The sequence below is a fragment of the Anastrepha ludens genome, chromosome 5 (genome assembly GCF_028408465.1).
Source record: "Anastrepha ludens isolate Willacy chromosome 5, idAnaLude1.1, whole genome shotgun sequence".
Classification (NCBI taxonomy): domain Eukaryota; kingdom Metazoa; phylum Arthropoda; class Insecta; order Diptera; family Tephritidae; genus Anastrepha; species Anastrepha ludens.
The window spans coordinates 13,998,967-14,061,074 of NC_071501.1; the positions used below are offsets into that span (position 1 = coordinate 13,998,967).

At 36.0% G+C, this 62,108-nt stretch overlaps 3 protein-coding genes and 1 long non-coding RNA gene across 7 annotated transcripts; 2 read left to right on the plus strand and 2 right to left on the minus strand.

The window, feature by feature from the left end:
- Positions 1-14,205: 14,205 nt before the first annotated feature.
- Positions 14,206-21,695, minus strand: LOC128863775 (uncharacterized). The gene is made up of 2 exons (XR_008454626.1): positions 20,410-21,695; positions 14,206-14,413 (listed from the first exon to the last, which is right to left on the minus strand). It is a non-coding gene; the product is annotated as an uncharacterized LOC128863775 (long non-coding RNA).
- Positions 21,696-47,714: 26,019 nt separating this feature from the next.
- Positions 47,715-50,611, plus strand: LOC128863388 (prolactin regulatory element-binding protein). Of its 2 annotated transcripts, XM_054102521.1 has the most exons (6): positions 47,715-48,277; positions 48,346-48,577; positions 48,638-48,902; positions 48,968-49,382; positions 49,460-49,622; positions 49,690-50,611. In XM_054102521.1, the coding sequence occupies exons 1-6, from the start codon at positions 48,137-48,139 to the stop codon at positions 49,773-49,775; spliced, it is 1,302 nt and encodes a 433-aa protein (XP_053958496.1). In that variant the 5' UTR covers positions 47,715-48,136; the 3' UTR covers positions 49,776-50,611. The 2 variants fall into 2 exon arrangements, with proteins under 2 accessions (XP_053958496.1, XP_053958495.1); XM_054102520.1 differs by having other exon boundaries at positions 48,346-48,902.
- LOC128863389 (uncharacterized) lies at positions 49,949-51,772 on the minus strand. Of its 2 annotated transcripts, XM_054102523.1 has the most exons (4): positions 51,353-51,772; positions 51,167-51,290; positions 50,709-51,112; positions 49,949-50,177 (listed from the first exon to the last, which is right to left on the minus strand). In XM_054102523.1, exons 1-3 carry the CDS (start codon positions 51,622-51,624, stop codon positions 50,729-50,731), a joined length of 780 nt encoding a protein of 259 aa, XP_053958498.1. In that variant the 5' UTR covers positions 51,625-51,772; the 3' UTR covers positions 49,949-50,177; positions 50,709-50,728. The 2 variants fall into 2 exon arrangements, with proteins under 2 accessions (XP_053958498.1, XP_053958497.1); XM_054102522.1 differs by having other exon boundaries at positions 49,949-51,112.
- A 2,552-nt stretch (positions 51,773-54,324) lies between these two features.
- On the plus strand, positions 54,325-57,399 carry LOC128863809 (cAMP-dependent protein kinase catalytic subunit). Of its 2 annotated transcripts, XM_054103168.1 has the most exons (4): positions 54,325-54,779; positions 54,890-55,220; positions 55,297-55,377; positions 55,462-57,399. In XM_054103168.1, the coding sequence occupies exons 1-4, from the start codon at positions 54,475-54,477 to the stop codon at positions 56,164-56,166; spliced, it is 1,422 nt and encodes a 473-aa protein (XP_053959143.1). In that variant the 5' UTR covers positions 54,325-54,474; the 3' UTR covers positions 56,167-57,399. The 2 variants fall into 2 exon arrangements, with proteins under 2 accessions (XP_053959143.1, XP_053959142.1); XM_054103167.1 differs by having other exon boundaries at positions 54,327-54,779; positions 55,297-57,399.
- The last annotated feature ends 4,709 nt before the right edge of the window (positions 57,400-62,108 follow it).

A 62,108-nucleotide genomic window follows, 5' to 3' on the forward strand; every position in this document is an offset into this window, starting at 1 on the left:
CGATTTGGACGTGAATTTTACATATTTCTATTACAGCTAACGACTTGAACTTCCAGGTAGCTTGCTAAAATTAAATGTTCTGTCGATTTATTATCAATTTATAGATATAACCTTTTAAAAACGGATCCTCGAACAGGACGAAAAAAGGCCAGACCTGGGTACAAAACCAAAGATTTTATAAAAAGTGTTCAACGAAGTGTTAACTTCGGTGGAAAAACAGCATTTTGTTTTTGTTTTTTGGTGAGGCACCCTAGTATATATAAGTAGATACTTTCTTGATCTTTTCGAGAATTGTTCAGTCACAGGAACCTATTAACCTAATTTTTTCATTTTTTGCACAGAAAGCTAACCTAATTTTTTCCTGTGGAACCCAATTTTTCCACAAAAACTATTTTATTTTTAGATGATTCCCATACTTCGCACAACCGCCTCGATAGATATCGAATAAATTAATATTTTCTAGGCCAACAATTATTTCGGCCGGATGCAGCAGCTGGGAGAGAGACACACGCGCTCAACCCAACCCAGCCCAGCTCAGCAGCAATTCATTGGTATTTCACACTACAAACTTCAAAAGTTCAAACTACTATCCCCAGTTCCATATTCCACTTCCCATGAATTTAAATTTTAAGTAGTTTGCAGTAAATGCCTTCATTGTTCCCGCATTGCAGCACGCCAAACACATTAAAGACGAAATCGATTTATTTGCGAAAAGAAATAATGACCGGAAAATTGCAAAAATATCCGCTCAAGCCTGCAGGTAAATTAAAAGGAAATCAAAGCAATGAATGGCAAAGTTAGATAGAAAAGAGAGCCACAAAAAAATTACAAAAAAAAAAATGACGAATCAATAGTTTTTCCCTGCATTTACGCCAAATAATAAAAAGCGCACACAATTCAATGCAAATGGAAAACGGATTAGAAAAGAAAAGAAAGAAGTGAGTGAATGTCAAAAAACAAAAAAAAAAAAAACAAAAAAAAAAAAAACAAACTAAGGAGCTAGTATAAAAACTAGTTTTAAACTCTCCACTGAGTTGAATGCCATTGAATACCTTCAAACATAAAATCCCCGCGTCGCAATTCAAAATCAAATCAGTGCATCCACCAGCTAACGTGCCACCAAATGAGAGACAGATGCAGGCGCTGCAGTGTTAGTTGATGGAGTTGGTGGTTGGCTGGCTACTATGGCACGGATTGTTGCTTGTCGGCTGTTAGCTCGCTTTTGGTGTCGACAACAAACAAACAAACGGCACACACGCACACACACACAAGTATACTGCTATCAACTATATGCAGTAGTAACTGAACAACTCTAGGAACTGCAAAAAAAACGATCAATACCAACAAAACAACGCAAACTGGTATCCGTATTTACAACAAAAAAACTTCAGCAACAGCAAACGACAGTAACAGGAGCGATAAAATCAAATCACTCTGGGCCACACATTGGCTATGCCAATGTGCAGTGGAATAACAGCAACAGCAGTAGCAATGTAGCAGCAAACATTTCCATTTCAGAAAAAAAAGACTGATCCATCGATTGCAACAGCAGCAAAACCAAACCATAATCACAATGGAGGTCTAATACCCCACGAGCAAAAAAGTTGAAAACGATGTTGAATGGAAAATCAATGTGAACGGTTAGGAATACAGCGGCATGCATGGAAGTCTGGACAAAAAATTATTTGCTACCAGCACCCTACTCTATAGTCGTAAGCAAATTTTGAAAAACCACCTAGCGATGTGAAATGTCACTAACGCTGATTTCAGACAAAGTTTCATCGCAGGGCTTAACATCACCAGGTAAGTGTCGATGAGTGGCATAAATTCTGAATGTGAACTAAAAAAAATAAAAATAAAATTTATATTTTTCCATGTCCGTAATATATCTACAAATTAGGGATGCCACTCCCGGAATGATTTTTTTCCCAACGATCCCGGGATTTTCGAGATTTTTAATTTTGTGACGAGAATACACTAGGGGGTCTGCCAATGCCTGCCGAGGGCCGACCGCTATTAGAAAAAACTATTATTATCATTTGGTGTTTCATGTCCATAGTATTAGTCACACAGAAACTACGTCGGCCGAGTTAGTTGGTTGAAGTGGCGATTCCACTAGAATCCAACAAGCGCATCCGCACCTTTTTGTTGCCTCGTCCTCGCTACCAACTTGTTTATGGGTTATTTTTTAGAGCATGACTATATCCAGTTTGCGCGGTGTAAGAACGTTATTAGGTTGTTGAAGTCTAAGCCTGACAGTTGTTCGAGACTCTCGAACAGTGGTTTGCCAAGGGTTGACATTCTCTCCTTTCATAAGGCAGGGCATTCACAGAGGAAATGTGGAAGGTCGTTTCCCTTCTCTCCGGTTGTTTGCAAATGTGGCATTGTGTGTTGTAAGGGATGCCCTTTTTGACTGCTTGTTCCCACCAATATATCAAAAGCCAGTTATGAGTGCCGTGAGTCTCCAGGCGTCCCGTCGTTATTCATGCCAGATCCCCCCTCTTGCCAGTTCGTCCGCTTTTCCGAGTGAAGTTGTTGCCAAATAATTAATATTCCGGTGTCCCAGTAATGCAGTAAAGACATCCCGAAAATCACAGCATAGTAAAAATCAAAAATGTACTTCCCTAAACCCACATATTCTGAATTTGAACTAAAATGGACCAGAAATACGATTTTTCAAAACATCTCGTTCAAGGCGCCACATAGCGAGTCGATTATTTCTAAAACGCTTTATTTAGCCTACCCAATATAAGCAAATGTGATTTTTAAAAATATTTCGACACCAGCGCCACCTGGAGAATACTGAAGAAAACACCATTTTTTGTTTTGAAAATATTTTCAATGCACCGATACGAATGTCCTACGGATTAAATAGAGTATACGAGGGTCGTTTGAAATGTTACTGGCGCGTATCGAGGATATATTTTGTTAGTAGCATCTCTTGGAAGAATGGAAGAATACACACCAAGTTTCAGCCAGATTGATCCACTTATTTGTGTTTACCATTCGTTTGAATCGAGGTTTTCCGATTCGAATGATTTTCCTTTTCCATCGCGACAACGCTCCAGCTCCCGCATTAGCAGTTGGGGTCGCAAAATTAATGGAAATAGGATTCCTTTTCATTTCGCATCCCTCTATTATTCCGACTTGACTCCCTCGGATCCCTCGGACTACTATTTTTTCCGCAATTTCTGGAAATTGCTGGCGGGAAAAAGATTTTATTCACACGAAGAAGTATTTGCAGAAACAAATGGCTGACAAATCCAATTAATCCTTAGCCTAGAAGAAGACTAAGTTGAAAAATAACTAAAGTTTCACCCAAACAATTAGCAGTTTTTATTTTTGCACGGCCTTTTGAAATGACCCTCGCCCATAAAATTTACTTATTTTATGACATACATATGAATATACGAGTATATCGAGTATGTGAATTCATAAATTAGGTGAACTTTTGCTTGTATTTTGAGGCACGACGTTTTAAATTGCATTTTAAGATAAAATCAAGTGAGATGGATTGTCTTAAAGGGATCCCTTAGAGCCAACAATGGGCCTGTATGACACGCAATAAACCACCCATTCTTTCTAAATTGCCTAGATTGCGCTGAATGTTGTAAAAATTTCACTTAGAAGTCAAACCCAACTGCGTTTATTTCGAGAATCAAAAGCCGTTTTATCCATCTAAGCCAACGATCCTCGAAGAAACGCTTCCTCAAAAATCTTAGGAATATCATTCAATTTACCTCTCACTCGTTGTTGTTGTAGCAGTTTACTACCTCTTACTCGCCTCTGCAGCTCATTTAAATCCTTTGAATCTGATAGTCAAGCGTAATAGCTACACTTCGTATAAAATGAAAGCGATAATCTGTAGAGATCCAGCTTAGTTCACAGCAGTTAAAGTTAATTTTTTTTTTTTTTTGCATATTTTATTAATTTTGAAAAAAGCTTCGATCAGGCACAAGATTACCTATTAATAAAACTAATTTCTCTTGTCCGATTGATTTTAGATGAATCTGCAAGGGCTTGTGATGATCACCGCAAGGGGCTTCTGAAGAAACGGGCTTCACACAAACAGCGATAACTTTTACAATTATACATTTTTTTTTTTGCTTTTTTTTTGAAATTTCGCTAAAGTCAAGTCGAAACATGATGTATTAATGTAATGTTTTTATTCTTGTAAAATAAATCAATTGACTAGCCAAAAAAATTATTGAAAATCATCATTTTCATTATCGCAACATATTCGATTCACAAATGCAAGAAACCAAAAGGCATCCTCAAGGAGCGAACGCCTTATTTAAGCCAAGAATAATTAGTATTTGGATCACAAGTGCATAATTCGATTACCAATCCTCCATATGAAATTTTATAAAAACACATAAGATAATGGACCGAAGCGAGGTAAGTTGGCCCACGGCTTATGAGAAAAGCAAATTTCAACGATCATCAGGAACTCGCGCTTGAAACAGCTGAAGACATTAGAAGCGATTTTATGAAAGGCGGTGACAGAAAGAACACTCCGAGAAAGGCTTTTGGATGCTACATTTTGCTGAGCGCTGAATCAAGATGATGGCTAATTTAATTCCTTAGTGCCAACGAGTTGTCGTGAGCGAAACCACCGAGTACTTTGCTAGAAGTGTATTCGATTGACCGTTAAGCAATGAAGAAGCCAGATGGATATCACTTTTCTCCAGCACCACAGTGCTAGCTCAGCTGACAGCTTTATGTTATAAAGCTGAAATGTTATAAAGCCAAGAAAAGCCTTAGATGAAGAAAATTTAATGCCACCAGTTGATGACCTCTTCTCAGTTCAATTTAGATGAATTTATTTGGATAAAAAAGCCAGTACGATTTAGCGCATATTTCTTTCTACTACTCGCTGGACATCTGACGCCCAGTTAATATGCACTTTTCTTGCCACAGTTGGGCAGCAACAATGTCGTATATGTACGAGTACATCAATCTGCATAGGCAAAAAAGTAGTTGCCGACAGGAAATCATTTCATCGGTGGCACAAAACCCCAACACGAAGGTAGTAACAATGTCAATCCCTCTTTGGCCACCTGAAAAGCAATCGATGTTATTTGATTGTTTACCAACTTGCACACAAGCAGAGCTTGCTGCTATGCATAGGTGCTTTACTTCCGACTGCCACTATTTGATGGACAAAGTTTCAAATGTAATTGTGAGTGAACAAATGCTGTTATGCAGGTATGTAGTAGGTGTATGGCGTTTCTCTGCACCCAGCTGGAAATTATTCCTACATGCGTATATCTGTGTACTTTTGATAACACAACTTAAATCGACTTTGTCGAAATATTTAATCAATTAATTATGGATAGTACCATGGGTGGTAAACTAAACAGCGGATAGCAGATTTGAACATTAAATGCGCAAAAGAATTTTAATATTTTGGGGGTGCAACTTAAAAAGTTAAATTTTTCTTCAAAATGTTTACTTATTAAAGAAAACTTGTCGCTCAAGCCTTAGTATTCGCCCTTCTATTGGACAATTTTCGGATTCTTCTTAAAAAAGAAAATGGCATAGTTTCAGAGTTAATACTAGAATTGGGCTATTGTTCAATCCCTTCAAACAAAATGAAAGCGTAGAAGAGTTAAATTCTTCTGCGTGTGCCAGAGCCATCAGTGATAGGAAGATACAAAGTTTGGTAAGTAGGCAGCTGGAGTAGGACGTCTCCGACGTTTGAGGTTTTGATCAAGTTTGTTGCGCTGTTGTTTGTTTGTTGTGATGCCGGTAAATCCAGCCATCGTGCGTTTCTTAGTTTCTTTGCATTTTTTATATTGTATTATTATGCCACTAAAACGTATCAGTCACAGTCGTTAACGATCTCCGATGATCGCTTCATCGATTAATGCCTTTAGTTCTGCAGCTTATCAAATTGGCCATATTTTATTTACCATAAGCCTTCACAAGCATTCGATGAATGTAAGCGGCATTTTTGAGTAACAGTCATTTCCATGACCGTCGGCACTAGGTTACCGGAAAGTCCAGGATTCTTAATAGGCATTCTCCAACCACAACAATAAAATACGAGTGTGGCATGGAGTAAAATTTCCCGCAACTGCTGATTCGTTGCAAGGTAATACGATATTTTCAAGAGGCGTAAAAATATTTAATTGCATTTTAGCTAAAAAAACTCAAAGTGATTCGTAACAACTGTACATTGAGGAAATGGTATGATATTGATGGTATAGAGGAAAGAAATTTACAAACTATGTAAAAAATGTATATGAATATAAAATAAAATATATAAAATAAATAAATAAAATAATATATGAAAAACTATGTGAAAAAATAAAATAAAAAAAAAAATATGAAAAAAGTAAAAAAAAAATTAAATAAAAAAATTAAAAATAAAAAATAAATAAAAACCCATAAAAAGAATATAAAAAAATAAAAAAAATATAAAAAGAATAAAAAAAATAAAAAATAAAAAAAAATTAAAAAACGAATAAGTAAAAATTAAAAAAACAAAAATTAAAAACAAAGAAATTAAAAACAAAAAGTAATAAAATTAAAAAAAAACTTAAATATATTGAAAACAATATTAAGATTACATAAAAACGTAAAAAAATACTGTGTAAGAAATATAGAATAATAATTGAAAAAAGTAAAAAAAAAAAAACTAAATAAAAAAAATAAGTAAAACAAAATAACAAATAAAGTAAATAAGTGAAAGAACAAAATAATAAAAAAAATAAATAAATAAAAACTAATAAAAAAAATAAATAAAAAGAAAAAGTAAAACTTAAAAAACAAAAATTAAAAACCAAAAAATTTAAAAAACTTAAATATATTGAAAAAAAATATTAATATTATATATAAAAAAGTACAAAATACTATATTATGTAAAAAACGTAGAATTGAAAACAGTAAAAAACAAAAAAAAAATATATAAATAAAAAAGAATGAAAAAAAATGTATAAAAAATAATAAAAAAATAAATAAAAAGAAAAAGTAAATATTAAAAAACAAAAGGGAAAACAAAAAAGCAAAAAAAATTAAAAAAAAAACTTCAATATATTGAAAAAAATATAAAGATTGCATAAACACGTAAAAAAATACTGTGTAAAAAATTTAAAATAATAATTGAAAAAAGAAAAAAAAAATAATAAAAAAGAAAAAGTAAAAATTAAAAAACAAAAATTAAAAACCTAAAAATTTAAAAAACCTAAATATATTGAAAAAAATATTAAGATTATATATAAAAAAGTAAAAAATACTATGTAAAAAATGTAGAATAATAATTGAACAAAGTTAAAAAAAAAATAATAAACAAATAATAAAAAAAAATAAAAAAAGAATATATAAAAAATAATAAAAAATAAATAAAAAGTAAAAATTAAAAAACAAAAATTAAAAACAAAAAAATAAATAAATTTTTTGAAAAAAATATTAAAATTATATACAATATAATATATAAAAAAGTAAAATATGTAGAATAAATGAAAAAAGTAAATTAAAAAAATATATATGAATCAGTAAAAGAATAAATAAAAGTAAAAAAAACGAAATAAGTAAAAATTAAAAATTAAAAAACAAAAATTAAAAACAAAAAAAGTTAAATATATTAAAAAGAATATTACAAATATATATAAAAAAGTAAAAAAATACTATGTAATAAATGTAGCTTAATCAATAAACAATATATAAAAAATAAATAAAAACATATACAATACAAAATTTAAAAAAATATTAATAACTTCTCTCTTTATTCTACATCCATCTCACGTTCTGCCGAAAAACTGAAAGTGATGCGTAACAACTGTACTTTGAGGAAAATTTATCATACATAAAAATGTAGCAAAATAATATGTACAATATAAAACAATTAAACAAATTGAAAAAACAAAAACAAAATTTTAAATGTATAAAAAAGTAAAAAAATACTATGTAAAAAACAAAAACAATTAAAAAATTTAATTTATGTTATGTTAAAAAAATTTTTTTTTTATTTATTTAATTTAAAAAATTTCAAATCAAAATAATTTTAATTTAAAATCAAATACACTCCAATGAAGTAAATTATACAGAGTCATATACCATTTGATAACTAGAAATTATTCACCAAGTCTTATAAGAGTTGTTTTATCGACACTTTCCAATAAACAAGTCAGCTTAGACAAAAAAGAATTACAAAATTTTAAATTAAACTTTCCCGATTTACAGAAAATTTCTGCAGATTGTTAAAAGCACAATAACTTACAAAAACTAACCGGTGTTGACCAACCCATCCAATTTCCAGCTGGGAAGGTAGTTGTTTACATGCTATGGAAAAAAGAAAAACGAAATGTTGCCATGGAAAATTAAAAGCAACTTTGCGCAACTTAAACGAATGATAAATTGCTGATATTTGTATGTTGGATTATTTTGTCTAGTTTCATCAGTTTTGAAATATTTGCGGGCACATGCAATCTGTGTGCAGTGTATTGAGATTTATTTGAAGTATATTCAACCGGGTTGAAGAAGGTAGGCTCAATTCTTGATTAAGAATGATTTTCCTGACTCTTGGTTAAAGATGTATCTCTTTATTTTTCCTCTGCATGCCTGCATCTAGAAGTCCAAGAAGCACAGGTTCGGTCGTATCAAACGTTCCTCCTTTGTCCACAACGAAGAGTAGGGGGTGAGATATCATCACAGATACCACCTATGAAATTTGGCAGGTCGTTGCAAAAGAGGCTGTAAGTCGTATTGATTAAAAAATGCAAGGCATGTTAATCCTCTGCCAATTTTTCAAAATCAATAACATATGGAGAACTGGTTTTTTAACTACAAAAGGCAGCATGGCAACAATCTCAGCGATTTGAAACAGGAAATCCATGCCGGAAGGCATGTAAAGCATCATAAAGCGCCACAATGCAAGATTTTTTTTTTCAAATTTTTGATTTTCTTAAAACAATTAATTGTCGGTTTTTTTCTCGAAAATCTGAAAAATATTTCTTGAGACCGCCATATTGTTAATTAAAAAACAGGTTCGATCAGGCTCAAGATTATCTATTAATAAAACTTATTTCTCTTGTCCGATTCATTTTAGATGAATCTCTAAGTACTTGTGATGATGACCGCAAGGGACTTCTGGAGAAACGGGCTCCACACAAACAGCGATAAATTTTATTATATTATTAATGTTTTTTTTTTCTGAAATTTTGCTAAAGTCAAGTCGAAACATGACGTATTAATGCTATGTTTTTATTTTTGTAAAATAAATAATTGACTAACAAACAAAAAATTATTGAAAATCATCATTTTTACGGGCCTTTGACAACCCCTTACCCCTAAAGCAGACATCGTGGTCGAACCCAAGATGATCCGCCCTAAAGGCATTAAATATAAAAAGTCTTATCTCCTTCTAGACGAGCAAAGTTCTGTCATAAAAAAATTGCTACTCTAAATCATCTGCCATTCGGAGGCACCAAAAAACAGCAAGCGCATCCATTTTTGGCGCAAATTTAGCACGCACAATATAAGTTGAAGGAAAAGCTTGGCCTAAGCACTTTTCAAAGGCATATGCGCTAGTCTATAGACGACATATAGGCACGAGCCATTGTATGTAGGAATGCACTTTTCATGAATACGAAGTAGAAAGCTGCAACAAACAAACTTGATCTTGATTTGCTAAGTTTCCAAAGAAACCAACTCCAGAGCAACTTTTTGCAACTTGGTTTTGGTTTGTTAAATCATTTTTAACTGCAAAGTCTAGTTATCTGGTAAAATAAATAATAGTAAGCAATCAATCTTTTCGGGAAATTATATAAAATAAATATAATAAAGTGCATGATATGGCATGGATATGTCAATGTATGCATAGAAATGCGAGGCATATGCTGATATATTATATACATACATACATACATATATACGTACATATGTCTATTGAAGTTGCATTTAGTTCAGTTGAATTCTTTCAGATGGATATGCAAAGTGCAAACACACAAATTTATGCATATGACAAATCCTGCCTATTGAGCTTTGTAAGCTGAGAACAAACACAGATTTCGGGTGCAATAGACTTGATGAAAAACAACTAAAGCAAATTTATAGCGTCATGAAATAGAATTTATGACAAAAGATATACGGATTATTCGATGCACTTATTTGCATGCAGATGTACGTGCGTGTGTTGCGGTGTCATAGGGGTAAATGAAAAATCATAGAATGATTTGAAATGGTAAAAGTACGAAAGGTTAAATTATTTCGATTTTTTAGATGGAAGGCAATTCTAATTGGGTAAAAGCATTTTCAATTGAGTTTTGTCTGAAAAAAGGTGATCAGATTAGAGGTAATTTTTCCAATACGGGTTTTTGACAGATCACGCGTGATTACGGTCGAACTAAATAAAGGGTTTTCCAATAACAGGTGTTATTTTGAATAGCCCGCTATTTCGGTAGATGTCACTTTTGAAACTGGCATTTTTTGATATTTGACAAGTAGAAACTACGCCATTAAAAAAAAAATGGAAAGAGACACGCTTAAACAATGCATTGGAATTATTAAAACATTTTTGGGTCATCGTGAAGCACCTTGTCGGACCGCAATACAGCAGTTGGTGAAAAAATTCGAGCTTTTGGGACAAGTTAGTGATGTGAAGAATGAAACCCGTGCACGTCGCTCAAAAACAGCCGAAAATATTGCTGTTGTAGCCGAAAGTGTTGAAGAAATCCCAGGTTTGTCCATTCCTCATCGTTCTTTGGAATTAGGCATTCCACAAACGTCATTACACCGTATTTTGCATAAAGAGTTGGGTGTTAAGGCTTATAAGGCAAGAACTCAAGCCGACCGATCAACAACAACGTCATGTCTTTGCTGATTGGGTCGTTGAAATGCATGAAAATGATCCGGAATCCCATCGAAAAACCATCTTGAGTGATGAGGCCCATTTCCACATCGGTGGCTTCGAAAATCCAAGAGTTATTGTTGAAAAGCCTCTCTATCCTCAACGTGTGACTGTTTGGTGCGGCTTATGGTCCGGCGGAGTCATTGGACCATACATTTTCGAAAATGTAGCAGGAGCAACAGTTACGGGGAATGGATTGCGCTATCGAGAGATGATTAACGAGTTTTTATGGCCGGAATTGGATGGTATTGATCTGGACAACGTTTATTTTCAACAAGACGGCGCTACGTGCCACACAAGCATCAAAACCATTGATATTTTATCAAAATAACACCTCTTATTGGAAAACCCTTTACATAATTGTCACTTTCATCAATGTTCATTGATATTTCATCATGGAAAGACTCACGTCTCATCGGCTAATATTTCTTCAAAAACGAGGCTGGCGCCAAAGAAACAGTGAATGGTGAACGCTATCGCACCATGATAAATGACTTTTTGATGCCGTTAAAATGAAGTCCGTGATCGAAACAATATTTGGTTTCAACAAGACGTCGGACGGCGCTACTTGCCATACAGCTCGTGAAACAATGGATTTACTTCGACGTCCTTTCGTTGAGCAATTTATCTCTCGTCGCGGACCAGTGGATTGGCCACCAAAATCGTGTGATAGCATACCTTTGCACTTTTATTTATGGGGTCTAAAGTTTAAATGCTTTGTGGAGAAACCAGCTTCGTTATAGGCATTGGAAGCCAACATCACTAAAGTTATTCACCGACCGAAGTCCTCCAGCGAGTCATGCAAAATTGGTGTTTACAGATGGCCGAATTACGGCGCAGTTCCGCCGCCATTTGAAAGGGATCAATAACAATGACTGGCCCACACACTTCTGTTATGTATGTATTTGGCCGGGAAAAAAAGATATAATTTTTACAAAATAAATGTCATGAATGGTTCTACACAAAAAATAATCAAGATTGCACAATCAATTTGAATTTTTGTTGGTTTATTTCAATTTAAAATTCGATACCTCTAAAGTTATCACCCTTTACTAAAACTGTAATACTCATTTAATTAATTTTCAAAATTTTTAACGGCGACAATTTTTTCAAAAATGCAACTGGATTGAAACTTTTTTGTATACCTTTCTTCTGATACCAATATTTTAATATGTATTTGTTTCTAATGTCTTTTCGCCGAAAAAATTGTCCGAGGGCACCTAATAACTTTGGTTCATATCTGCAAGATCGGTTGAAATGTTATAAGGGGTTAGGGGTAGTCAGAGGTCCGAAAAAATTATGATTTTCAATAATTTTTTTTTGCTACTCGATTGATTTATTTTACAAAAATAAAAACATAGCATTAATACATCATGCTTCGACTTGACTTTAGCAAATTTCCAAAAAAGAAAAATTATAATTGTAAAAGTTATCGCTGTTTGTCTGAAGCCCGTTTCTCCAGAAGTCCCTTGCGGTGATCATCACAAGTCCTTGGAGATTCATCTAAAATCAATCGGACAAGAGAAATTAGTTTTGTAAATAGATAATCTTGTGCCTGATCAAAGCTAATTAACAATATGGTGGCCTCAGGAAATATTTTTCAGATTTTCGAAAAAAAAACCGGCAATTAAATGTTAAAAAAAATCGATATTTTTGAAAAAAAAAATCCTTCGATCAGGCACGAGTTTTTATGTTTTTCAAAAGCAGTATATTTTATTGAAATCTACCAAACGGTTTTTAAGTTACAGTGATCACCAGTTCCAAAAACATATGTAGTTTGCTATCGAGCTCCGGAGCGCCCGAGCGCCCTTTGTTAATTGTTGAATAACCCGAAAACTATTTGCCGGATTCACTCTAAATTTTCACACAATATTTTTAAGATATTATACTTTAAGAAAATGCAAAATCCAATTTTTTGAAAATTCTGACTACCCCTAACCCCATAAAGACTTATGGCTTTAAACAGGCTCCTCCTAAAAACAGATTGTCCAAATTTAAAAACAATCAACGAAGCAGCGTGGGTAGTTATAGGTGACATATAAACTCTCTCCTGATCCTCTTTTCACTTTCACTTATTCGAAATATTTCAGCTCTACGGACGCATGTGTACCAAGAACAATGGCGTTACCCTGAGCCATAGAAATCAGTGTAATCACATGAAATCTGATGATGAAAGTTATTTAGGGAACGAAAACAAATTACTTAAGGAAACATCACAAATTGTTGAAGAGCCTTATTTGGAATCCAATCAAATGTAATTTTTCTCAAATTCCAGCCAAGTTTGGTATATCCATTCATATGAAAATTATAATTCCATACGAGATTCTATCTTACGCCGCTGCATTCAAAATTGTTGAGCCTAAATGCTACTTCTCATATTTATGTTTGCATGCTGTCAGAATTGCCAGTGAACATTGTAATAAAAAAACACAAAAACCAAAATCCAAACTCTAACATAGAGATGGAATATGGAAAATGGCAGGATAATAGCTTTCTACTGCCTGCACAACAACTGAGCCGATCACATTTCGTTGTTTGTGCTCAAAGCGGCAGCCATTGAATGACTCTTGAAACAAAAGTAGTTACAGCAGCAACAACTAAACTGAGTAACAGCGCGACGATTAATAGGGATAAAGCAGAGTTGCAATTTTTGTAAGCTTAGTGGTTTTTGTTTTTTTTTTTTGACTCCATTTTGAAGCACTACACAAATAAACCTAATAACAACTTAACAATTGGTGTGCTGCATAGGTAGATCACCTGAATTCACATACACTAATATTTTTTTTACAATAACGCAAATCCAATGTGTGGCTTGCGATTTTTTTGCAGTAAGCGTTTTTGGGCACATAGCCTTTGCTGGGTTCCACATTTCACCACATTGCATTTACTTGTAGGATAAAACGGCGATTGCACACTTACATATGACTGAAAATTTTCATATTTTTTCACTCATTTTAAATTTAATATTGTCTGTCCAATACGCGTGTAATAGAATCTTGTAACATTCTGGGTTTGTGAAATAAAATGAAACTGCGTTGATTTACTCTTCTCCAGCTTAAAGTGCAACAGTTGCAGGGTTTTTAATTGGTTATTTTATTTTTTTGCTGTGAAATGCAGTTGTTTTTTTTTCTTTTATTTCCTACTTTGACCACTTTTAATTACACATCCGCTTGTATATGTATATTTTTTTCATTGTCCTCTATTTTTTTTCTTCTTTTATTTGATTTTTTTCAAGTTTGCGTTGAGTTTTGACACTTACCTTCTTTTTCAGCAGCTGTTAGCTCAGCAGCAGAAGCGGCATTAGCGGTATTTTCAGCTGGGTGAACCATTTTTATTATATATTTTTTATTTCCTGGATTTGAGAAGATTTGAAATCGATTTTAATTTAAAAATATACGCTTATTCTTCTTAGCTCGTTGAGTTTGAATTTGTTGTTGAGTTTGAAATTTTTTGATATATATTTTTTTTCACTTTAGGCAACTAATAATTTTTTAAACAGAAATAGACGTTTAAAGGCAAAGTGCAAAGTGCCGTGTTGTTTGTTTTGCGGGTAAAAACGGGCTGAAAAGAAAAATATGTGTGTAATTATACAGATAGCGAATTATATACGAGTATGTAAATGTTATGAAAACCAAAATAAAAATATATAAATACGATAAATAAAAATACAAAACGTCGGTATAAGTTTAATTTTTTTCATCGCTAAAAATTATGTACTGTCATTAGTCATCCAACGATCTTTGGGTTTCTGCAAAGTCGACTTGAGCTACATTGTACCGCGGCATAGCCAGTCGATTCTACTATTTTAAACGAACCTGACTAACTTTTTCTTTACCTAGTACCAATAGCGCTATTATTTGTTGAATTTTCTTTGGGGCAAAGTTTACCCTCCCCTCATAGCGAGACGTCGTACGAAAACAAAAAATTCTTACATCTGAGGTAGACATAAATATTTGTTTAACAATTTTATGTGGAATACCAACACACTTAATGCCACAGGAAAGGATTCAGCGACTCACTGCTCTGTGCATAACAGGATCGATGAAAACCACTTCAATGGCGGCGCTGGAATTGATACTCAGCATGCCACCTATTGACCTTATGGCGGAAAACCTGACAGCGAAATCCGCGAGGAGATTAGTGGCTGCTGGAGTATTCACCTGTAGAACCTTCGGACACAGCTCAATTGGAAAGTGGAGTTCAGGTTGCACAGACTACATGACTCCGTACTTTAAAAGGGAGAGAAGGTTTCGCACTACAATTGAAGAGGAAGGATGGCACAAAGGCATGAGTTCTGTCCATAGAACTTTTCACATTTATACAGACGGCTCTTAAACTTTAGGCGGAGTGGGAGCGGGCATTTACTGCTCAAAACTAGGGATAAGGCAGCCTATCAAGACCACAGCAGTATTTTCCAAGCGGAAGTTTTTGCTGAACAAGAAAGGCTGCATATTAGGGCGGGTCTCTGTGAAAATCGTATTCTAGGGATCAAAATAAGAAACTTTGCCGAAGGAACCATACTTCTAAAACGAATTCTGATGTACCCCAATTTGGGTCGAACGAAAAATCCCACTTTAACCCATTTAGAGTGATCCAATCGAGTCCAAATGTATGACCGACCCCCACTAACTTTAGACGGTCGATCCACCCATGCCAGTGGCACACCCCCAGGAACTCCCCTGGGGGGTTCCCCATACAATCATTTTAAAATATCACCATTTTTGGCCTTTACATGAGAAAAGAAACTAAAAAGTTCGACCCAAATTGGGGGACATCAGAATTCGTTTAGAGGTATGGTTCCTTCGGCAAAGTTTCTTATTTTGATCCCTAGAATATGATTTTCACAGAACAATGGGCGATTTTTTTGCCTCCCCACAAATCGACCCGGCCTACTGCATATCTATTGGGTATCTGGTCACAAAGGCATTATGGGGAAGGAAATAGCAGATGAGATAGCAAAAAGTGCTGTTAGACTACCATTTCAACAAGAGAACGACATACCAAAACCGCTAAACACAATATACAACGAAATGGACGACTACATGAAAAAACTAGTGGAAGCTAGGTGGACTAATTTGACCACTTGTAAAACAGCGAAAGTTATGTGTAGAACTAACGACAGAAAACTGACTCAATTCGTACTTACGCTCTCGCGATAGGACTATTATAGTTATGCTAACAGGTCATAATCTATTGGCTGCACATGCGTACAAGATAGGAATTGCTAACACGGACAAATTTAGGAAATGCAGAGAGGAGGTTAAGAAAACTTTAGAACCCCTTCTGTGCGTCTGTCTGGCATTATTAAAAACCCATTTAAAATGCTTGGAAGCCTCATTGTTTGAAGGTCTGGAGGACGTCTCATAAGCGGATCTCCCAACTCTGCTTAGATTCGTCAAAAGCGCCGACATCCTACATGATGTCTACTTTCAGTATTCATAGAGGTCGGTCTCCATCTGGTATCGCTAGGGACCAAAAGGTCTATCCGTGGCTTATTGCCAACCAGGCTAACCTAACCTAACCTTATGCGGAATACGGCGAAGACAATATATTTGGAGCATTAACGAGCAGTAGAAAGATACTTAAAATTTAGTCGGCTTAAAAAGAAATATAAACGAAAAACACATAAATAAAGTATATAGTAAAATAAGTTGATACACATCTCGGTATAGATATACCAGGGTGTTATTTAGAAAAGATCTTTGCATCAAATTACAAATTAATTTTTATTACACTTTCAATATTTTCATCGTGGTTAAGTTTTGCGTTAAAAAAAGAAACAGTTGACAAAGCTATTACTTTCTTCCTTTTCCCAATTGTAATATATACATAGCTGATTCCAGCAGATGCAATGCTGCGCGCAGTCAAAGGTCGGGTTCCTATCAGAAAATACGTCTACCAACAAAATGAAAACAACAAGCCAGTTGCAATTGTAAATAGAAAATAAGACTAACTCAATTTGAACCATGGAAAGATACACAATCGAGCAACGCGTTAAAGTTATTCAGGCTTATTATGAAAACGGGCGTTCAAATTTCGAAGAAAATCAACTTCAGTGATGAGACACATTTTCACCTCAGTGGATTCGTCAATAAGCAGAATTGCCGCATTTGGGCGAATGATAATCTAAGAGTGATTGCCGAAAAACCAATGCACCCACAAAGAGTGACTGTTTGGTGCGGTTTATGGGCCGGCGACATCATTGGGCCGTATTTTTACCAAAATGAGGCCGGTCAGGCAGTTACTGTGAATAGTGCTCGCTATCGTGAGATGATAACGAACTTTTTATGGCCCGAATTGGAAGATATGGATGTGGACGATATGTGGTTTCAACAGGCCGGTGCCACTTGTCACACAGCTAACGAAACAATGGCTCTTTTGCGCGAAAAATTTGATGGCCGAATAATCTTACGTCGTGGCGATGTCAATTGGCCGCCAAGATCATGTGATTTGACACCGTTGGACTTCTTTCTTTGGGATTGTTTGAAAGAAAATGTGTACGTCGATAAGCCGGCAACAATTCAAGAGCTAAAGGATGAGATAATTCGGCACATTAACGGCATAGAAACTCAATTATGCCTCAGCGTCATCGAAAATTTGGACCATCAGATGGAGGTGTGCCGCCGATATTTTGTCCCATACATACATAATTGGGCTCCGACCCCATGTATTCTCCCATCACTTCTTTTGAGAGAAATATTACGAATTTTTAAATGAAATTCACAGGAGATGTTCACTTCGTGCTTATTTTGCTAAAACTAGCACCAACACTATTCTGTTAATAATAGTTTTTAAGTTATTTGTTGATAAAGTTTGTCTTTTATCTTCACCAAATTTTGATAGAATAAGTGCATTTATCACATTTATTTTAATAAATATTGAAACTATATTAACATACACATACGTTTTTAACTCTTTTTATTTATTTATACCACAAATTAACCATTTATATTGCATTTTTAAGTTGCTAACTCCAAATATGCCAGCTAAATTTACAATAACTGAAAAGCATGGCTGAATGGAGTGCTGCCAGAAGCAAAAAATAAAAAAAATAATAGAATGCCATTGAAAACGAAGCAACATAGGAACATAATTTCCACACACTCTTTTCTGTTAGAATAATGAAGGAATGGGGGTTTACAACCTGTAAAGTGTATATATTGAGTTCATAAATACAATAAATACAATATCGATATGATTTTCGAAATACAGTTCCGCTTCACGTAAAACTCCGATGTGCAGCGGAGACGGTGTTTGACTATTAAGGGTGATTTTTTTTGCAGTGCGGCCGAAGGCCGCCTACGAAGAAAAAAGTTTTACGCAAAATGTTTTAATTATTCTTTTTTATATATAGATATTTAATATATAAAAAAGAATATATATAATATATTCATAATATAGGGAAAATTTGGAATTAAAAATCGCGCGATTTTTTATTCCAAATTTTCGCCTGCGGCTCTTTTTTTTTCTTTTTTTTTAAATATATATATGTATAATATAGTGAAAATTTGGAATTAAAAATCGCGCGATTTTTTATTCCAAATTTTCGCCTGCGGCGCTTTTTTTTCTTTTTTTTAAAATATATATATGTATATATATATATCATATATTCATAATATAGGGAAAATTTGGAATTAAAAATCGCGCGATTTTTTATTCCAAATTTTCGCCTGCGGCGCTTTTTTTTTTTTTTTTTTTTAAATATATATATGTATATATTCATAACATAGGGAAAATTTGGAATTAAAAATCGCGCGATTTTTTATTCCAAATTTTCGCCTGCGGCGCTTTTTTTTTCTTTTTTTTTAATATATACATATATGTATATATATATATCATATATTCATAATATAGTGAAAATTTGGAATTAAAAATATATATATCATATATATATGTATATCATATATTCAAAATGCATACAATCAAACATACTTTACTGAAAATCAAGCATTAATATATTAATATATATATGTATATAAATATATACATATATCCATAAATATACCTATATATATATATATATGAATAGACGTATATAATATAGAAATAATTTGTAAAATTTTGTATTTCTAGTCATTTATTATCTTCTAAAATTGTTTATTTATACGATGTCTGGCAGCACTTCGGCTGGTTGTAGTAACCAAAATAGGAGGATTCTTGGTCAATTTTACAATTTTTAAACTCAAATAACTTAAAAACTATAAGCCTCCGGTAGGTTCTGTTTTCAGTTTTAAGATGGGGATACACCCCTCTACCCCCCCTTATGCCCCTTTTTTTAAAAGTGGCGGGAGAACAAATGGGGATTTCCCCCATAATTGAGCCATACCAATATTATCATAATAAAGAGAAATGACAATAATTTCCTAAAAACATTGTATTTTATTCAAAATCTACACCGGCTCTTGAAACTTAACCACCCTTTACATACAAGGCAATACAAGTACTTTATATGCGATCTGTGCGATCACTATTGCACTTAGCTGTGCACTGTTGTTGTGTGCTGTGAGGCAAGCCTAGTCACCGGCTGTCATGCCCATGAACACAAGCAGATGGCATGGAATAAAGAACAAAGGCAGCCAGCAACTCCACTTTGTATGTACAATAACAAAATAACTACTCAAAACAAAGCAAAACACAAAAAAAACGTTCAGTTGATTACTTTGTTATTCCGACTTTTCTTATACGATGTACAACTTGGCATTCTACCATCGCACTTGTGCACCGTGAGCAACAGAACTGGGGAAAAGCGAGTGACAAATAAGGAAACATGAGAAAACATATTGGGAGGAATAAGAAAATTTAGCTACGTTAAAAACAAAAACAAACGAAAAAAAAACAACAGTACCAAGGTAAGAATTATGAGCAGGGCAAAGTGGAAAAGCAAACAATTCGGAGAGAGGATCAGTAGGGTATAAAAGGAAACAGGTTTCAGTATAAGGAAAACTGGTAAAAATAGACCAAAATAAAAGAGTGCACAAAGGAAATGAATGATATTGTACAATAATTACAAAATTATACAAAAGCCATTTTCATAAGCACTCCACACAAAGGAGCAGTATAAGTAATAACTTTAGAAAGACTAAAAAAAGGGACAATTTTTACTGAAAAGCACAAATGACTTTTAATTCCGTAAAATGTAAGACTGACTAAACAAGGAAGGAAGGAAGATAAACCAGATGAGGAAGTTAAGTATAAGCTTGGTTTTTATATAATGCGGCACACATCGTTCCTCAATATTTATCAAGCACTTATTAGAAATGCTAATTATAATAACAAGTATTGCACTATAACAATGCAACGCAGTTTCTATAAGAACGCCGGTTATCGTGAAAAATCTGCAGCTTTTGAACTTCTCTCATTCCACAAGTGAAAATTAATATGAAAACTTTCTATAACTTTGATGTATTTTTTACATTAATGTCGCAAAACAAAATTTTCGGGATTTGAAGCACGGACATACATTTTTCAATTCAATTCATTTTCATTTAAAAAAAAAACTGCACCCTTCTGCACAGTTATGCCGCAAAATGGCGACCGTAGAGGAAAATCGTACTTACGAAATATCGAAAAAAGTTTAATCCAATTGGTAAAAGCTCCTTATAGAACGAAGAATTTAACTTGTAAAATTTGCAATTACAAATGTACATGCAATAAATCCTGCAACACTTAGTTATACTTGTTCTTTCATACAAGAATCTTTTAAACGCTTTGTATTTCACAACTTTGGGTTTCTACTTTTACTAAAAGAAAGGCACTAAACGCACTGTAATAACTGCGATCAACGCTGGGATTTTCTTTGAATAAATTTAAATTCAAATTCAAAATTAATCACACAAGTCAGAGGCTTTCAATTAATTAAAAAAGCTATTCAACTGCACCGATCTATTAACGAGTACAAATTCAACGACAAAGTAATTTCAAAGAGTACGCTGCGCAGACATTTTATATGAGCAGATGACGGCAGAAGATGATGATGGAGAAAAGTGCAAAAGCACAACTACAGAAAAACAAAACAAACCATATGCAACTTCACACAACAAAAACACAAACGAAAAAGTCGGATCTGAGCGGCGAACTTTGCAAACAAAGAAGCGTACCAACCTCAGAGAAAAACTAGTTAACGAATTGTTGTTGTGTTTATGTTCAGACCGGCCACAATTTTGCGTTGCCAGATGTAGTGCAGGTGAAATTAATGCGCCATTATGTGGCATAAAACACGAGATTTGACCACTAATAAGTGCTCTTATCAATTTTCTCTATGACTTATGTCGTTGTAAATTAACAGAATACGTCGTTAAAGCTGTTGAGGAATTTGTATTTGTTAAGTTGCTGCTAATTTCATGCATATTTTTATATTAACACAATTATTTAATTATTTATCCGAGAGTGGCAACTTTGAGCTTATTGCTATTCGTTGATCAGCAGCTTTTTTCGCCACCGCCAGAATTCTCTGAACAGGCGGATTTATTTAAATTCGCCTTGTCTGCGAATAAACTAAACACTAGCGCAAACAAATTGAGAGCAATATAGAAATGCAGAGATAGAAGCAAAGGCAAAGTAATAAATAAAAACAGAATGTGCCGCTCAATTTAGTGAATTTGCTTTTGCAATTGGCAAAAACAAAGTGTTGCCTAGAGAGAGATTGGTAGAGAGCACTTTTAAGTTTCAACAGTTTAACGGAAATATTAATTTAAACGCAGGTGGGTAAGGCAGTTCATTTATAAAAAAAGAAAATTTAAATTACAAAAACAAGGGATTTAATTTTTTGTGGGAAACATGATTTCATGTTGAATCATCTGTTAATAAACAGCTGAGCGAGTATTAGGTATACTGTATATAAAATTAGAATTAGAATTCTGTGCATAGTTTGCACTGTATATGTATGTATGTAGGTACATATGCATATGAAAGAGTGGGCATATAAACCCGTTTTTGGCAGAAATAAATTGCTTTAAAAAATTGCAAAAACGCCGACAAAAGTTAAAATAGCACGCATACATACTTACATACATACATAAGTATATTATATTTCTTTCTAAAAACAATATAGAGCTTCGCATAACACCGGCAAAAAAATCAAATCACCATTATTCATTCAATAGCAAAAGTGTACTAGTTTTTTTTATGTTTGATTAGCTTTTGCGTAGAAATTGCCAGTGTATTTTTTGTTTGTAATTTCTTTGTGCAAAAATAGATAAACAAAACAAAACATGAGTAGGTAAAGCCAGCTTTGTTATGTAGCAGACGGCAAAGGTGATGATGAAGTCATCTTGGATTGGCAGTCGTTAGATTTGAATTGTTTGGTTTATTTATTATACTTGTGCAGCACAGCAAGAACAGATTTTTCTTTAATTTCACTTTATTAAATGTAATTGAATTGCCCGAAGCACGCTTAGATACTAACTATTATTCAATTATCTACATCTATATATGTACATATGTATGTATGTATATGCACAAATAGATTTACATATGTATGTATGTATATAATTCAATTAGATATGTATGTAGATATACATAGATATTCATGTAATGGCATATTAGTAGGAAAATTATACCAGGGTACCTTTGCCAATGACGGCATTCTAAAAGTAATATCAATAATCTTTTCCATACCTACTGAGAGACGAGCCCCTAACATTCTGTTCTTTATGATAATCTCATTTGAAGGAGCCAGTGGAGATACCATGAAGAAGATTCCATTACTCGCCAAAGCATCGATCACCGATAAGTGTCTCACAATCGGTAAATCTCTTGCTCTCCACATTCGCCGAACATTTTTCATTTTGGGGAGTATGAAAAGTTTTCAAATTCTTAACATAATTTTATGTAAATTTTTAGTTTTAAAGTCTTATTTAGGCGGTTTTTGAAAATTCTGTAATACTTGCCCTGTTTTTGTATGAAAATAAAACCCTTTTTTATGTAGCTTTCTGAAGGACGCATGCACGAGTACCACATGAGAGAAGACCTACATAAGTGCTTGGCACATTTACATACATATAACATTACTAATTGTCATCACTTACAAAAATGTTTTGGCAAATTAGAAATTAAATGATTTACTGTATATACATACATACATATATGTGTAGTTCCGAGACAAATTCCCTTCCCGCTTATAAATTACTAAAGTAATAAAAAAAAAACATTTACCAAAATTAACTTTTCGTTGCAGTCCAGCGAGTTCTCAAGAAACTATTTGCTGATGGAAGTGTAAGAGTGAGAGAATTAATGGAGCAAAGAGTTGAGTATTTGACTTTGGTTTGGTTTGGTGTAAAAAACTAGTCCGTTATATAATTTACTTTCATACAACTTTAACCTTAAAATGTACGTGTGCAATTTCACACAACTTTTGGTAATGCAGTCTTAATTTATTTGTACATCATTGTACTACTTTATTTGGCACTTTTTTTGGTAAATAATACATATACATATAATATAATAATACATAAACGTTTTAAATCGATAGGAAAAAAACAACAAAAACTGTGGGAGATGTCAAATTGGCTCTGGCTATATTTTTATAGACGTTCATATCATTATGTATGCTAGGAAGAGCAGATCATTCAAATTGTCATCTCGCCTCCGCTGGCAATGCGTCGAACTAACGGTGCATTTTTTTATGACTCGGTCTAAATTAGCAGCATTGGTAAAAAATATTAATTTAAAAACTATATAAAACTATGTTCTAATTTTGGTTTTTGACATAGAACAAATTTAGGAGAAAAAATTGTTTTTTGTTAGAATTTTTTTTTTTATTTTTTAGAAAAATGTTTTTAATTTTTAAGGAATTTTTTTTTCAATTCTAAAAAAATTAAAAAAAATTTGATTTATAAATAAAATACAATAATAAGATAAAAAATTAAGCAAATTTAATTTTTTGAACGAATTTAATTTTTTGAGAAAATAAAAATTTTTTGTTAAAAAACAAATTTTGTTATGTTAGAAAAAATGTTTTGTTGTTTTTAGAAAAAAAATTTTTTCTTTGAAAAATTTTTAATTTTTTGGAAAGAAATTTAATTTTTTAGAAAAAAATTTTTGTTTTATTGTAATTTTAGAGAAAAGTTTTTAATTTTTTAGGATTTTTTTTTTTAATTTTTTAGAAATTTTTTTTAATTTTTTAGGAAATTGTTTTGCTTTTTTTATTTTTTAGAAAAATTTTTAATTTTTTAGGAAATATTTTTTTTTTAATTTTTTAGAAAAGCTTTTAATTTTTCAGTTTATTAATTGTTTACAAAATTTTTTAATATTTTAGGAAAAAAATTTATTTTTAATTCCAACAAAAATTAAAAAAAAATTTGATTTTAAACAAAAAATTAAACACATTTAATTTTTTAAACAAATTTAATTTTTTGTGAAAATAAAAATTTTTTTTCAAAAACAAATTTTGTTATGTTAAAAAAAATGTTTTGTTGGTTTTAGAAAAAAAAATTTTTAATTTTTTGGAAAAAAAATTTAGTTGTTTAGAAAAAATGTTTACTTTACTTTTTTAGAAAAGTTTTTAATTTTTTAAGAAATTTTTTTTTTTAATTTTTTAGAAAAGTTTTTAATTTTTTAAGAAATTTTTTTTCATTTTTTAGAAAAATTTTTAATTTTTTAGGAAATTTTTTTTTTTTTTCCTTTTTTAGAAAAGTTTTTAATTTTTCAATTTTTTAATTCTTCAATTTTTTAGTTTTATAGAAAATGTAGGAGTTTTTATTTTTTTTTTAATTCAAATAGAAATTAAAAAAATTTGATTTTATGACAAAATATTAAATTCTAATAAAAATTGAAAAAATTTAATTTTTTGTTTCAATAAAATTTTTTTGTTAAAAAAAAATTTTTGTTATGTAAAAACAATTTTTTGTTGATTGTTAAAAATATCTTAGAAAAAATTGTTTGACTATCCTAATGTACACATGTACATATGTACTTATACCGATTATTTTTTTTAGAATTTCGTACCCTAAGAGTTTTTTAATAAAGGGCCTTTCAAAATTGAAGCCTAGATATTAGTACTGAATATTTCCTAGATGTTACTTTTTTTATGTCATCTTTGGCATTTTACAAGTAAACAGTTGTACAATTTCTCTTGATTTTTTTTAGTGGAAATAATCCTCCGAACGAGTCGTCATTTCTAAGGTTGGGGAAAAAATTTCAAGAAACTGGTTTTGTCGAGGATAGAAAAAGGACTGGCAGACCAAAAACTGGAAGTTCCGTTGAGAATATTGCTGATGTAGCGCAGTACCTTCAAAAACGATATTTCGACGTTATCACCAATTAGGTATTCATGATTCAACTGTTTGGTGGATTTTACCTGTAGAGATTCACATGGTGAGCATTTAAATTATGTAATTTTCCACATATAATTCTTAACGGCCGTATTTTGAAAAAAGAAAAAAAATAGTTAAACCTGAAGCAATCTAATTGTTTAGTTATATGTTTTATTTTAAACCAATATCTAGGTGCGTATTTTTAAGCGCTAAAGAGGACGCTGAATTTGGGATCCAATTCAAATGCACGACCTACATGTGTCCCTGAGTCATTATAAGACTGATGCTTGCGCTTTCTGAAGCTTTAGAAGATGCCTGATTATCCACTGGGCTGAATAAAATTAGTCGAGCCAAGAAGCACCGGGAGGTTTGGTAACTCCTCAGGCTAAAAAGCCTATTGTATTTAAAGCTGTGGAAAGTAAAAGGCGAAGTAGTCAAGAAGGAAAGTAACAGAAAGAATGAGATAGTATAGAAAAGAGACATAGGGGAAGCTATGAAAATATCCTCCAGTTTGAGGGAACAAATATTACTCATTCTCATGACAGCGGAACCCGAAATTCGCAGCATTGCTCTAGCGAAGGCAGGACACTCATACAGAAGTGATCAGTGCTATCCGCCTCTTCTAAACAATGGTGATCATATGCTGGCCCAATGGATTATGTCCTGTAATAATACCAACCATCAACCATCGACCATCTTTTCTTCCAAGTTTTAGAAGAAAGTTCGACAGTTTTATTTTCGGGCTTGTCACACAACACTTTGCAGCTCTGCAGCGTTCTAGACCGGATCATGGCACTTTATGTAAACAGTTCATGATTACTGCAGAACAGATTCCGATTGTTGGCTCTGGTCTCTGTGAGGTAACCGCTGATCTACACTGGCCAATTCATCGACAGTTTTATTATCCACTAAGTTAGTATGTGAATAAATGGTCTGCAACAGCCTTTGATGCGTTGTTTGCATATTTTCTGAACGATTTACTAAAATACTGCTTATGGGGAGCATCCCTCAAAGACCAAGTAAATCAGACTATCAATACTTGGATGGACTCTTTTTAAAAGAGATTCCACGACAGTCGGTTGTACGTTACCGAAACGACCCGGATTTATATTCAGCTAAAGACTGGCACTCCCCGTATGTAGGTATGGGTAATGTTTATGCTGCTACAACAACAACAACCAAGTAAATCAGGAGATTAATTGTGTTAAATTGAAGAAAAGATATACATATATCGGACAATACCCTAAGCGTGCTAACCATTATTGGGTGTCTTGGCATACAAGAAGCGCCGGAGATTTCGAAGTGTTCCTTGAGTAACAAAATAGCTGTTTATTTGGTCTCCTACAGGCACCCGCTCAACTTTATTTTTAATTTAGGTAAGTAACTTTTATTTCTCACTTACCGGAAAAATATCAACTTTTTCTTTGCGCGTGTATGTGAAAATAACTTTGTAAGAAGAAGAAGAAGACGGGATACTGTATTTATAAATTTATTAATTGGAGCTTACTTCAAGTTTATTGAATTCACTACGACTTGAAATGGAGTTCACAGTGGATCTTGTTGCCTGCTATAGACTGAGCGACAGACTAAATAAAGATCATCAAAGCTGCCAAATACGCAGATTGAAGTGAAAAATGCGCATAACTTTGTCATGACGTTTTTGTAGATGATAGATGCAAGAGATGTAAGAGAGATGCGGCAAAGTGGTAAACTTTTGTAATGGGAATGATTTGGCTGCTATTTACAATAATGAAACCCAAGTATAACAGTATAAAAAAAGGAATTCTAAGAATCCATCGCAAGAAAAGCAGCCAACCATGAGACGAGTCGAACCCGGCTTAAATTCATATGAACGGAAATTATTTGGCATTTGGAGTTAAAGAGAATAAAGAAGAAAAGGTTAGATACAATTTTCCCCAACAAGTGAACTGTTTTGTATACTTTTTTTTGGTTTTTTTTGGTTCAAAAGAGTAATACCCACACACATTATACAGTAGTTTAACACTTTGCAATTTTCAAAAGCTAGTTGGCATTTTAATAGATTTAATGGCTAGCCATAGTGACAATAACCGTGACAAGCGAGGCAGTGAGAAAATATTTTCAGCAAAATGAAATTGCGTGGCCAATCGCGAGAGCAATGACTTGTTACTTGACCGAAGGAAAACAAAAAAACAAATAAAAAAAAAACAATAATAAATAAATAAAATTAAAAGTGAGACAAATTAAATGATTGCTTAGGAAAAGCGATCAGCTCAACAAATCATTGAAAGACCGGTAAATCTACAATAACAGTGGAATTCATCGCAAATTTGTTGTGTTTTTCATGCTGCTGTACTGCAGTGGCGACTTAAGGCGTCAACGCATGTTGTCAATTTTTCATTCATCTATTTGTAATTTATGCATTGGAAATCTGTTAAATTCAGTTTGAGCACGCATATTTTTTAGCGGCTTTTTTTTAATTGTAAAATGTAATTGCTTTTTTAGGCTGGTGTTTGAAAATGAAAAATGTGCGCACTTTTCAGCCAGTGAAATAATATTGAAGTGCCATTAAAGTTGACGTTGCGACTCGCATTTTTTAGGAGTCATCTAAAAAATCACTAGCTAGCCATCAGGTTTGTTTCATTTTTGTGTGCATATCAAACACTATGGGTGGTTGTGACAAGAGGTGTGGCGCCCAATATTACATTCATGTAGGTATATGTGTATATATAGCGTTTTTCAATAGGTGCGCTTCAACTTTTTTTATTTTTCGCTTGTCATTTGTAAACTTCATTAGTATACATTTCATCATGGAACGCTATATACTTGAGCAACGATTGCAAATCGTGCAAATTTTTTATGAAAATAATCGTCCAGAAAAAAAATAATGATCCAGATTTTTTCCAAAAAATCATCGTCAGTGATGAAGCTCACTTTTGGCTCAATGGCTTTGTCAACAAGCAAAATATGCGTTATTGGGCAGAAAGCAATCCACACGTGATTCATGAGGCACCGTTGCATCCCGAAAAAATCACAGTTTGGTGCGGTTTACATGCCGGCGGCGTAATTGGCCCATATTTTTTCGTTGACGAGAACGATCGCCACGTTACTGTGAATGGAAATCGATACCGCGACATGATAAACGATTATTTTTGGCCGCAATTGAATGGTATGGACTTAGACGACATGTGGTTTCAACAGGACGGGGCCACAAGCCACACAGCACACGCTACAATTGATTTGTTGAAGAGTAAGTTCGATGAGCGCATTATTTCCAGAAATGGACCGGTCGAATGGCCGCCGCGCTCGTGTGATTTGACGCCTCTAGACTATTTTCTTTGGGGTTATCTGAAGTCATTGGTCTACAGTAGCAAGCCGGCGACGATTTGTGAGCTCAGAGCCAATATTGAACGCGAAATTGCTGGAATTTCGGCCGATTTATGCAAAAGAGTGGTCGAAAATTGGGTTCAACGATTGGACTTCGTAAAACGTGCACGCGGTGGTCATGCAAAAGAAATCGAATTTCATACTTAAATGTATACGTTCAAACTCGATAATAAAAAAACAATTAGTTAAAAAAGTCAAACCGTTTGTGTTTTATTCAAAAAAAAAGTTGAAGCGCTCTTACTGAAAAACGCTTTACATATGTATGTATATATATAGATATGTATGTGTGTCACAAACTTGCTGTGATGTTTTATCATTTAATTTTTTTTTTTTAGTGACGCAGATTTCACTCTGTTTGATAGGATTTTGAAGAAAATTTTCAAATTTAGTTTTCATTGGATTTACTTACTAATCTTTGGCAATTTGGCCATCATAAAAATCGTCAGTAATTTTCTTAACATCGGTATTTTTTTAAATGGTTAAGTTTCAAGGGCCGGTGTTGACTTTGAATAAAATACAATTTTTTTAGAAAATTATTCTCATTTCTCTTTATTATGATAATACTGGGATAGCTCAATTAAGTATGGAACAAAATATTGGCCAAATGGCTGCCGCGGCCTCGGTGGCACACCTCCATCCGATGGTCCAAATTTTCGATGACGCTGAGGCATAATTGGGGTTCTATGCCGTTATTGTGCCGAATTATCTCATCCTTTAGCTCTTGAATTGTTGCTGGCTTATCGACGTACACCTTTTCTTTCAAATAACCCCAAAGAAAGAAGTCCAACGGTGTCTTTGACGTTTAGGTGTGGTTCACATTCAACATCGGTCCTTGAAATTTAACCACCCTTTAGTTCACGCTATAATAAAACGTAATTGAATCAAACTTTTCCCGAAAATGTAAGTTTGACGCTCTTTTTGAAGCATTTCATTTTTTCTGTAGTAAAATACGAGGCAGCTTATTTTAATTGTTTAATTTAAATAAATGGTGGCCGCCGTAGCTGAATGGGTTGGTGCGTGACTACCATTCGGAATTCACAGAGAGAACGTCGGTTCGAATCTCGGTGAAACACCAAAATTAAGATAAACATTTTTCTAACAGCGGTCGCCCCTCGGCAGGCAATGGCAAACCTGCGAGTGTATTTCTGTCACGAAAAAGCTCCTCATAAAAATATCTGCCGTTCCGAGGCGACTTGAAGGTGTAGGTCCCTCCATTTGTGGAATATCATCTCTATGCACCCCACAAAAAGGAGGAGGAGCTCGGCCCAATACCTGACAGAGGAGTACGCGCTAATAATTATAATTTTTGTTTTTTTTATTTGAATAAATAAGAAATCTTTAATGCCACCTTTATTGTACTTTTAGTCTATAACTGATTTATACGCGTTTTTTTGTATTTTTTAATAGCTTTTCTATAATTAATTTTATTTTATAGAAAAAAATACTTGGTAACTCTTTCAAAAAACTATCCCGCTAATTGTTTTTTATGCTCATAAAATATCTCCGCAGTCAAATGACAAACATTTTTTATATCGAGGAAATGCGCAACACCGTCAAGGAAAAAATTGTAAAAAATCAATGTGATTTTTTAGCAACTTCAAAGTTGCACTTTCTTAGACCAAAAATTTAATCGGTTATTAACCTGTAACCTAAATATATTTAGAACTTCTAATAAAAAACCGTGGAAATGAGATTGAAAGTTTATGGCACTCAATTTATATGGTTTTTGTTAAGTGTCTATAAAAAATAATGAATGTTAACAAAAACAAAGACTAGTTTAAACTATCAAATAGCTTAAAAATAGTAAATAATATATACTTACATATACGAGTACATCAGCCCAAATAATGGCTCATACATTTGCACCTCACCAATGAAAAAAAAATAGCTCTACTTAAATTGAATTTCGTAATCCAGATCAACTGACAGCAACAGATAACCCCTAAAACCGTGGCTTGGTGTGAACAAAAAAAATAAAATAAATTAAAGTTGAAAAAAAAAAAAACAAAACACAGATAACACAACAAATAACAACAACAAACATACGCTATGTCCAATAATAACTTAAAGAAAAAGTTCTTTGACATCCCACATGATTTCGAACCTGAACTCTAGCACTAGTCTCGTGAACTTAAAGCCGGAAGAAGAATGTGCAAATAGTTGAAAAAAGAGGCAGTTTGGCCTTTGTAGCTGCTGAGATGTCTATAAATGTATGTATTATTTTATATTTGTTTGCATGTATAAGGTGTAGGCATAGAGCTAGCTACAGGGTACTTCAAATTCAAGTTACAGTGTTTTCATCAGTGGTTTTTTTACAGCTGTCACAGTTCTAGGGTATTTCTTTTATCTATTCAAATGAATGAATTCACAGCTATTAGATGGAGATTTTCAACCTACTATCCCAATGAATCCGATTACGCTCGATAAGCGTATGGAAATAATTTAAATCCTCTGCGAAAGTGAACGTTTTGCAAAATTGCGGATATTTTCGGCCTCCATAATCGCCAACAACGGAGGGACATCTTCTTTGAAACCTTCGGTTGGACATCCGGGTCTGGTCTTTTTTCGACTTGTTCGACGATAATTTTTAAAAGGTCATACCCACAAGTCGATAGAAAATTAAATTTTAGGAAACTACCTGGAAGCTCAAATAGCTATACATAGTAGAAATATGTTAAATTCACGTGCAAAGTCGAAAAAATCTGGGCAGAAAAGTCTGGCGAGACCTGGGTTTTCAACGGAGGGTTAAACAGCGCCCGAAATAAAAAATGTAACGAAAAATTAGAGTCAACTGGCTAAGTATAAAATAAAAAAGCATCAGATCACGTTCGTGCCGACCTTTTAACCAAACATAGGAAGGAAAGCATATGAAGAATTTCCAAATGCAGCTGAATATTTGATTACCGTCAACGGTTGCATGCCACATGCCACACGTCAAACGAAGCCATAAATTTAATTTTAAACAAACGAAATTCCAAGCAAGCATCTCCACGATAGAGTTTGTGTGAAGAACCGAGAAGTTGTGGACTATTTTCTGCAGGGTCATATGAAGATTAGGGCTTAAGTGAAAAAATCAGAAACAATTGGAGCTTGGAAAGAAAACGCCCGGCGCGAATTGGCCAATATAGAGTCAGAATTATGCCTAAATGTTATTGAAACTTTTGAAAGAAAGACAGAGGTAGGTTAGGTAGGTGAAATGATTGAAGCGCCAGTCTGTCACTCCCCAAGTAGCACTAAAGCGCCGTTTTGATACCATTATGAGACCTCCAACAGGCAAATATCTACAGCCAGCCAGAGCTGTTGATATAATGGAGAAGATTGATGGGATTTAGGTTGGCGCACTGCCCGCAGGCTGTCGAAGAAAGGAACACCCAGTGACCTTAATCGTCTAGCTGCCAAACCCGGACATTTACAGAGAAAGTGCTCAACAGTCTCCTTCTCTGAAGGGTTCCCACAGCTTCTGCAATGGGGGTTAAATGGTAACCCTAGCTTTTCCGAATGTGTGCAGATCCGAGTCCAAAGGGCTTCCTGAGTCCTCGATATATTGCACTGGGGCCAAAGGGCTTTCGAAATAGCAGATGAAGAAATGGAGCTCCATCTTGACTGCGTTTTCCTGAGAAATAATTTATGCAATTTCCCTTTAACAACTGTCAGGGGGATGCCGATGACCGGGTAGGAGGTCTCTGAGGCCAATACAGTCCCCTACCTGGCAAGCTCATCAGCAATTTCATTTTCCTCTACGTTCCAATGTCCTGGAACCCAGATCAGAGAAATGTTACCTGCACACCCAAAGGATTTGATCTCCTCCTTACAGGAGTTTACTAGTTTCGAAAGAAATAAGATCTGAGAAATATTTTGTTATACATTGTATGCCCTCTACTATATACTCGTACAAAGAGATAATAAATTTCGATTCAAAACATTTGTTTAATTAGAACTCAAAAAAAAAAACGCAAACTTGAAAGCCCCTGTACAAGTATAAAAGACGTGATTATAAGCAGAAACTTACATAAATGTTTGTATCATACTATGAATGTATGTGCATTAGGGTGGGCCAATTCACATGGAACGATTTTTCTCAACAACGTTCCTAGCATATTCGGATTGTCCATTAAAATCTAAGAAAAAAGTCCACTAGAGCCCAGCTGCAAAGTCAATTTCAAGCCACCAAAATTTTAAGAAACGAAAATTGAGAGGGAGTTATGGGAATGAAGATAGAAAGTAGCCATAATACAACTCTTGTTGAATCGAAAAAGGGATCTAAAACTTAAATAATTGTAAATATCATACGTCATTAAATATAATATTAAAAAAATTATGAATAGAAAAAGTGTTAGAAATAATTTTTATATATATTGTAAAACTTAAGTTTTAACTCAGTTTTAACTTGATTTACATATTTACATAAAAAATACATACAATCAATTTTCCTATATACAGGGTGCCCACGGTTTTCGAGGACAACTTGAGAGTAAAACGAATTAGCTTTCTTTTTTGAGCAAAATTTAATGAAACTTCACGAATTTTTCGCACAACATTAACTTATTACATATCTACAAAATCATTCCATAAACTGCCATGATCTCCTCGTTCCAGGTCCGTAAATGATTGCATGCCCGATTCAAATCCGCCTTATTCAGATTGCCCATAACGGTATTAATTGCAGCCTTCAGAGAAGAAATGCTATTATGAGGGTGATTATTGATTTCACGCTTGACTACGCCTCATACATAGTAATCCCGGTGGTTCCGATTTAGGGAGTTAAGCGGCCATAAGTTCGGTGTTATGCCATCATCATCATCATCATCATCATTCCTTCGTCTCTGTTGCGGAGCATAGGGCCAAAGTAAAATGTTTCCAATGTGTGCGATTCCTGGATATATTTTTCACTTGCTGCCAGGTGTTTGTTTTTTCCACGGCCTTGTATTCCTCTTCGATGCAGCGTCGCGAAAAGCCGCTAGGTCTGCCTCTTCTGCGCTGTCTTTGGGGGTTCCAGTCAAGCGCTTGTTTGCTGATTTCAGTGCCACATTTCCGTAAGGTATGGCCAAGCCATCTCCATTTACATTCTCTTATTTCAGTTGCGAATGGTTTTTGATGGCATCGTCGATGCAATTCGGTGTTAGATATCCAGTTGTCTGGCCACCAGATACGTAGAATGCGTCTCAAGCAGCGGTTCATGAACACTTGAAGCTTATGTACAATTTCCGCAGACAGACACCATGTTTCACAGGCGTAGAGCAGAACTGATGTAACATTGGAGTTGAAAATCCCTTTTTTATTGTAGTGTGCCTTTGCTTGGACTGCCACACCGGACGACGATTTTCAAATGCACCTCTTGCTTTTTGTCATCTTGTAGACATACCCTTTTTGCATCCGCTTTCCGCAGTGAATTGGCTTCCAAGGTATTGAAAAACGTTTTCATTTTCAATATTTTCCTCTCCGATATTGTAGAGTGCATCGTTCGTGTGTACTTCCAAATGTTTGGTTTTCTTTGCATTGATTTTAAGTCTAGAGGCACTAGAGTGTTTTACGGGATCATTCAACTTGCTTTGCATATCCGATTTGCGTTGAGTGATCAGAACGATGTCATCAGCAAAATCTAGGTCTTCTAAATGTTCCATTGAAATCGGGAGCCATGACATTCCTCTTTTTCCTGCATAGTCGATTGATGTAATTAATATCTCATCAATGATAACAATGAAAAGAAGCGGCGACAGAATGCAGCCCTGTCTTACGCCAGCGTCGGTTTGGATGGCATCCGAAAAGAAGTCAGGAACTCTTTTTCGTTGCAAGACACACCATATGTATTCGTGTTTAAGTCGATCAAAAGCTTTTTCATAAACAACGAAGACTAGGTATAACGTTTCGTGCATCTCGTTCATTTGCGCGATTATGATGCGCAGAGTAGCTATATGATCGATGCATGATTTCTGACTGCGAAAGCCTGCTTGCTGTGTTATGTGGTCATGGAAATTTTCAGCCATCCAATCTTGTGTCGAAAAATGCATGAGTTATCTCCACGTACACTATCAATCCAGGGTTTTACTACCGTCTCTAGAACCCCAATATATGCAGCAGAATTCCCTTAAAATACTTTACTAAAAATGCGTAGCGGCATGACATGTCCTTTGTTGCCCCCAATGCCTAAACCCATACCTGCGACTGGAGGCTTCGTGCGCATGGCAACGGGAACCTCGGTAGGATTGGATCATAGTCATCTGGCATTTCTGCGGTTGGTCTTTTGGTATTGGTCAAAAATTGTTGCGCCAGAAACGAACCATAACATCTCAGGCGCTTTAGGCTATTAAATTTTGTTTAGCAGGCGTTTTGATCGGATGTTTGTTTCGTGTTTCGTATATTTCGAAAGTATAGTAGAACATATAGTGAAATCTTCATGCGGAAATTCTCAATATTATAGCTCCTACAGCCCTCAACTAGGTAGAGAGCGGTCCGCGCGCTCCTGTACCCCAAACTTTAAACTCATTTATCTCGAAACGTCTTTTTTCGGCCTGGTGTTGACAAAAAAAAAAGAAAACTCTTTAACCGAATCATCTGAAATTTTAATATGTCGTTCACAGCATAAATGACTATCGCCCGTACTAGAATCATATTATTAATTACTTCAATTATTTCGTTTTTTTTTTTATTAAAAAACTGAAAAAACTGAAAAAACGCTCGATTTTTAGAGTGTCAAATTCAAAACCGCGCCATTTTGTAGAATTTTTTTTATTTATTAGTATGGGAGTCATACCGATTTCTTTTGGGTTTTTGTGTTTCAGCTAAATAGAAGAGCCAAATGGACAACACCGTCCAGGACCTATTTTTCGGGAGCGTCAACTTTAGCGCCATTTTTAAAATTATTAAAATTAAAAAACAACACAAATTGTTTTCCTTTTTTTATGTAAAAGAAGTTAAATAAAAAGCCTAAAAAACTTAAATACGGTTTTTCATATTTTTTATTGTAAGAAAAAATTCCTGAAAGTACCCAAAATTTTCGAGCTCTAGACCACCGGTACCCCTTAAGTTGTAGTCTTTCAGAGCAAAAAGAATGCAATAAAGAATTCGGGAAGTTATAGCCACACAATTGCATGTCCTCATCTACCGTATGACACCGTATGACTTTTTGGGTGTTTTGTCGAGCTCCACCTCCGATTTTTGGTGTGCGTTTTGATGTTTTCTACAAATGGAGAGACCTACAGTTAAAGCCGTCTCCGAACGGCAGATGATTTTTATGAAGAACTTTTTTAACGCAATCCTATTACAGTATGAACAACTTACATACAAGGTGAGGTCCAAAATAAACAAGACTGAGCTAAAATGGAAACGACAGGATCTTTCTTCTGATATCTTCGAGTTTGTTTATTGAAAATAGTCCCCTCTGGTTTGTGCGATCTAAAAGTTAATCGAAAAAGTGTTTCAGGTCATTGACGGAACGTCCTTCAGGATGTCGGTACAAGCCTTTTGGATGGCCTCTACAGACGCAAAACGTTTTCTTTTTATGGCCAAATGCAATTTTGCGAATAGGTAGAAGTCACAGGGAGCCATTTAAGGCGAATACGGTGAATGATTGATGATTGAAATGCGATTTCTAGTCATTGCATTATCATGCAATAAACACCAGCTTCCTTTCTCACGGTATTCAGGGCGAATTCGACAAATGCGATGCAACAAACGCTTCAAAACGCCAAGATAGAAAATTGGATTAACGGTTTAGCCCGATCGAACGAGCTCCTTGTAGACAATTCCCTTGGAATCGTAAAAACAAATGAGCATCGACTTGATTTTTGACTTCTCCAAACGCGTTTTTTTGGACGGTGGCTCGTCTGGGACTCCCATTCGTCACTTTGACGCTTAGTTTCAGGTTCATGTTTCGTCACCAGTTACAAGTTGTAAAGGAAGTTCGTCTTTTCTCGCCTCTTTAATGAGGTCGAATGTGGAATTTTAAGCAGTTTTTGGTCCTCAGTTCACTTGTACGGAATGAAAAGTCCGCAGACCTTTCGTGAGCCCAACTGATCAGTTAAAATGCGATAAAGCGATGTTTTGGTGGTATTTAACTCCGCTTCAAGGTCGATGTCGGTTCATTTTTGATAAATTTGCGAAAAATTTCGATGGAGTTTTCGGTGATTACTGATTTTGGGCGATCCGTATGTTCATTGCCATTTATGTCCGCACAACCATCTCTGAAACTTGTAAACCGCTGATGAACTCTGGCACGAGAAAGACAGTCATCGCCATAAACTTTTTTCATCCATTCAAATGTTTCGGTAAACGTTTTACCGATTTTAAAACAAAATTTGATATTAGCTCTTTGTGCGAGACTAATTTTTGTACCGATGACACAAACATACTGACACTTTAGACGCAATAATTTCGCTTCCACTGAACCGAATGTCATCAAGCTTTCACTGGAAGTCAACTAGGGATATGGATTTCACTTTGTATAATTTACTTTGTAGATGTTTCCATGGGGTTCTTTAAATAAAAATAGGTCTCAAAAATCAATTTTTCGTGCCGAAATAACCCCAAGTAAAGGCTGGTGTTTTTCTTAGAATTATGTGTAGAATCCGAATCTGATAATGATGTCGAACAAAAAATTGTGCCCTCCCTAATATACAAACATACACACATTTATCATTTCAAATTTCTCAATATATTTTCATCGTATTTTCTTTTCGTAGTACAAGCCATGTAGTTAAACTATCAGCTTTCATGATCACTGCTTTAATGACCTCGCGCTCCTCCCACTCCCTCTCACTCAGCCATTGTTAAAGAGCTGGAGAATCGCTGCGCCAGCAAAATTTCGCCGGTTAGTTGCGACCCATCATAAGTTGTGCTTTGTTGTTTTTCTAATTGGCCTGCTGTCGGTAAGTTGGCGACGTCTTGTAACCCAATTTTGTTTAGACGCTGCAAAAAACGCAAATCATTATCTTTCTAGCTTTCAGAGCAAAGGTGCAAAAAGTGAAGTGGTGTTGAACTCTAACTTTCTTTAGTTCGCTTTACGCGAAGTACTTAAGTAAGTAAGTAAAACAAAAGAGGTAAACCATGGGAGATGGATACACAAATAAATATATATATATGCATATGTATCTGTAGCTACGACTGTGTATGAGTAATTGCAATACCTGTTAGCATACAAACGTAGGAAAGAAGAAAATAGGCAAGCAACGACGTTTTTTGATTTCAGCTCAAGCTAAAAAAAAATATTTATAGAGGCACATATGGAGGGGATCAGTAGATTATAATAATATGGTACCTATAAAAAACTCGACAAAGAATCTTCTTTTTCCTAAATAATAATCGCAATTTATGTCTGGTCTTAAAAACGAAAGATGGCAAGGCAATGGGATTCCCACAAATGACTTTTGTCGCAGCTGCAGAGATGGAAAAGAGGTGGAGAGCATCAGACACTATTTTTGCCATTAACATGACAGAACGCGAACATCTTGAAATTGAAATTTGATAGGTCGAGCCAAGAAGCACCGAGAGATTTGGTAATTCCTAAAACACTCAGACTAAAAAGTCCATTGTATAAAGCTCTGGGAAGTGAAAGGGTAGATAGTCAAGAAGGAAAGGAGAGAAGTAACAGAAGAGAAAAGATAGGATAGTATAGAGGTAATTAGACCTGTGAGAATTTTCCAAATTCTTTCATAAATCTGAAAATATCCTCCGTAGCCTCACTCTAGCAAATGCAGGACCCTCACAGAGAAAATTCTCAGTGTCATCCGCCTCCGCTAAACAAGATAGGCAAATCGGGTCCTTAATGATTCCAATGGTGCTCATATGTTGAGCCCATGGATTGTGTCCTGTAATAACACCGACCATCGACTGAACGTCCTTTCTTCCAAGTTTTAGAAGAAAGTTCGACAGTTTTCTGTTCGGGCTTGTCACAAAACACTTAGTAGTTCTGCAGCGTTCTAGAACGGACCATCACTCTTTATGTAAATTGCATACATAATCGCTGCTCCACTTCTTGATTCCTGCAGAACTGATTCCGATATTGGCTCTGGTACCTGTGATTAAATCGCTGATGCACAGTTGGTCAATTCATCGACAACGCGATATCTTAATCTTCTTTGAATGCCTAGCAGACTTGGAGTCACTCGGAATCTTTCACGTTCTTAGAGCCTGCTCACTTGGCATCACAATGGGCCAGTTGGCACTCCCAACCTTATTAACATTCTCAATGTATAAGCCTGCAGCTAACCGTGCCATCGTTAACGCTACTCAGTTTCCTCAACTCGCAAAACTTATCTTTCGAGATGGTCAGGCCTTTGTTTTAGGGACTGTGCACCGCCATCTTACAATGCCGGACTGGAATACTCATCCCACTTTGTTGATTTGATTTTTTTTTTTTTGTATTAGAAAATAAGTTCGTTAACAGTTTGCTTATGTTCGAAGTACATTTCTTTCCGATGACAGTACGTGCCGAAATGATTCCGGTTTCCCCTGACCAAGAGCTGCCGCTTCTGTAAATTAGCCCTATCTAGTGCCTCTCACCCCGCTTATCCAGTAACCTCACCCCCACTTATCGCTGCAACAACAGCTCCATGAACTGCTCCCAATACTTCGCCTTAGGGCTGGTATTGAGCCTAATCCTGGAGCCTATTTTGCTGTGTTACCCAAACCCCACAGCGGTTAGATGCAATCAGTGCAACGGGTGATGCCATCTTAATATCTGCTCAGACCTTAAGACACTTAGGGAGTAATCCACACGGTATATGACCACATGTTGCTACGCGTAATACGCTGGTGCCACCATCTAGCACCACAAATAGAACCTACTCCCCCCTCGGGGAGTATCTAACTTTTAAACTAAATCTTCGCCTTATATTTACCTTAACCAATTCAATTCAGCTCAACACTCAAGGCTTCTTCCGTTAGCCATGTTCACGGTTGGCTCGAAGTTGGCCGGAAGGGTTGGTGGGGGAGTTTTCTGGACCATTCTGGACCCCACCAAGCTCAAATTCAGTCTTCCGGAGAACTGTTTCCAGGTAGAGGTAGTCGCAATTAAGGAAGCAGTGGATTGGTAACTTACTTCGGTAATTACCCTTAGTTCGAGATTGGTCAGGGAATGTCTGGCTTCTCTCTCGATTCCATCCGAATACTTCGATATTCTGCTCATTTGGGTTCCCGGTCACAGCGGCATAGAGGGAAACTGCTGGGCTGATGAGCTGGCTAGACAGGGAACTTTGGAGACGGTTTCGTCGCGAAATGAGAGAATTGGGGTTCGCGAGATCCTTCTGGCCACGGGTAGATCGGGGACGCTCGAGGGAACTCCCAAGGCTAACAAAGCCCCAGCTCTCGAATTTGGTAGGTATCCTTACCGGATCTTGTCCGTTAGGTGTCCATGCGGTGGGACTTGGGATTGCCTTAGGTCCGTTCTGCAGAAGCTGTATTGAGAACGAGGTGGAATCATCTCAACACCTTCTTCTCAGGTACTCTGCTCTCGTCTGGCAAAGATTTCGACATCTGGGCTCTTATTTTTCCGCTATGTCTGTGGATAATAGCGGGTTTAAATATCATACATCTGGTGAAGTTCAGCAGTAGCTTGTTGCGGTTAATTACGAATGTAAATCAGCCTCCGTCGACGTCGTCGTAAGAGCGTGGCCATCATCCTCTAATCCCAAGGCTCCTTCTTTCTTCCCTTCTCCTTTTTCCTCTCCCCTGTATGGCGTCACAAAGGACCAATTTGAAACATTTGTCCAAGTGAGCCCCAAACTAGGGCAGCCTTTTAACCTAACCTAACAGGCAACATTACTAAAAAATTAATAAAATTATTATTTAAAAAAAAGAATATGCAATACTAAAAAAATACTATATAATACAACAGGGCATATGAATTAAGTAAATAAAATGTTGAGCATACGAATTTAACTCCAACCACGCAGCCGCTCCAATTGAAGTTCTTTGTGATTGTCATCTCAGCGCATTTCCTCTTTGTGTGCGCACTCACATCTCGAAAGCAGTTAAGAAATATGCGTCAAAAAATAAAATTGTTAACTTGTTGCTATTCGCGTTTCGACGACTCTTTTGGTGACAACCCACCATATATGGCGCTCGCCCCAACTTGTTCACTGCCTGAATGTCATTGAATGGATGCTCAAAGTTCAAAGCTGTGTGGGCAGCGCGTAGTTGATTGCAGTTGTGTACGCTGGTTGCACAAACGAAGTAGGCAAGCGACTGGTGAACTCTTTTCTGGCATCAAACTTTTTTTATTTTCTTTTATTATTGTTCTTATTAATTTTTTTTCGTGACTCCCTAAGAGGAAGCTTCGTATGATTCAGACACTTGCATGCCCTTATATGGTTGAAGAATTTTTTCTTTTTTACTCATTTCATTACTCGAGTTACGAATGCATCCGAAAAAATGGAGAATGAATGAGTAGTAGAGACATAATAATTACAAGAAATAAATTTATTTATTGCCCATCGTTTATTAATTGGAATACTCTGGCTGCACAAACATACCTTTAATAAGGCCAACGAACGCGTATAAAATCGTGGCGTGCTGGCGTTGAATCACGGCTTCTACGCTATGTAGAATATCAAGGACTAGGGAGACAGCAACAAATATCACCATTTATGCTCTGTTGAATTTGCAACCTTTAGATTCATTTATGAAAGAGCAGGCGACAAAGCCAGTCCTTTAGACGGTGACCGATGATCAAAGAGCTTCAAAGAGAGTTTCAAAAAGCTTGTTAGAACGATACCAATTCCCTTCCTAAATTATCAACTCGTACATGAGGTCTCTTTTTGAGCTGCACTACCAGTTTCTCAAGCTTCAGAAGGGGTCTAAACACATTTTACTGGACCAGACAATGCTTAGACAGACAATAAACGACATTCATCGGGAGACCATAAGCACCTTTCTTAAGCTCCCGACCACCGAATACCGGTCCTGTATGTGAAGGCACCCCGCACGACACTAGTCACCGTTCCCACGACAGTCGGTTATACGTAACCAGAACCACCCGGATTTATATCCGGCCAAGGACTGTCACTTCAGCAGCATTCCTCGTATATGCACGGGGAATGTTTATGCTACTACAACAACAATAACAACAACAACACGAGTCACCTTTTCACATGCCCTTTAAGATCCCCTCATCTAACACCCCTCTCCCTTTGGACCCAACCTGTCCAAACAGCAAGTTTCCTGGGCCTACCTTTAGATGAGCTAGACCAAGATGACCTAAAGACTCTTTCGTGTAATTTGGCCTAAATTTTCTTCATGATGGCTCGAATATGCAAAACGGAGTTTACGCTCGCTGACATCTCTTTCAGCTTTAGCTCTTATGCCGTTGGTCGCACAAACGAAGTTCTTTGCATTACTTTGATACTTTTCATTCACAACTGAACTAAAAATTCACCTACTTACTTCGAGAGAGAGAGACTTGGCTATTGGTGGTTTCGTTTCGAAGAAAGCACGGTTCGAGCCATCTCTTCCCAAATGCTCTAAATATCGCAGGCGATGGAATAATGAGGAGCTATATGAGCTTGACGACCACACCGCAGCGAATACATAAAGTTCCAGCGGCTTTGTTGGCTGGGTTATGTCGGCCGAATGGATGCCAATGCTCCGGATCTGAAAGTATTCGATGCGTTACCAGCTGATGGTAGCAGAGGAAGGCTACCTCTGCGTTGGAAAGATCAGGAGGAGAACGACTTGGTTTCACTGTGTGTGTTGGAGACACTGGCACCGGGTAGCATGAGAAATAACGACTGGCGCGCTTTGTCAAACTCGGCTATGATCGCGTAAGCGGTTATCGCGCCAATTAAGAAGAAGAAGAAGTCAATGAACTTAAAAATTGCTAATGCAGCGACTTTGGACTACGAGAGGTACTCTCCAAGCGCAAAGTTTATTCTCGACTACCTCTATTACCTTTCACTTAGAGCCTTGCTCAGAGTTAGTGTTAGAGCCATCAGAAATTTCACATAACTGTAGCGCATATGCACCTAGGGATTTGGAAAATAAAAAATTTCAAATCTACATAAATAAAACCATTTTCTGGTTGTTATGACGATGGCTCAAAAATTGATGAACGGCCCGAACCAGCCATTTTCACAGGCCTTTCTTCAAACCAGTTTTGCAACCATGGGTTACTACAGGTCTGTCCTTCTGGCGCGTCCTTCAACGGCAGCCTTACATTGTATTCATGGATCACAACTATCCTATTCAAAAAATTTTGGTCGATCTTCCGCTTCAATCTGGTCAGTTGGTGGCAGTAGATGTCCGAATTGAGTATTTGATCCAATGGAAGCAAATCATAGTAGATATTTTTCTTCCAAGCCTCCAATTGGACAGTAAAACGATATTGTCTGCTTAACCGGGTTTAACGATCGTTACTGCCGTCTCATCACTATTTGACCACGGTTTGGTTCATCTGTCGTTTCATCAGTTTCAAAAATAGATCGACTTCTTTCCGATTGAACAAAGACTCGCAACTCGTTTCAAAAAGTCCTTCGTCTTGCACCACTACATCCACCAGAATGAAATCGTTGGAACCACCACTTCGCTGTGGCATTCGATGATGCGTTGGGTGCATACAGCACAATGTTTTTTACTCCGACTCTGAGCTCCATTTTGTGGCGCCGTAAAACACTACTGGCCACACCAAACGCAAAGCAACCAGATAACTTTTTCTGAAGTCGCCTGAGTCACCTTTAAACCACGAATACGAATTTCTGCGTTCCCCCGACTTCTTCTACTTCTACTTTACCGAAACGACCCGCATTTACTATATACCTAGTCAAGGACTGTCACTCCAGCAGCGCTCCCCATACATTTAGGGGAAATGTTTTTGCTGCTACAACAATAACAACCCGATGCGTTGTACACATTGTGAGATATGACTCGCAAAAGGCATCTAGCGAAAAATAGAACTTCTCTTAAATATTTCTCCAAAAACTTGTTTTATCTTAAAAAAAAAAACAATTTTTACTTACTTTCAATTTAGCTTAAATTTTTTGTTATACAAAATTTATATTGGCTTTTTTATGCATTCCCTTTGTGACTCGCTCCGTTACTCATATCGCAGTCAAAAGTAAAATAAAACAAACCATCACCGAAATAAAAGTGAATAAAATTTTACGCCACTGCAATGGGCAAGCGCATAAAAGCGGCGCGCAACCGGCAAATATGAACCGCTAGGGAGTTGGAGGTCTAGGTGGGCGCTTAGTGGATGAGTCGTCTTGCCGCCTCCCCAGAAGCTGGTATAGTAGTTGGTGGTGGGGCAAGCACGTAAAGCTTACAAAAGCTGTTTCATGTTTTACAACCTGTATTAGTGTCGTACACTCGTCAGCTGAAAGGAGATGGAGATTAACGCTTCATAGCTTACTACTCGCTCGTAGTAACAGGTGTACATGTCTAATTCATGCCCATTCCGTCAATAATAGCGGTTCGTTAAAGTTTTTTATAGAATTTTTCGCATAAAATTGAACATAAAAATGTCGTATGTTTTATATGCGTACAACGTTTCGTCTCGGTCCGTAACACCTACATACATATATTTTGTGGCACTGACGAAAATTCTACAACTCCAATTACAAACAAATATACATATGTACATGCATACTTGAATATTCTTGGGGAGGCTATGCCGTTGGAGGTGGCAGATTATAGCTGAGAGCGGCTTATTTGTCTGCTGCGGTTAATCCATAACCGCAAACTGCACGCCGAGTTGTTCTTTAATTTTCATTGTAGTTCGGTTTTGAGTATGCGAGTATACATATGTTAGCAGGAAAAATATAGTAGTATGTATGTATGTAATAATGCTGCTGGATATGCAATTATCGTTGCAGTTGCACTGCTTCGCTCTATCCGCTCATTTACCTAAACTCGGTCACTCCGAGCCGTTAGTGGCACTGGTTCAAGGTACAAGAGAAGTAGTTTTTTTTTTTTTGGAGAGCAAGAAATAGAGCAGAGAATCTTTACTTACTATGTTAATCTTTTTTTCCCCCAGATTAAAACATGTTATGGTAGTCTTCAACACCAGATTCGAGTAAAAGAAATTTTATCAAAATGTTAAATGAGCTGAGTACTAGCCGTGAGTGGCTCTGGTTTAAGCTACAAGAGAAGAAGTTTTAAGGCAGCTAGAGATTTAGCAGAGAATCTTCATTCACCAAAAAATCGTAAATTCAGCCAAAACTACAAAATGTATGCTAATCTTTTTCTACATTCCGTGGGTGCTTTTCTGACTACTTCAAGCCCGGAACTAGATGCTCTGATTAGTCTTTCCACCACTTTATGTTTTCATCCAAGGAGAGTCCTTGAAGGCCATCTGCAGGCTGAAACACTATGGGATTTGGTACGGCCCCTGTCTGTCATTGGACAACAGAGTAGGCACAGAATTCGGTCCAACAATCCCCCTCATGCCCCTTAACTCCATGCCATCCAGAGTCGAGCTTGACAAGAGATACAATGTGGTGCTGCAAGAGGCTCAACTGTGGTCAAACTCAGAAAATAAGTCCGACAGACACTTTTTTCGCATTTTCACGGATGGCTCCGGCTCTGAAGTCTACGTGGAATCCAGCGGGATAAAACTGCACTTTGCTCTTGGAATGCATGCATCTGTGTTTCAAGCGGAGGTGTATGCTTTTTAAAAAGCGCTTAACTTTGTTGTGGAAAACACATGGAGAGGCAGATCAATATGTGTCTGCAGCGACAGCCCACCTGCGCTTATGGCCTTAGTCAGCCCCCCAACCACTTCAAGGATAGACGAGTCCTGTAAATCCAGGTTGAACTATGTCGGTAGACATAATAGACTGATGCTAACATGGGCTCTGGGACTAGAGGGTATCGTGGGTAACGAGATCTCTGACTCTTTAGCCAGAATGGGCTCTGAGGACAACTTCCATGGCCCGGCCCAAGGGAGAGAGGATGAGACGACGGACCACTTTCTGTCCGTCTGCCCCGCCTTCACCTGAATCAGGTAGCATAAACATTGCCCATACATACTATATATTATATATGGGATATGCTGCTGAGGTGACAGTGCTTGGCCGGATATAAATACGGGTCGTTCCGGTAACGTAGAACCTACTGTCGTGGGAACGTTTCATTTTCGTTTACAAAAGTTGGTTATTTTGACAGTTTCCGCTCAGTTTTCTCTCGTAACTATTCTAGAACTTACATTACAACCAAATTACTCTCTGAATTCCACTTCAAAATCACCACTATTTCTGATTATTTTAGCGCCCTTTCGTCAGTGTTGAGGAACGGATCAAGTGAAAAACTAGGAGGTAGAAAGATGAGTTTCGAGAAGCTGTTCAGTAGGAGACTCTGTTATATAGCACGGAAGTTTGTTGAAAGTCCCAGTAGAGCTATGTATTATTTCTATACCATAGTGAATGATAATTATAATAGAAGCCGTTACACAACAACAGAAAATAAACAAACACAAGGAAGAGGAAGCATAAATGAAAGCTATTGAGAAGCCAAGAATTGTGGGATCAAGGTGAATCCACACAAAATAGATTTTTTGTTCAGATGTTGGAAGTATGGAAACGTGTCAAAGCGAAATTAAAGCAAAACATTGTACACATAAAATAAATAATTGGCGTGGACATTTCGGTTAGGTGTTTCGCCGAGCTCCTTATCCTATATGTGGCGTACGTCTTGATGTTATTCCGAAACTTTGTAAACATGGACGATGAAAAATATCGCTTGTACAATCCTGATGACAATCCCGAGTGCTTATTACCAATCTCCAAAGTTTCTATGAAAACTAAGTAAAATCTAAATCTTGGCTAAAAAAGCTCTAACTACGCACACAAAGATTTAATTATTTTCTACTTTAACATCCCTCAAATGTCGAATGCGCCACAAAGTAGTGATGTGCTGATGGCGCCACCTTTGTAGTTCGTCCTCACTGCTGTCCCCACTATGACACCGTTATCGACATGAATTATATATGTATGTATAATTGGGGTGGGTATTTGGCCGAGCTCCTCCTCCTATTTGTGGCGTGCATCTTCATGTTATTCCACAAATGGAGGAACGTACAGCTTCAAGCCAACTCTGAACGGCAGATATTTGTTATGATTTTGCTTTTATTGATTTTATGCTCAAATTTTGTCTTTAAATTTTATCATACTTACACGTCATACGCCAATTTAATTTATCTATCTATAAGTGCTCTTCAGACCGATCTTAGTTACATTAAGATTAGCAAGTTCAATAAGCTCATAGTCACCAACGTAAACGCAAGCCCGTGTCAGCTGATACGAAGAAACTAATGAGAGCCCCATGTAAATGAATTCTCACCACCGCTCCGTTCCGTAGTATCGTAGATGGTTGACGTCGGATTTTGGATTGCTTACGTAGAATCGTGTTAGCTGATTACTCGCTCACCAAACAGTGTTGCCAAACACTACATTTCGAAATCATTTACAAAATAAACTTAGAAAATGCTTAATTTTTATTAACATAACTTAAAAGCAAGTTTCAATAATGTCAATTGTAGTTGAATGAACTAATTGCATTTGTTGGTTTTTGGCTTTGGTTTATTATAGTTACAATTAAAAATTGTAACTGCTAACGCGGTTGTGTCAAAAAATGTGTATGCAAAAATATCAATGGGAACATTGTGTCGATACAACCAAACACAAATACACACAAACCGATGTGTTGTGTAAATATGTAACTAAAAGAACGCAGTTGTGCTTTACGGGATAAGTTCTGCTCAATTTTGTGTATTCTACGGGCTGTGGAAAGAGTGAGTGGCGAGTTGGTGAGCGCGAGTATCATAAGGCTGTGTGAGAGTTTGTTACCTCTATAGAGAAAATGTCTAAATCACGGAAAAGTGTCGGCAATGCAGTGTACATGAACAATTCTCATTCGTTCCCACGACAGTCGGTTCCACATTACCGGAACGACCCGGATTTATATCCGGCCAAGGACTGTCATTTCAGCAGCATTTCCCATATATGTATGGAGAATGTTTATGCTGCTACAACAATTCTCATTCTTTTTGAGCATACTTTTTAACTTGAATTCAAAATTTGAATTGGTTAGAGCAGACTTTAAATGTGCACCTTCTTTAAGCAGCGTTTCGGTATTCTTCCTGATTATGCTCGCTGGTAAATATTTTACTATCCCTGCTGGCTAGGCAAAAAATTACACTCCAAAGTACTTTCTATAAATTCACGCAGGCCCTTGGGTATCAATTTAGACAAACTCTCACACAACCTGAAAAGAGAATTTCTTTAATTTAATTTAATAACCTGGCAGCGCTGCTTAAACGTCAAACAAGAATAGTGGAGAAAGAGATACGAGTACGTGGAACTTTCACAGCTGAACTGGGCGGCGAGAGAATATCTAAATAAATGTAGTGAATTATTAATTAAATAGAATAATAATCAATAGTGTGTAACAAATATTTAGTCAATCTTGTGAATGTAGTTAATCATTTCAATGGCTCGAATCTCGTTTTAAAGTGTGTACGCAAGAAGAAGAAGAAAAATCGCAATCAAGGAAACCCGATAAATTGAGGCTGAGGCGAAACAAGAACGCAACAACAACAACTAGTACAACAAGAGTACCCGATACAACGAAAGAGTGGCCATAAACAGCTGGAGCAAAGTGCACCAAACAAACCTTCTAAGCCCAGCTAAATAGCCTACGTTGGTAGCGAAAATCGTAGAGGCAGACAACAAACACAAAAGCAATGGCACCAACACGACGACCTAGCGATGGTTTGTTGGCGAGAGTAAATTTTCCACTTTATGCCATTGAAATGCTGACCAGCCGCCATGTACTGGTTGCAGGCGGTGGTGGTTCAGCTAAAACAGGCGTAGCAAATGGCTTTGTGAGTACCACAAAAATTGCCCTATTGTCAATTAAAATTAGAAATAAATATTTTTTTTTTTTCGGCAGGAAATCTACGAAATCTATCACAATGGTACGCATTTTTGTGCGGAAGAGGTGGTGCGACACGAAACCGGGGCCAATGTGGTTATGAATTTTGCCGTGCGCAATGATGGACGACGTTCATATTTGTGCGCAGGCCAAGAGTCACACTGTCAATTATATTTCGTCAATCCGCGCATAGTGTACGAAGGACAAGATGAGGCGACAGCAACAGGTACGGAGGAGAAACGACAAAAAGGTAATGCTGTAGCGGAACAAGTTAACGAAAATGGTGTACGTAGACGGCCCACAGTTGCAGGACCACAAGGATCCGGTGTGCAAGATCTACCAAATGGGCATGCTATGGGTGCCTCTAAAAAAGATGCCGATAAAAATGCCAATTTGAAGCGTATACGTTTTGATATTAAAGCGTGCGATTCGGTGCAAACCGATTTCCTAACATCCGAACCGCTACAACGGGTTGTGCGCATCAGCCCAAATGGACGTTTGATGGCGACCGGCGGTACAGATGGCCATTTGCGAGTATGGTCATTTCCACAAATGATACAGTGCAGCGATGTTGCGTGAGTGAAAATCAATTATTAGCAATTTTTTTTTTAAATGTGTAGGAACTGCTTCATTTTGACAGCTCCCATTCTAAGGAAATCGATGATTTAGACTTTAGTCCCGACTCGAAGTATGTTGTTACCATTTCGAAAGATGGCAAAGGTTTGGTTTGGGATCTAGCGAGCATGAAACAACATAGCCAGCTTAAATGGGCTACACCAGAGGGTTCCAAATATCTGTATAAACGCTGTCGATATGGCACCATCGAAGCGCAACGTGATAAATATCGACTTTTCACAATTACTAATCCCTTCGGGAAGGTAGGTAAGCAGCGAGGTTTTCTACAGCAATGGGACTGCATTAGCGGGCAGCTAAGGAATGCAGTGCAAATCGATGAGAGTCTAGCATCGTTGGCTGTGCGTGACGATGGTCGTTTTGTGGCGGTGGGCAGCATGTTTACGGGTACCGTTTCCATCTACATTGCTTTCAGTTTGCAGGTAACAAAAAAACATAACCAAAAATGTGCCAATTATATATTTGTGCTAATCAATGAATGTTTTTTTTCATATTGCAGCGCGTCCTACACATTCCTAGTGCGCATTCGATGTTCGTGACCGGTTTACAATTCTTACCCATTACAAACGAAGAGGGACCGCCAATTTCAAGCGATACCGAAGCGGCGGTGCTTTCTATATCCGTTGACAATAAAGTATGCATTCATAGTCTGCAGCAACGACGTAAGCGATTATTAGAATTTCTATTTATATGTAATTTAAATATCTACTCGCTTTTTTTTTTTTTTAGGTACGATACCCGCTTGGGTAGCAATACTACTCATTATTGTCGTGCTGTTTGGCGCCTTTGTATTTTGCTCATACGTAGGCATTTAGAAAATATACATACATATGTGGCATTTAATTAAGTAAACCCAAAATAGAATTATGTGGAAGTAAGTAAACGTAAACTAACTGGACCGTAGTTATCGAAAAGGCGTTACTACACATCTACGTGCGTATGGTTCAAAATAAGCAACAACAAAATTATAAAATAAAACAATAGCATCTATCAGCTGTTTGTACAGTTACTTTATTTCGAACTACAAAACTTAAGTATATTCATGTTCAATTAAGTTTAAGTGTTTTCACTAGTTTGCCTTATCAAACAGCAGATACCGCGGAAACAGCTTGATTTAAAAAACGTATTCGTTATTCATTCAGAATGACATCGTCCTTTTCTTAAATTGCGTATGGCGAATGGGCCTGAATTTATTGAATTGTAATTATACTTATTGCCTAAAATAATAGGAGCAAAAAATAAATTAGGTATTTCAATGTCCTGGTAAACACGAATCGATTTAATACAAAAAATGCGAAAGCGAAAAATTTACGGTTACATGATTATGTAAAAATAAAAAGTTGTAAACTATTTCATTATGTTTTTTGTGTTCATTGGTGCCCAGAAGGAGATGTTTTTCTAAATACTTACTCGGGATTACTGTTATGTGCGTGAATTACTTTAATAACCGAAGTTAATAGAACTGAAACCCTTGTTTAACGACTTAAATAAAGCTATGGCTAAGTTAGATTAGGGCAGCCGCATCGCACATACGAGACAGCGATGCCACTTATGTAGCTATGACTAAGCCCCCGATAAATTATAAATATGGATAGGCTCGTAATTCTTAAAAAGTCGAGCATGTAATATGGAGTACCACAAAAAGGGGGGGGACAAAAACGGAAGTTCATATCGAAACTCTAAGCGGTTTTCAACCAAAATTAGGTTACAAATTCTTAATTGAAAAATAACAAAACTATTAAGCATACCTATTTCTGTACTGTGCGCATTATAAACGCTCTAATAAACACTCGTGTTTCTTTTGCCAGTTCATAAGGAAACTCTCTAATGCTTTAAATGAACTCTCCTCGAATTTTAGTTGCTTTAGTGCTGCGTCGCGCTGATCCGACATTATGCTGTTATCTACACGTATTTGTGTTAGTCTTTCCTTTGTAAAACTGAGTCGCAACAAATAGCTTGATTGATGGCTGAAACTTTTAGGATATGGCTGGAATCTTTGTGGCGTCGTTGGTACCAAGGTTACATCCTTTGATCTAGGCGTATAAAGAATTGCTTTTGGTGGCTGTGTTGTTGGATCGCTTAGTGTTTCCAACACAGGCAGTTCTTTGTTCAGCAAATCTACTGGTATTTTTAAGAATAGTTGGTCCAAAATCTAGAAAACATGTCAGTTAGTAGATGCTCTAAAATATAATATATTTTTATATACTAATTGTTGATGTGTAAGCAGTTGATTCTTTTGTCGCGGTGCCAACAAGCAATGCACTAAGGGAAATAGTCGCCAATCGCTGGGGCTTTTGTCATCGCCTAATTCCATGCGGCGTCGTTCAGCGCTGTTTAGTGAAATGTGCATTAGTAAGAGGTTTAAGTACTATATTAAAAAAAATGTACTTACATGTACTTGTTTTTGAAATTGTTAATTTTACGCCGCACCTCCTGCGAATTTACTAGGAAGCCATACTCGCGCATACCCTCTGATATGGTACGGAATACGGGTATGTTTTTCTTCAACGTCGTCACTTCGCCGGCATGCAAACGCCATAGTTCCACTAAACGCAATTCCTCAAAGCTGTTCCAGTAACGCGATCGAAGATGTTTTGGTACTGATTCGGAGGTTGAAGCTGGTGGTTGGTTTTCGTCAACCGTTTCATTGTCAGAGTAGATCATTATTTGTTGATGAATATTCAGGAATACGAATACTTTTTTTGTAAAACTAACAATATATTAAACCATTTGCCCAAATTATTCCAAATGGTAAGAGCAGAGAACGCAAAAGTCCGACAAAAATGTACACAAAAATACTGAATGCCAATATGTTAGATTAGAGGTTGCCATATCTCATATTTAAAAATCTATGAAATGATAATGTAATAGAAGTCACAATCCATGTGAAACATGCCTAAAAGTGCGTTTACATATGCATTAATTAGCAATAAATCCACAAAATTAATCTACCCGTTCACATATGGTACAGTTGTCAATCAGTTGCCAATACTGTGGTGAAAGGTTTTTCTTCATAGAAGTTATTTTGGTGGCATATTTTGGTGTTTTTGGTTTGTTTAATTATTATTAACGATATGAAGAAAACACAAGGAGAAGGAATAGCTAATTAAAAGTCGCAATTGGCTGCAAATGATAAACAGTTGGAGGAAATCCGTAAATGTTGAGTACTGAGCTTTCAAAAAATTATGGCAGCAATACGCATGCATTTTAAAAAAAGTAATAAGAGAACAAAGCGTTAATGGACACACGCTTTTTTTGTAATATAAATCCATACTTAATAATACCTAACAAACATTTTATTAGAATTATGTCTACAAACCTGTTTTCTTTGCTGGCATCTATTTTATTTGGGATTTATTTTGGCGTTTTTCTTTACACGCGTGAAAACAATGATACGGGGATACGGTACACTAGACAGGGCTAGTTTACTGGGGCGGCAGCCCTTGCTCGGGGAAAACCCGAGTCATTCCGGTAATGTAGAACCGGCTGCCATGGGAATGTAAAAAAAAGAATGTTTTTTTATTAAAAACAATGATCTATTACACAGTGTAGGATATCACGCTAATTTATTTATTAAAAACATCAAACTTTAAGTTTTTCAACAAAAACGTTTTCTATTTTATTTCTCTCAACTTTCTTATATTTCACTACTTGCTTCATATTCGCTAATAATCGAAGTAATGAAAAATAACCGAACATCTTCAAATTCAACGAAACGTTTCGCATCAAAGAACAGAACAATAAATAAGGTTAAAGTATTATAGTTTTATTCTCTTTTTAATCATTGTATTTTGGCTGCGGTTCGTTAACCCCACAGTGCTGCTTGTTAATGTAGTTTAAAATGAAATAAAAGAAAGAATGAATTCAACACACAAAAAACACAGGATTGAATGTCAAAAAGTATGTTTATTATCTAGGATTATTTTATAAGCTCTGATTTTGGGAGGAAATTTTGTATGGGAAATCTCGCTTTTTAATTATGGATTAGGAGTTAAGCACGAAAAAGTAGATCATCTACTTATATGTGCACATATTATGACCCTACATCCATATCTGCTAAAGGTTGTGATAAAAAAGTTCCACTAGAACAGAAATACCAGTTGGAGATCGCGAATTTCCACTATTAAATCATACCATATACTAAATTTTTTGCCATTATGCCATTATGATGAGGTACGGTGCACTAGGCAGGGCTGGTTTACTGGGGCGCCAACCCATGGTCGGGGAAAACCCGAGTCATTCCGTTAATGTAGATCCGGCTGCCATGGGAATGATTGCCGCTTGTTTTGTATTAGGCCGGAGTTTAAAATATATTTCACATTTTCATAGTGTATTAATTAGTTGTGTGCGTCATTTAAATTTTGACCTACAGCTCAAATTATTTAAAATAATATTTACAATTTAATGGACAAAAACAAATTAAACAATCTTCTTTTTAAAGTTCTCCCTGCTCAAATATCACTAAAACTTAGTTGGTCGCAAAAAGTTATCGCTATAATCAATTGTATTTTACAGGCTTAATTTGAGGAAGTATCGCCACTATGCTTTAGTTTAACGTATGTAAGATGCTATTCAAACAGACACCAAATTGCCAATTAAGAGGATTTTAGCAGTTTAAACCTTAATTGTAGCCCATGGACCATACAAAAAGTAAAATTTTTTATTGCTAATTGATATCTTTAATTGTTTGGGATTCTCAATGCAACCCTGTGAAGTCTGTTTAATGAGGTAAGGCAATATATAAGCTAAGTTTTTCTTCAATTTTTCACATCAAATTCGAAAGAAATGTGTGTGAACTCCAAACTTAATGAAGTTACCGCAACGACTCGGGCCAAACACTGTCTCTGTAACAGCCTTCTCCAAATATGTATGCTGCTAAAGTAATAACGTATTTTAAAGCGTAATTAATCTAATTGGTCTGTTTGAACATAGTCTAAACTTACTAAGAATTATGTAGATTCTTATATGAAATACCAACTCCCTGCGCTCAGTTTACGCTGATTCAATAAAGAAATACGGCTTGTTTGATTTGAGTACGTGACCAAACTACAAGTGCTGCCAATAGTTTAAAAGTTCGGGGCAAATATCAAAGAATTCTGTTAAGTAGAATAGTCTGTTTGCTTAGAGTATCTAAAATATTTTTTTAGCTTTCTTTCCTCGAAAAAATGCCTTATTATGTGACAACTTTACTAAAATATTGCCGTACAGTATTACTTAGAATATTGCAATTTCCTGTTAAATTTCTACCAACAAATACCTTTTCTTGTAGAGACTTCTTTTATGCTTAATAAACAAAGCTAAAATGCAATTACGTGCAATCCCCTCTTTTGACATTTTCTCAGCGAATCATAAATGTCAGTTTTGCGTTCGCTTCTCCCGCTGCGTCTATCTTGCCGACAGTTCAGTTGTGCAAAAACTAAAAAATTTTATACAGAAAATTTAGCACAAATTGCAATTAGGCAAGAAAGTGAATTTGACCATTGAAAATTGTGAGTTGCACACCAGCCGGGTCCGATGTTGTCCGAGGAAGAGGCGGCGATGGACTACGATGAGTTGACGTTGAATCCACTGCTGGCAGAAATTGAGGCTGAGTCTAGTGAGTTGGACCCGAAAAAGGAGAAACAACGCCGCTACTGGACGGCAAAAGAAGAAACCCGCTTCTTCGAAATTTGGGGTCGCGACAATTGGCGTTTGACGCGCCATGGGAAAAATACGATTTTTTTTGCACAGTGGGCCGTCGAATTGAAGGAGCGTTTTAACATTGAGGTGAAACCGGAGGAGATACAAGCGAAGGTTAATCAGACGCGCGCAAAGTTTAGGTAAATGTTTGCTTGCAAGAACTTTTAGTTTTACGCGTATTGAGGAGGACATTCATTGTTATAGTATTAAACATTTATGTAAAAAAATTTACTCCGCCACTTTTTTGCAGGCAAGTGAAAAAACAGATATCGTCTGACAAGAACGCTGTGCGTTGGAAAAAGTTTGCCATTATCGATAAAATTCTCAAGAATCAATATCGCCCAAAAGATGCCGACCCGGTGCCGAAAGAGGCATTGGAAAATAACCGTGATATTGATTTGAGTGAAGTGGCTTCGCCACCATCACCTCATCGGGCGGCACGGCAGTTTTCGCCCACAAGTATTACATCGAGTTCCAATACGCAAGAAGCGTCAACCAATGCATCGGCGACGGAGAATAATAATAGTGCCGTAACATTAGATGTGACGCCAAGCACTGAAGATATTGACATCAAAGTTGAGGTAAATTCAAATTGAAGTGAATTCATTTATGTCGAATTCATTTGCTAACTTATACATATTTACATTTTGCAAAAAGAGCGAATTTCTCGTTGACCCCAGCATCACTACTACACTATTCAATACGACCAGTGAGCTTTTCAGTGATCCAATTGATGAGGTAAAATCTGAGTTTCCCAATGAATATCACAATTTTGGCAATTATCCACAGCCAAATCATTTCGGTACGCAACCACCAACACAGGATGATGACGATGAGGAACCACAATTGCATACACTACAAACACCACAACAACTATTAGAGGAGCAACTTCAGCAGCAGCAACAACAACAATACCAGCAGTATCGTACTCCGACATCGTCGTCGGCGCCACCGCCTGATACAACTACAACAACCAACTCACAACAACATCCCGAGCAAATAATGCAACAAAATGTACAACAAACTGGGTATGATCATAGCGGCAATACATACGCACCGAATCCAGGTGCTACCAATCAAAATCATTTTGCGGCAACGTCTACGCCAACGTCAACGCGAGTTGATGGTGCTGCCTCATCATCATCATCATCCACAATGCAGCATAATAGTCAATATGCTGCCAATAATAATCATAACAACGTTGGCAATGACAACACTGGCAGTAGCGGCGCACCAATGCAGCCACCGACAACGGGTCTCGGACGCGGTGCACCCGGTCAACCGCGGCGACGGCGCACATCTCACGCCAATAACATGGTAGTAGCATCGCAAAGCGGCGCCGAATCCTTAGAAACAATGTACCTTAATGAGGTGCGTAAAAAGAACATTTTACTTGCCGAACAACTGGAAATCGCACGCAAACGTATGCAATTGGAGGAGCGCAAGCTCAATCTATTGGATCGTTTCTTCCCGAAATGCTTGGAAATGCAAGAGAAAATACTCGGGAAGCTCAATGGCAAACCTTAAGCGTGCAAAAAATGTTTGTAAAATGTATTGCTAGGGTAGTAGGCATTGCAGCGAGCAAAAACAACAAGCAAGTGGAGCATAATAAAATATTCAAAATTTTCAAATAGGCTAAGAAATAAGTTGAAATTGCAGCAAATAATAGAGACTTATTTAGTCCATTGCGTAGTGATGGCATAAAAATACTAAAGTTTCTCGTAATAGGGCCGTATGGAGACGTGAATTGACGTGCGTGAATTGACGTTGGGGCGCAATATAATTGTTTTTTGTTTTTTAATTCAGCCAAAAATTTAGAAAAGACGGCACGAAATCGAAAAGCAAGCTAGTTCAGCTGTTCCGATTTCAATTATCAAGCAAATTAAAACAATTTGTATTATAATAAGATATGTATTAGTGTGTTTAGGTATTGTCTTCTCCCATTTCGTTACTCAAGTTGAGCAAAAAAAAAAAATTAATTTTCCGTTGTCTATACCAGCAAAACTTAGTTTTTCCAAAATATCTTGCATGTAACGAAAGTATTTACCCTAAGCCATGTGTGGGTTATCTGGTATTTGTAATTGCGCTCTTTGAATTAGCACAACAAACAAGCGTTTGTGCAAGAAAAATGATTTTATGTTCGGACAAGCTCGTTTCGGGTACGTTAAAAAAGTTGGTGCATCAGAAGAAAGAAAACTGTTGCAACAGCCGAGGGAGCAGCATTGCAATACGAGCCAACCCTTTATGTCTGTGCGTCGGTTGACAAGGTCATTTAAATTCTATATAAAAAATACTGTGAAAGAGGTTTAAAAAATAAATAAAAAATGAAATGTTCAATACTTCAAAGGACCATTAACGCTGCTGCTGGAGAAGAAAAGAGAACGTAATCAATTACCTATATAATTAATTGTAAAGAAATTCACATTAAAAATTCCTTATGCATCATGTTTAGTAATAATAAAAATTCTATATATCTATATACATACATATACATAAAAAACTAGGAAAGCAAAGTAGCAGCCTGACATGCGAACAAACAAGAGAAAGTGCGTACTAAAATTAAAGCAGCGACCCAATGTCGCCTTATTGGTTACACGAAAGTAGCTTGGAAATTTCAACACTAGGTGTTTCGAATGTGCAGAACAGATAGGCGATAAGGCAAGTTAATAAACATGATTCTTCATTTGTGAAACCACTAAAAAAATAAACAGACGAAACAAATTAAGAAATGAAATAAAGTTAAATGATTTTTAATGGTACAAAGAATTTGAAATTTATTTCATAAAAAGTTTAGCTTATTCAAACGATGTTTTAGAGGGAATAGTAAATATACTGTGGTTGACTGGTACGCGGAACCGACGAGCGTTTTACAACTCTAATTGACGCTGTCTTATTATCACAGCCCCCATTTTCTCGGAGAGAAAAAGTGAAAGTAATTTAAGAGTAAATCCCTTGTTTGGTTTAAGGTCTCGACGTGGTGATAATGAATCATTTGTTGTGGTTGTTGTAGCAGCATACAAAGTCCGCATACATGTGCGGGGAATGTTGTTGGTTTGACAGTTCTTGGCCGGGTCGTTCCGGTTACGTACAACCGACTGTTCTGAGAACTTATGAAGGGTGGTTTATTTTATAGAGGCGGGGAATTTAAATTAGCAGCACTTTTTTCTACAACATACGAGTGAAATTACACATGGTTTTCTTCTTTGTATATTTAGTATTTCCATTTTTATTTTTTTTTGACGTGATAACGTCTTATAATTCGAAATGCGGCGTTATCTTGCTCATGCGTCGTTACCTTGCTTGAACTGCAAGCGAGAGAGCGGACAGAACGACAAAGAGGCACAATCGGGCCCCGCGTTCGGCAACGTTCGACATCTGGCTCTGTCCTACTTGAGTGAGCATATATATGTATGTATATGTATGTATAAGCGCATTTGTATATAAATTCACATACTTGTATTTGCATATGCCTTCTTCCTGTGTGCATGGCAATGAACCATTTCTCTGTTGAGAATAGGAGGATGATAGAAAAAGTAGGAAATGAAAGGGAGTGTTTCGAGTGTAAAGTGTCTTGAAAAAGGCAAATCGATGATGGTGCCTCTTAGTGTTGTTGACTTATTAACGTCTGATGCACAATCGAAATTGAACATATCTTTCATGAATTTAATAAATGCTTCGTCATTTTTCATGTTTGTGTAAATGTAACTTGATCAATTCCATTGTGATGCCTCCTCTATATCCATACTAAATATCTATAAAAGAAATAAAATTAAAATTTTCTTTTGAAAAATGCAACCATTCCATCAATATTTTCTTATGATGTTGTCACGTTAAACTATCGTCAGTAAGCCCACTTTACAGACAAAGTCTTTTCTTTATTAAAAATTTTTTTTTATATATTTGTATTTTTTCTTGTATTTTTTGTAATTTTATTTTATTATTTTCTTTTATATTATATTATTTTAAATTATTTTTAATATATATTTTATATTTTTGTTTATTTTTTTTTATATTTTTTCAATATTTTTTTATATTTTTTTAATATTTTTTTATATTTTTTTAATATTTTTTTATATTTTTTTTATTATTTTATTTTTTATATTTTTAAATTATTTTATGTTTATATTTTTTATATTTTTTCTTGTATACTTTTTTATTAATATTTTATATTTAAAAATTTTTTTTTTTAATTTTTTTATAATATAGATTTCATATTTTTTTTTTTACATTTTTTTTATATATTTGTATATTTTTTTATACAATATATTTTTATATTTTTTCATATATTTTTATATATTTTTTATATATATTTTTTAATTTTTTATTGGGTTGTAGGTAGGTAGCAGCAGTAGTGTGGCAGTTTTGTTTGATTTTTTTTCTATTTAATTCGAAATTGTCAAATTTTGCTATAGTTACTCTAAACTTTTGATCTTTTCTTATAGATTTTTAAGTTCTGGGAGCGAAAAGCAAAAACAAAACACATTGCGCTTGCGGTTTTTGCTCTACTGCTGCTGTCTGTTTAATGTTTGAGGGGTACATTATTTGAACCGGAACTCGGGTTCGTTTTTTTTCATTTTTGCTCAACCCTTTCCATTTTATTAGAGTACAGGGTGGGCCAAATAAGACCTACAATGCTACTACTACTACTAGCAGTATGCGCAGTTGCTCCATCTTGTTGAAACCACAAATTAGGATACTGCTCCGCCATCGGCCGTAAAAATAGAAAAACTCGATAATTTTAACGCGTTGTGTTGTACTGTAGGGTTCCATAATAAATTTCCAACAATTCAATTATAACCTACAAAAAGAGAAAAATAAATATGTCAAAAAGTTATTTGCGCTTAACATTAGTAGGTCTTATTTGGCCCACCCTGTAGAATATCTTAAAAATATTGTGTGAAAATGTGAAGTAAATCCGATAATAAACAAAGGGCGCCCGGGCGGAGCATAGATCGATAGCAAAACCTTAAATTCGTTTTGGATATAAATCCGAATCGTTTCGGAAACGTGGAACCGACCATCTAATAGAGGTAGCTTGCGATCTGATGAGTGCAGTAAAGGGAAGATTTCAGGGGCTTATTCATCGTTAAATGTGATCCAAGCGAATAACCGAACCACAAGTAGTGTTTCTCACTCTAGAGAACTATTGTGACCTTTTTATACTTGTAATAGTGGATGAACTATCTTTTTGTTGCTTTGTGCTTTGGAAGTAGTAAAAGGGCCGTCTTGAACTGGCGTCAAGCTTAGTAAACAGGTAGGTACTTTAAAGCTTTGGAGTCTGATAAGAAGCTAATGCGGTGCATAGCCTTCATATACCTGGGCGCAGGTATCTGTTGTGTCTTCGGACATAAAAGCGGCTGTACCCAGAAGTTATACTTGTGTGGTCCCAGGGTAGAATTAGCCGAGGTGGAGTATGGTTATAGTATTAGTGGGAGCGCGCCCCACATACCATTGGTGTGACGACACCTCTAAGATGTTTTTGACATTTTCATTTAAACCTCCTTCCAAAAAACAAAAAAACAAACAGAATAGTTAGGGAGAGAGCCCTGCTTTCTGGGATACTGCTACTTATTTTGGAAAATATGCAAAATAAAGAGCTGTTCCATTAGCTCTACATAACCTTGTAATCCCAGTCTCTTAGCATCTCTATCGGTTGAGATTGTAACAGAGTTAATGGCTTACCTGAGTTTACGCCTTATGGCCCCCCTGAAAAATTTTGCTGCACATGAAATAAATTTGCATTTCAAACTGAACATTCAAATTTCCCTACTAGGCACACAGGCGTGAACACAAATATAAATACTTTACATATGAACAAAGGTATGCACATCCATGCAGAGAATTACGAAAAAGTGATAGGCATGAAAAATTCGAGCGCACTTTTTTATAAGCAATCCAGCCAGAAATGCGGCCAAATGCTCGCGAGATAAGCGTGGAGATAATAGGGCATATCATTTCATCTTTGTATGCCCGCATGTAATTATTCAAACTCCATCTGCCTTACCAGAAATGAATACATTTTACGGCAGCTGAGGAATTTATGATCGCTATTGGTGTCAATCAAGTGTCAAAGTGTCATGCCGTGGAAAGATTGTCTATTGCTTATTGGATTAAATAAAACAAAAATTATAAATAAGCTTTTGAAAAGAGTTAAACAATACAAAAAAAAAAAAATAAAAATTCTAAATAGGATGGGAAGAATAAGTTCATTGATCGGCTTCAGTGACCGGCACTAATTAATTCGTTCAGTTCAAGTGTTGTTGTTATTGTTAAAATGTTTGATTGGGACAGAAAAGCAATCAAAATCTCTGCAAGCACAGCATGAGCAGACTGTTTTTAGAGCAGAGTTATAGCCCAACATGTCTAATTTTTTTTTTTAGTCGGTCAAAGTTTCCAAATTTTTGTCATATAGACTGGAAAGGCTAACGAGTTTTACAAGCCATGAAGCTCAAATAAATTATAAACCCTTACGCCCAGAGGCTCAGGTAATACTCCCTTAAATCACGGTTTCTCCATATTCACGATCACGATCTCTAAACTAGTAAAAAAAGAAAGAAATAGGAAATGTGATTTTTACAAAATCTAAAAAAAGTTAAAAATTTCAAATATTTCATAATTTTTTCGATATGTAGCCTTATCGAGAATGGAGAGTAAAATTTCAAGACCATGCAACGTTTTGGACATTTTCGTTCCGCGAGAGAGAAAAAAGATATAATGTAGAGGCAAAGGAGAGAGAGAGAGAGAGCTATACCTTATATATATCTTAGATACACTTTGGCCAATTTTTCCTGAGTTTTTCCTTGTGGTTGCTAATTTCTAGTGAGAAATAACTCTGCCTACTTTTTGGCGCTTGTTTGTTGGTGCAAACTGGTGGGAAATATATTTTTGGTACCTATTTCTTGGCGTTATATTTCCTTGGTGCCTACTGTTTGGGGCACTTTTTGGTCCCAATTTTAAAGGTCGACAAGGAGCATTAGCTATTGCTATACTAGTAAGAGGAGGAGCGATAAATACTTTATTATTATGAAAAAATATATATATTTTTATATAAAGGGTGGTTAAGTTTCAAGGGCCGGTATTCATTTTGAATGAAATACAATTCTTTTAAGAAATTATTATCATTTCTCTTTATTATGATAATATTTGTATGGTTCAATTACGTATGGAACAAAATATAGGCCTAATGGCCGCCGCGGTCTCGGCGGTACACGTCCATCCGAGGGTCCAAATTTTCGATGACGCTGAGGCATAATTGAGGTTCAATGCTGTTAATGTGCCGATTTATCTCATCCTTTAGCTCTTGAATTGTTGCTGGCTTATCGACGTACACCTTTTCTTTTAAATAATCCCAAAGAAAGAAGTCCAACGGCGTAAAATCACATGATCTTGGCGGCCAATTGACATCGCCGCGACGAGAGATTATTCGGCCATCAAATTTTTCGCGCAAAAGAGCCATTGTTTCGTTAGCT

Excerpts from the sequence above, each read along its gene's own strand:
- LOC128863388 (XM_054102520.1), top strand. The coding sequence starts at position 48,137 with ATGGCACCAACACGACGACCTAGCGATGGTTTGTTGGCGAGAGTAAAT. Across the intron at positions 48,278-48,345 it reads CAGGCGTAGCAAATGGCTTT|GAAATCTACGAAATCTATCA; the intron begins GTGAGTACCACA and ends TTTTTTCGGCAG. Across the intron at positions 48,903-48,967 it reads ATACAGTGCAGCGATGTTGC|CTCCCATTCTAAGGAAATCG; the intron begins GTGAGTGAAAAT and ends TCATTTTGACAG.
- LOC128863389 (XM_054102523.1), bottom strand. The coding sequence starts at position 51,624 with ATGATCTACTCTGACAATGAAACGGTTGACGAAAACCAACCACCAGCT. Across the intron at positions 51,291-51,352 it reads AATTTCAAAAACAAGTACAT|CGCTGAACGACGCCGCATGG; the intron begins GTAAGTACATTT and ends TTCACTAAACAG. Across the intron at positions 51,113-51,166 it reads TGCTTACACATCAACAATTA|ATTTTGGACCAACTATTCTT; the intron begins GTATATAAAAAT and ends CATGTTTTCTAG.
- LOC128863809 (XM_054103167.1), top strand. The coding sequence starts at position 54,475 with ATGTTGTCCGAGGAAGAGGCGGCGATGGACTACGATGAGTTGACGTTG. Across the intron at positions 54,780-54,889 it reads CAGACGCGCGCAAAGTTTAG|GCAAGTGAAAAAACAGATAT; the intron begins GTAAATGTTTGC and ends ACTTTTTTGCAG. Across the intron at positions 55,221-55,296 it reads ATATTGACATCAAAGTTGAG|AGCGAATTTCTCGTTGACCC; the intron begins GTAAATTCAAAT and ends TTTTGCAAAAAG.